Below are 72,089 nucleotides of genomic sequence, written 5' to 3'. Positions count from 1 at the left end.
TTCCAACATAGACCCATACACAAACACATACACACCCATACCCACGTACATATGCACACACATGCACACGCACAGCACCTAGAAGGGAAATTCTCTCTCCTGCTTATAACCAGGTCACCCCGTTTCCTGACCTTAAAAAAAGAACCATTTTTTGAAGGTCTCAAACCTTATTAGCCACAGTGGGAAATGACGCTTGAACGGGGCTGTGATGGTCTCAGCCTCAGGCGGCTGTGTATGCAGCCATATTACTTAGCAACACCATACCCGTTTAGGTTTAATTTCCTAGCTTGCCTGATAAGGAGGCTGCAAATGTAATTTGTGATGCTGTAAGCTGGGCAAACTCACCGGGCTATTAGATGAGTCACTGGGTGATCCAGGCCACTATGCCGAGCTCTGCGGAAGGAAAGAAATGAACCCTGATCTGTGGGGCTGATAGCGCTCAGGCGGACACAATTTTCTAAGTGTCTCGGAGCTGTGCTTCCTTCCCTCCTGCTTTCTGGTTTGGTGCCATTATTTATTAAGGCAAGTTTCACTCACCTCTCAACCCCTGTTAGAATCATCTTCCAGCTTCCAGAAATCCTCATGGCAAGAGTTGCAAACTCACGGCCCTGCAGACCAGACAGATAAGAATACCAACAATAACAGCAAATGGTTTCTGAACACTTAGTAAACACCATGCATTCTAGTGGCTTTACATGAGTTATCTCTGTTAATTTTCCTAACAACAGCAGGAGGTAAGTACAACCGTGATTCCTCTTTTCAAACGAGGAGACCAGGATTGAGAGAATGTAGCAGCAGCTGTGACAATAGGGAGTAGGGGGCACGCCCCGCCAAAGGGGCCAAAGGGGCCAACTATCATTCAGGGCCAACCAGCTCTCACCTGGGTGGCCAGATCTTCCACTTTCCTAAAAGCATTAGGAAATCCAGATTTTTATATAAAATCCCATTGGTTTTAAATATCAACTAATTCAATTGCATGATAAATACTGTGAGAACCACACCAACCATGTCTGCCAGCCAGATTCGGCCCCAGGGGCCACCAATGTGCAACCTCTTCCTCATTACAACAAGTAGATATAGTCGTCAGTAAATACACTCCAATTTTTGTCTTTGATGCCATGAGTCATTGGTGTCTCAGCCCTTTGTTCACGCTCCCGGTGGCTGTATCCCTTCTAGAGGCTCCGTGGGAGCTCCGTTCTCCCAGTCGCTCATGCTCAGTCTTAGAGTCAGCCTTGCCTCCTTCCCTTCTCCCACACCTCACGTACAATCTCTCAACAAGTCCTGTCAGCTCTATTTTAAAATGCATCCATAATCTCTCCACTTCGCAACCCCCTACCATGACTGCAAGCCACTATCTGCTCCTCCCTGGAGATCATGAGCCACTGATTATACCCAGCTTTTCCCACCTACTCCATTCCTACCAGAATAGCCCTGTAAAACCTAAGACCCATATATAAACACATACACACTCTCAACACCCCCCAATGGCTCAGTGAAAGTCACTCATTGAAAGTCAATGTCCTAAATAGTCCACAAGGCCCTTCAGGCCCAAACCCACTGCCCCCCCACTCTCCTGCACTCCCTTCCCTGCAGACACACTGCTTTCTCCTTGATGCATTCCCATCTGGGCCCCAGGCACTCACTGCTCCCTCAGAGTCTCTTCCCCCAGGTATCCTCTTGGCTCGCGCCCTCTCTCCGCTCTGTTCAATTGCCAGCTAATTAGAAAGAGCTTCCTGGACCACTTGTCCTAAATAGCAATCTCTCCATCCCTTTCCCTCATCCTTTATTATTACTATATACCATATATTTATCTGTTCATGCTCTCTCCCTTCCCCCTAGGATGCACCCTCCATAAAAGTAGGGGATTTGTTTTCTTCTCTGCTCTATCTCTGGTGTCGGCACATACCCAAAATTCATTAAGTATTTGTTAAATGAAGAAATGAACAGTCCATGCAACAGGCCCTTATGATAGATACCTCCATTCTCTGATGGCTGCACATGACTTAGCCTTGTCTTCTCTTTACTCTGTATGCACCTGCGGACAAGAGGCCTCCCCACTAGCTATTATCAACTCTCCCACCTCCACCATGGCCCCTCCTTAACAATATGAGCTCAGTAAGATGCTGGATTGATTACTGGCTGAAAAGCCAAAGAGACAGTCATTGCTCTCGCCTACCTGCCATGTGGAACAGGAACTTGTGATTTGTAAGCAGCTTGCCCTGGATGGAAGGAACAACTCAGTCGTGGCCATGATGAATTCTATAATTAGTCTTGATGAGACATAGCAGGTTTTCTGTGAGGGTGGAGCATTTTAAACCTTAATTATAAGACTGGATAAAAGTGCTTTGCCCATTTATCTACAGAATTTGTTTGCCTTATTTATTTCTGTGTTTATTTGAAAGCTCATATATCCCAGGAAGATAAACATGGTTCTGTCCTTAATATTTCCTTCACATAAATAGAAAGAGAGGAATATAAGCTGAGTGGTTCCTACTTCATCCAGATCCTCCAGAAATTCTGGACAGAGTTCCCCCCTGCTGCTCCCCCCCCCCATAGACCTCCGTGGCTCTCCTGCCCCCAGCATAGCATGGTCAGCCCCTCCACAAGGTCCACATGCATCTCCCTGTAAGGCAGGGCCCACCCTGATTAGCCACAAGTGAAGACCTGGATATGCATCCTTCCTTGGCCACCAAAGAGCACAGCTCAACCAAGAGAGTAAGCCAGGATGCCAGGATGACCCTCCCTGAATCTGAAGCTTACCTGGGAAGGAAGCATAGCCAAGAAGCCAAGACATACACATGCATGGGAGAGAAAAGCTTCATCTAGTATGATGGGAGAGGATCTAGGAGGATGTCCAGAGGCATCACCCAGTTCTAAGCCATGGGTGGAGGGTGCAACTCCTCCTCATTTGCTGAAGAAGCTGGCATATGGGAAAGGCATTCCCCCTTGACGACTTTCTCTGTATCTCCTAGTCTTGCCCGCTCCACATCTTTTCATTATTGTCTCAGAACTCTCAATTCAACGTATTTCCTTGAATGTGTATTAAACAGGTCCCATTTTTGGCATATATGCCCTGCCTGTCATCACAGCCCTCTCACCCCCAGCTACCCTTCTGAGGATATTATCAGGGGAGTTGTCCACAGCCTTGCCTTCTCTGCCAGCCTGCCAAAATGAAGCCTGCCGATTGTCAGTCGGGCGACTTCCTCTCCGCCTCCCCATCCCAAAGAGGGAGGGGCCTTGCTTCTGGAGGAATGGGTGGGGAGAGGGAGAGAGGCAGTGTTGGGGAAGAGCTTGAATTATGGAGGGTGGTATTCTGGGGCTGCTGGAGGTATGATGGATGTGGTGGAGGAAGGCAAGAGGTTTTATCATTTTTTCCCGTGGTTTATGGAATGGGATTATCTTGACAGTTTTAAAGAAGGCTAAGCAATGGACTTCAGCTGCTTTGGAGTTGCCTTTGGCTCCTGGACAATATTTCTTTTACCACATCACCCTCCACTTGGGCCCAGGCTTTGAAAAGGTTACAAGCAGCTTTAGATCCTTACTCTGGGATGTTCAAGGAGAAAGGTTTGTCATCTGCTCTGCCACTAACAACTGTGTGATCTGGGACAAGGCATTTGAGCTCCCTCAGTTTCTTTATCTACAAAATGAGTGACTCAAAAAGGAATGAACTCTGAGATGATATCAGCCCTAAAACATTATGATGTTTAAAAGTTCTACTCTAGGCATGATGATGATGATGATGGTGACCTAGCATTTGCTGGACATCCATTATGTGCCCAAATCTTTAAAAGCACCATCTCAAGGAAAAAGGCCTAAAGTTTTTATTCTGGGTACCATAATTGCCTCAGAAGATGAAAGCCTCTCAGAGTGATGCCCCCGGCTCCTGGGGCTGGGAATGGAACACCTGAGCAAAGCATAAAGTGATAATTCTTTCCCAAAGTATGGTTCCACAATAAGTTCAAACCTAGAGACCCCTCAGCCCACAGAACCTCTCAACAACACAATACCCTTGGGGGGTTGGAGGACACACAGGCCCACTTACTTTTTATTGCATGTTTTGAGGCTGTTGACCCAGGATTACTTGGGGGTTCTGCATTCAAGATTCCATTTTTTTTCCAGGTTGACTCATCTGGCCACTGAATCCTTGCTGCAAAACCTTCTATCCAGTTGTAGTAGGGACTTGCCAGGGGCCCTTCCCCAGAGGGGCTGGGACAAGAAATAAGGCAGCCAGGAAGCCAAAGCAGCTACTGTTTGGGATGCTAGGGTAGGAAGAACTTGGGTTAACAGCTTCAGGTAGGAGTATGCAGGTCAGACTCAGCTGGTATCCTCAAGTTAGGATAGGGCCCTTGTTTATTTAATCTTGGAAATTTTACAAAAGTATTCAGAATCATATAGTAAACTTCCATTACCCAGCTTCAACAATTGTCAACAACTCACTGATCTTGTTTCATCTATTCCAACCCCTACCCCCACCCTTACCCCACTCCCACTGCAGTATTTAAACGTGGATCTCAGACAAGAAGTCATCTCCAAAATGCATGTAATTGGCCCCCTCTCCACACCCACACATCATTGATTTTGTCTGCATTCTTTCTATCCTCTTTCCCATATCTTGCCCACGGGTCATCCCTAAAAGAAGCTCTAGACGCCTCTTCCTTCTCCTCTTCTCTTTTCCTGCCCCGTCATAATCCCCTTCATACCTGTAACCTGCAACCTCTCCTGAGAGACTGATTCTTCTCTTTAACGTAGGGACTTGGTCAAGACTCCCCACCTGAGAAAGTAATTCTCTCAGTTCCTTATCCATGGTAGATACGGCCTCCTTGGCCTCCCTTTCCCTTCATGGCCATCCTCAAAGAAAAGTCTAAACTTGCAGTTTCTACTTCCTCTCTTTCCATTCACCCCTTGGGCAGCTTTGGCACTACTGAGTTAATGACTCCCACATACTGAATCCAATGGGCATTTTGGCAGTGTTGTCCTGCCTCCTTAGCTGGGTCTGCTCACCCATGTCATATAAGTTTGTTGTGTGCCATTTGGAAAAGAGAGAAGGCAACTAGGAAAATTTAAGTGAGTACTTAATAAATAATAAATGAATATAAAATAGTATTTTCTACTACTCATTTTTTTTAAAGATTTTATTTATTTCTTTATTTGAGAGAGAGAATGAGAGAGAGAGAGAGAGAGAGTATGAGATGGGGGAGGGTCAGAGGGAGAAGCAGACTCCCTGCTGAGCAGGGAACCCGATGTGGGACTCGATCCAGGGACTCCAGGATCATGACCTGAGCCGAAGGCAGTCGCTTAACCAACTGAGCCACCCAGGCGCCCTCTACTACTCATTTTGATGTACTTCCCACCAGTGTTTTTTTTAAGATTTTATTTATTTATTTGAGAGAGAGAGAGTCAGGGGAGGAACAGAGAGAGAGGGACAAGCAGACTCCACGCTGAGCACAGAGTCCAATGTGGGGCTCATCTCACAACCCTGAGATCATGGCCTGAGCTGAAATCAAGAGTCCAGCGCTTAGGGGCGCCTGAGTGGCTCAGTTGGTTGAGCGACTGCCTTCGGCTCAGGTCATGATCCTGGAGTCCCTGGATTGAGTCCCGCATCGGGCTCCCTGCTCGGCGAGGAGCCTGCTTCGCCCTCTGGCCCTCCCCACTCTCATGTACTCTCTCTCTCTCTCATTCTCGCTCTCTCAAATAAATAAATAAATCTTTAAAAAAAAAAAAAAAGAGTCCAGCGCTTAACTCACTGAGCCACCCAGGAGCCCCTGGTGTTTTTTATATATATACATTTTTCATATTTTAATAGCTGCATGGAATTCTATCATATGATCATACCATGATTTAGTCCCTGTCACTGGATATTTAAGCTATTTCAACTTTTAAATATGAACAATGCCAGGATAAACATCTTCACCTTGTACACACATCCACCTTGATTTCCTCACATTCTCTCATTCTGGAAACCCCATCTGGACACTGAATGTACCCATCTCTCTGAGTCCTAACTGTGGATGATCTTTGCGAAGTTCTCCTTTCTCCAGTCTCCTCACTCTGTGCCCTCTCCTGATTGACCTCGGCTCCAGGCACAACTCCAGCCAACTGGTCTGCAGTTGACTTTCGCTTCTCATCCCTAAACTTTCATTTCTAGACATCTGCCCTGGGGTTTCCCACACGGACCTCAATGATCATGTCGACTGAAGGCTCTGCTGCCCACCCCGAGTACCCCCAAAAGCCCATTTCTCTTATCATCATTACCTCAGTGATCAGTGCTGCTGTGATTCCCAGACTCCCAAGCCCCCAAACTGGGGATTGTCCCATATTAATTGTCTTCAGCCATTTGCAGACAAGCTCTTCAGGTTCTACCTCCTAAATCTCTCTGCTGTCTCCTCTTCTCAGGCTCCACTGCCACTGATCTAGTTTGGGCTTCATTATCCCCCCTGAATTAATGCAATAGCCCCTTACACTGTCCATCCTCCAACTCTGATTACAACCCACACTTCCCTGCTCAAAATCCTTCTGCCAGCTTTCCAGAGCTTCAGGATCAGGTCCTGGGCAAGACATAGGCAGGGTCTTCTGTAGCCTAGCCCCTGTCAACGTCCTTGACCCTCTTTCTCCATGACTTCCCTCTCCATTGTGGGCTCTACATATATTAGTGCTCTTTATCCAAGAGTTTCACATATTTCTCTACATGTGTCCCTTACTAGACTTAGGACGGAGCAGTCTTACTCATCTTTATATTCCAATACACAACACAGTTAAACCAAAAGGAACAAAGCCATGTATGAGAAGATCTGTGTCCTCCCCATCAATAGCAACTACTGGTGACAAGGAAGGGGGCTGTGGTGCTGTCTCCAGGACAGCCTTCTCAGGGCAGGGAGGACCTTGCTCCCAGGACTCACCTGGTCTGGTCACCTGTGAGTGGAGACATGGCCTGCTATCCATGGAACCCCCCCTTATGCCCAGCCCCTCAGAAGCTGCTGGAGCCAGGGTGCCCCAATCCAGCTCTCCTGGAACAAAGAGAACCCAAGTCTTTACACCATGACCTCCTGTATTATTTCTATCTCTGGTAATGAAATTTCCAACAATGAAATAGTCACTGAAGCTTCATTCACAGGGATATTTCCATAATCTAAACAGTAAAAATAAATGAGAATAGGGAAGGGGGAGAGGAGAAAAGGAAGCCATGAGGACTTTAAAGCCTTCTATGAGATCATTTCCATAAATGCTGGGAAATTGATGCTGATCTACTTCAGGTTAAATTCCTCTTTGCAGCCCACGGCAAAGAACTTTGCCGTTCTTTGCTATGCATGGGAGAGAATCACACGAATGTGTTAGATCTAGAGCCAGGGTCTGCAAATTATGGTCTGCGAGCCAAATCCTGCCTACACCTGCTTTTTTTGTAACGTCCATGAGGTACAAATGGTTTTTATATTTTTTAATGATTGAAAAAATCAAAAGAATATTTTATGACACATAAAAATTATGTGAGATTCAAATTTCAGTGTCCATAAATACAGTTAAATTGGAACATAGTCATGCTTATTCATTTACATATTGCCTATGGCAGCTTTCACACTACAATGGCAAAGTTGAGCAGTTGCAAAAGAAACCACGTGATCTGCCAAGTCTAAAATATTTATATCAGCCACTTTGCAAAAAAAGTATGCCAATTAGCTTGATCTAGCGTACCAAAAGGACTATGAATTACAGAGAAATAAAGATGCAAAAATTCAGGCCAAATAGGTTTAGATGAAAGCAATGCTTTCTTTATTTCATTCAAGAATTCACATACTTCACCTCTATCCTTTTTTCCCAAAATACTACTCTAGCTGTCCGAGGATATTTCAAATAATCATTACAGACACTATACTTACCTTTATTCTCTTGGCTCCAAATATATAGATAAAGATGTATATTTTTAGCTCTTAACAAAATAAATACAGGCACATGATTTTTTAAAAAGTTAAATAGTGACAGAAGGTTTATAATTTAAGCAAGAGTCCTCCCCACCTCCCCACTTAGACACAACTTCTTAAGAGTGGCTTACCTGTATCTTCTTGCAGTTACTTAACTAAAAATTGTGCTTAATTGCTCTTTCTTGATTGTTCAGGTTAGATGTTATCTAAACTGTATCATCACAGATGAAGATAGGGTTTATCTCACAACTTTTAGTTAACTCAGTAATCAGTGTTTACATTATTATTATGTAACTATTTCTGTTGGTTTTTTTTAAAGATTTTATTTATTTGAGAGAGAGAGAACGCACAGGCACACACAAGCAGCGGGGAGAGGTAGAGGGAGAAGGAGAAGCCAACTCCCCGTTGAGCAGGGAGCTGGCTTCAGGGCTCTGTCCCAGGACCCCAAGATCATGATCTGAGCCGAAGGCACATGCTTAACCAACTGAGCCACCCAGGTGCCCCAATGACTATGTAACTATTTCTCACCACAGAGACAAGTAGCATTCCATGGTTATATTTCTCAAATCCTTCTTTTTGTTTTGTTCCATGTCTCTGGAAGCTAAGAGGGGGAACTCTGTGTCCCAATACTGTCATAAATTCTAGGTCTCCAATAATGATCTTCCCTAAACTCAGTACACTGCAAATTATCAGAGCAAGTACATATCTATAAAACACAGATTATGAAACACAGATGTTGCTTGAAAAATAAACAGTCCATTCAGAATCACAGGCACTCAGATCTGAACTTGCCTTCCATGTCACAATACCTCACATGGCTTTTACATAAGAAAGAGTTTGGGCTTTTTGCTTTCGATCCTAAAAGAAAAGAGTAAGAAGAAAAGAGTGAGGAGGACAGGTCAGCATCGCTCACTTCATCCGCTTACAGAACATTTTATCAAAGAACCAGTACCCCCAGACCTCCCTGTTCTAGCCTCTTAAACTGAAAGCAAATCAAGAAGGCCATGACTCCAGGTCCATGTGCTATTCTTAGAATGAAATGCTAACTAACATCTTTAAAGTTTCTCAACAAGTACCACCCTAGTTCCCTGCCTAATTTCAGAACTTTATTCAGTGTGAGACCAGGAGATAAAAGTGAACAGAGATAAGAATCTGATCTACCTCCAGGTGGGAGGACTCTAAAAATCACAACCGAAACCTCAAATGATCATTTCACATACTTTGGGTTTAGAGCTGACTTATAAACAAGAGCTTTCTTGTTACAAACAATGCTGCAATGAATAACCTTGTACACAAACGTCACTTTCACATGTACACATCACTTTCACACATACACAAATACAAAAAGGGTAAATTCTCAAAAGTAGAATTGTTGGGGCAAAAAATATACGCATTTATTGTTGTTTTCAATGACAAATATTATAGGGTCTTTCAGAATTTGATCTTTTTTGCTTATACTCCATATATGATTTCTAGACCTAAATTGTGCATGACTACATGGTTAAAGTTAAATTGCATCTTCTATGCATCATATATATTCATTTTTCCAGGCTAATTAGGGAATGATTTATCATAGATTGCAGCACCTCCCCATGCTATATTTGCCTGAGGACAGTCCCTTCTAATGCCACCTGTTTATGATCTACCCTCCACCACTGTTCTTTATTATGCCCTCAATTCCAAGTTCATCCATACAGTGTTGTTTATAATCTCCTCAATTCCAAGTTCAGCAATGTTTGACTTTAGCAGAAACAATGGATTATAATAAAGGTAGATCCGTACCAATTCACTGTAGACCAGTAATTCTGACCCCATGAAAGGAGATATCATGCCATGATGCATGCCATGATGACTTGGAGTACCCTGACCAGTAACAAGGAGAAAGAATATGATCATTTCTCAGAGAGAGACTGCGAGGGACCCTCCTCTCAGAGATTACCTCCTCTCAAAGAAAATAAAATTATTTTTCATTAAACTGTACTCAGAAAAGGTAAGTATCCTTTGATTTAGATCAAATCCCTTTTAGAAATAATTTTAGCAAAAGTCTTCCAGTCTTCCCTTAGACAGAAAACCCCATTAAGCAAAATATGATTGCCTCAACCACACGAGCGGAGTAGTTAGTACCAGCTTTGTTAAATATAGAAGTCTGAATGCTTATTGCATTTGGCAGCTTAGTGATTTGATTTTTGCTGAAAATAATGTTTTGAATTATTGGACAACCAGAGAAATGAAAGAAACGTCTGCCCCGTATCCTCTAGGAGAATATTGGCAGTACTCTTTGAGACCCAATTTGATAATAAATGTATTAAAAGACTTTAACATAAAGGTAGGACAATGAAAATATTGTTCACTTAGTAACATATTACATTTTAAAAATGATACTCAATGTTGGGGAATACCTTGTCTGGAAGCAATTTGGAATGTTTATCAAGAGTCTGTGTGTGTGTATGCTTAAAGTTCCTCCTGAGAACAGTTTTCAAAAAACCTCAAAACACACCCTTTCATTTACAAACAATTGATATACTAATCACAAATCATTCTCATCTATTTATTAGCTGGTGTAAAGCCACACATAATTCAAGGTCTTCCTTACAATGCTCTAGTGATTTTTTTATTATTATTTTAACAAGATGACCTGTGGTTTCTTATACTGTCATTAAAAAGGACTAAAGACCCCAGGAATATCAAAACACAGAACTCAGATCTCAAGAGGTTCTTTTTTTTTTTTAATGTGAAGAGGATGAATGTGAGATTATAATAAAGCAATACAATGGATCCTTGTGATGTTAGAACTGCTGAGTTATCTTGACTGTGGCGGTGGATACACCAAACCACATGTTTATTACTAAAACTTAATACACACATTCACAGGTACAAGTAAAATGGGGAAAATCTGAATAAGATTAATAAATTGTGTCAATGTCAATATCCTGGTTGTGATATTGTATGATGGTTTTGTTAAATTTAGCATTGGGGGAAACCATTGCAGAATATAGAAGGGATCTCTGTGTAATGTTTCTTACAATAGACTGTATACCTACAAGTGTCTCAAGAAAACAGTCTGTTTAAAAAATGTGAACCTGCCAGGATAAATCACCCTTTTACCTAGGGTGTCCCTAGGTAAAAAAAGAAATTAGCGTGTATGTTATAAAAATTTTAGCTATAAGACAGTTCTATAAGAGGATATCTATACATTGCAGGGGTTGGGAGTTAACATGACTAGTCAAGTGAGGTCATCCATTTTTGTTAGGAGAGGGGAAGAGAGAAAGGGGGGGCACTTTTTATCCCAGTAAATCCCTATCTAGAACCTAATTCTTGCAAAATAAAAATGTTTCCTATAGCATTATTTATAATAATAAAAAACTGGAAACAACCTAAAAGTCCTTCAATATAGAAATGAGCAGTACATTATGATATTTCTACCATGGAATGTCACATGGCCATTTACACAAAGCTATAAGATGTACCAGGATAAGATACCAAGAGAGGGAAAGGCTGTGTGTACTTTATAGTACCCAAAGAATTACAGAGAGTTACATGGGGAGAAGGAGGAGACAAAGGCTGGAAGAGTATGTATCGAAGTGATAGAGTTTTTGAACTCTAAAAAGAAAATTGAGATAATCTGGAAAAAGGTCAGTGCAGAATGGGTATGATACTAAGTAATCATTGTAGATTTTTGTTGGATTTAGTAATGTGTGTGTATGTGTGTGTGTTTTAAGTGCTTCCTTGCCATTTGTTCATTAGCATGACATATTGAAGTAAATACAGATGAAATGAAATAATGGGATGAATTTGCTTTAAATATTCCAGGAGTGTGCCTACATTATTTACACAATGTTAAAAGTAAAATAAAACAAATGTTAACAGCAGCTATCTCTGGACTATGTAATTATGGGTAACTAGTCTTTTTCTTTATACCTTACTGTATTTTCTAAGTTTTCTACCATGATCAACTATAAAATCAGAAGGGAAAATGTAAGATATATTTGGAAAAATCAGACCAAAGAATTAAGTTATTTATACACAGGTAATTGCAGCACTTATTATATTAATCTGGAGACAGTCCCTTTTAAGGGGCAATTTACCTTTAGACTTATCAGCTGAGTGGTTGCAGATGCCCTTAACTGTTCATGGTGGAACCGATTGCTCACAGCTCACAGAGTGATCCATGCAGCTGTTCTCCTGCCCAAATCACCTGGGCTTGGGCCCAGTGGCTTCCTGATGTGCCCCCTGGGTCTGAATAGTTATATCTTAACCTAGTGGTTCTCAACCAGAGGAGCCAACCAGAATAACCAAGGGCATTGTTTTTTAAATACAAATACCAAATAAGTCTCCATAGGGTACCGGCACATTGTATGATCTAACAGTTCCCCAGGTGGTTCTGATGGGCACACATCGTCAAGAATTCCTTATTCAAATAAGCAAACATATATATTATATATAATATAGGAATAATTCTCTATGTGAGAGAGTTTGCTTATATGTGCCTTAAATATTTTTGGAATTAAGAAAGTAGTAAAAAACAGTAATTTGGGGGGAGGGGAACTGGGTGCCTGTGGAGAGAGAGACTTTTCACTGTATATCCTTTCATGCTTTTTAAATATTGTGCAAATGAATGCATTAGCTATTCAAAAACGGTAAAAAGTGAAAAAAAAAATTTAAAGAGCCTCTGCTTTAAAACACTCAGTTCATCAGAAGCACTTTTCTTTGCTAAAATGGTCAAATTTCTGTAAAGTGGACAAATTTTTTGGCAGAAGTTTTTGCTAAAAAATTTTCCAAGAAAGCATCTAATGTTGATCTAAGAAGAACACTACAAATAATAATCTTAATGGATCTTACATTCTGATAGTTACAGAAACCACTCACCACTTTAGAGCCACCCATTTTATCATTAGAAGTACAAACAGCCTACATGGAGGAAAGAAGGGTTTTCAATCTGCAATAATAGTAAAGCATTTCATAAAATATCCCTGGTGGTAATGGTTGCCTGCCTTACTCAAGGGCAGAAGTAAAGGTAAACTTTTCCTTAAAATCATTTTGTGCTATTTGAATTTTGTTTTAAGTACATGTTATCACCAGTATAAAAAATAATTTTTTAAAAATGTGAGCATTTAAGACTTACAACCAGATGAAACTATACAGGTAGCCAATTCACACCCCTATCTTAAAGTTACTCCCCCAAAGCACTCAAAAGTTCAAAGGGTGAAGTCAATTGTAAACATCTTCAAAAATCTGATTCCAGTTCAAAACAATAGGGGCTCAAAGTTACAGAGGTCAGCTGGAAAAGATTAACCAGCTGCAATGATGAGCTTAAAGTAATCTAATGGCCTGGGCCCACTGGTTAATAGAAAGACCAACAGATGGAGAATCAAGATAGGAACCTCTGTTCTTTAATCCAATGACAGTGATGCAAGTTATTTAAGCCTCCTGGAGCCCAAACTTGCTCCCTGATAAAATAGAAATGTTCTTTACTCAAAAAACTTTTGAGAAAATAATACTGTGGGAAGTACTATTGAAAGTTTACTATACCCCATTTTTTTTTAAAGATTTTATTTATTTATTTGAGAGAGAGAGAATGAGAGAGAGAGCACAAGAGGGAGGAGGGTCAGAGGGAGAAGCAGACTCCCCGCTGAGCAGGGAGCCTGATGTGGGACTCGATCCCGGGACTCCAGGATCATGACCTGAGCTGAAGGCAGTCGCTTAACCAACTGAGCCACCCAGGCGCCCAACTATACCCCATTTTTTAAAAAAGCGCCTCATCACAACTTTTCCAATTTAACGTTGGGTAGGCATGCACATGTGTACATACACACACAATGTTAGATCTGGAAAATTTCTCTTCCATCTCCAAAAAACTAAAAGGCAGGAAACAAATTACCATTCTCAAGACTCAGGGTTCAACCTTGATTTTAATTTTTTTTATAGTGTTCTAGTTTAAAAGGCCATGAGAATTCATTGTTGACCTACCTATACTTCAAATGCACAAGACCCTTTTTATTTTACAATTATTTTCTAAATATTAAGTTTATACAGAAATTCCATTAACAAAATATTCAAGCACTGCATAAGTCATTCTCCTCCTATCCCTTCATGATGAGGTGATTTTGACAACTGCTAAGCAGGACAAGGTCAAATAAGATTTGAATAAGGACTTCAAGTTCACATGCTCCTAGCTCACAGGTGAACCAACTTTCAGGAGAATCAACTTTCAACCCAGAAATGAGAAATGAGAAGTTTTGCTCTGAGATTAGTTGTCCTTGGTTAACGTGACTTTCCAAATGACCAATATGAAATAATCCTATGGTCCCTGCTAGCTGTTTTAAACTGATTTTTAATTTACTGGCTTTTCTGTCTCTTTTCAGTTTATCCCTAGGTTTTAGAAGTGAAACGGCCCTGCAAAGAGAAAAATCTCCAGAAAGAAATTTACCATTCAAGATAGAATATGACTATAAAGATTAGTATCATCACACATATAATGGGAAACCCCACAAAAAAGACAAATTAGAAAGAAAATTATCCCATTTGTCTAGTCATTCAGCACATTTTCAAATAAGAAAAAAATCCAGAAAAAAAGAGGGAGAAAACACTCATCCTAAAGTCAGGAGAAAATCAACAAAGCCTAAGTGTGATGGCCTCAGAGGAAGTTTCCATACATGCCCAGGCATTTCATCACAGGACTCCCTCAACACAGCCTTCTCTGTACTGGCCAACAGCCAAGCCACGTCTCTCTGGGCAGCACATCAGTTCCAGAAGTTAAAGGATTTCTCAAAAGGTCAGGGTTGTGGACACACTGCTCAAACCAAACAGGAAAATGTAGAAATAGGAGGAAAAGTGGATGGGTGTATTAGGGCTGCGTAAGGCATTTGCTAGCAGTTCTCCCAAGAGGATTTGTAAACAAGTCACAACTACACCGTTAGGGAGAGAATACAAGAAGGTGCTTAAACACAAGACCTGGTGTGTCACTTCCTTCTCCATCCCAGTCAGCTAGAGCCTGCCTGGTATCCTTACTCAGAGGGTCATACAAATGTAACTGTAATCAGGCACTCAAACACTCTTACTGTCCAAGCCAGACCTCGGAATTCCCCAGGGATCAGCCCTCAAAGTGATGTCAAGTCTTGGGGGATTCACTGTTTCCAGTCCTATAATAACCCTTCCACCTTAACCAAAATCTTGGCAGCCAAGGAACTCACCACACTGAAGCCAAGAAAACCATGTGGTAGATGTTTTAAAACTGAAGCCTATCCAGAAGCGGAAGACACCCAGACCGACGCACCCCAAAGAGGAATAAATTCTGTTCCCTACCTGGGAGGGTACAAAACTAAAAAGAGCTGTGTCCAGGTTGAAGGTTGAGCAGTGCAGGCTGACCTGGGCTGTCTCGGGAATAGGAGTTTAAGGGCATGAGGGAATGTTGTAGAAGAGAGCAACTCTTCCCTCTGCTCAGTGGAAGTTTCTCTTCATTCGGACAGCCACAGACATCCCAGCTGTTGACATTTCGTGGGGGCACACATGGAGCTTCTCCAAAAACAAATGACCAAATAAATTGTCAGGGAAGTATGAAAGCAAGGGAAAAAGAGATGAATCTACAACTACAAACAGACTTATGAAACATACCAACCAATGAACAATCCAAAGAAGAAATTAAGAAAATTCTATTTACAATAAAATAACATCAAAAAGAATAAAATAGATAATTAATAGATGGAGCACAGATATTTAGGGCAGCATAACTACTCTGTCTGACAATGTAATGGTGGATACAATTATACTGTATTATTATATTGTCCAAACCAACAGAAGGTACAACACCAAGAGTGCAACCTAATACAAACTATGGACTTTGGATGGTTACAATGTGTCCATCAATGTAGTTTCATCAATTGTAACAAATGCACCACTCTGGTGGGGGGTGGGTGGTGATGATATTTGGGGAGTCTACACATGAGGGGGGCAGGAGGTATATGAGAAATCTCTGTATTCTGCACTCAATTTTACTGTGAACCTAAAACTGTTCTAATATATAAAGTCTGTTAAAAAATAAAACAAAATACTTAGGAATAAACTTAACCAAGACAGGGAAAGACTTGTACAGCAAAAACTATAAAACAGTGATGAAAGAAATTGATGATGAAAATGATGAAAGACATGAATAAATGGAAAAATATCTCATGTTCATGGATTATAAGACTTAATATTATTATTCATACTACCCAAAGCAATCTATATTCGATGAAATCCCAACAGCCTTTTTTGCAGAAATAGATTCATGTGGAATCCCAAAGGACCCCAGTAGTCAAAACAATTTTGAGAAAGGAAAACAAAGCTGGAGGCCTCACATTTTCAAAACATATTACAAAGCTACAACAAATCAAAATGGTTTAGTTCTAGCACAAAGACATATAGACCAATGGAACAGAAGAGACAGCCCAGAAGTAAATCTACATGTGTATGATCAAATGATTTTTTATAAAGGTGCCAACACTACACAGTGGGGAAAGAGAATCTCTTTAGCAGATGGTGTTGGGAAAACCAGACATCCACAAGCAAAAGGATGAAGTTGGACCCTTACCTTACACCATATGCAAAAATTAACTAAAAATGGATTAAAGATCTAAATGTAAGAACTAAAGCTATAAAACTCCTAGAAAAAAGCACAGAAGAAAATCTTCACAACATTGGAATGGACAATGATTTCTTGGATATGACACCAAAGGATAGGCAACAAAAGCAAAAATAGACCAACAGGACTACATCAAACTTAACAACTTCTGTGCAGCAAAAGAAACAATCAACAGAGTGAAAAGGCAATCTATAAGATGGAGAAAATTTTTGCAACCTATTTATTTGATAAGGGGTTATAAAGAGCTCCCACAACTCAGCAACAAAAAATAACCTGATTAAAAAATGGGCAAAGGACGTTGAATAGACTTTCTCCTCAGAAGATATACAAATGGTCTCTATGCATTTGAAAAGATGCTCAACATCACGAATCATCAGGGAAATGCAAATCCAAACCACAATGAACTATTACTTCATGCCCCTTAGGATGGCCATAATCCAAAAAAGTTGGAAAATAGCAAGTTCTGGCAAAAATGTGGAGAAATTGGAACACTTGGTACACTGTTGTTGGGAATGTAAAATGGTAGAGCCACTATGGAAAACAGAATGGAGGTTCCTCAAAAAGTTTTAAGGAATTATCATATAGAGAGAATATAGAAATTCTGTAATCCTACTTCTGGGTATATATACAAAAGAATTGAAAACGGGTTCTCGAGGAGATAATTTGCACTCCCATATTCACTGCAGTATAATTCACAACAGCCAAGAGGTGGAAGCAATATAAATGCTCATCAATAGATGGATAAATTTTTAAAAATGTACTATATGCATACAGTGGAATATTATTCAACCTTTAAAAGGAAGAAAATCGTGTCATATGCTACAACATGGATGAATCTTGAGAACATTTTGCTAAGTGAAATTAAACCAGTCACAAAAAAACAAATACTGCATGATTCTACTTATATGAGGACTCTAAAGTAGTCAAACTCAGAAACAGAAAGTAGAATGGTGATTACCAGGGGCTGGGGGGAGGGAGAAAAAGAGTTCAATGGATATAAGGCTTCAGTTTTACAATATGAAAAAGTTCTAGAGATCTGTCATGCAACAATATACCTATAGTTACTACAAACTGTACACTTAAAAATGGTTAGGATAGTAAATTTTGTGGGTTTTTTTTAAGATTTATTTATTTTAGAGAGAGTGCATACCAGCAGGGGAGGAGCGGGGAGGTGGGGAGAAAATCTCAAGCAGACTCCCTGCTGAGCGTGGAGCCCACTGTGGGGCTCTATCTCATGACCCTGACATCATGACCTACCCCAAAACCAAGAGTTGGGTGCTTAACCGACTCTGCCACCCAGGAGCCCCTATATTATGAAGGGTTTTTTTACCACAATAAAAAAAAAACCCAGATCAACCAATTGCAATGTATGGATCTCATCTGTACCTTGATTCCAATAAGCGATGAATAAATTTATGAGGCAATAGGGAAAAACTGAATGCTGACTGGATATTTGATATTACAAAGCATTAATTTTTTGTGTGATAATTAAATTTTTGTGTGAATGGGTTTTTTATGTGATTCCTCTCCTTTTAGATAGATAATCTGAAATATTTTATGGGTGAAATAATGTCTGGAATTTGCTTTGAAATAATCCAGTGAGGATGGCAAGTACAGGGGAATAAAGATGGTCATGAGTTGAAACTTATTGAAGCCGGGTGATGGGTACATGGGGGTCATGTAATTATGTACTGTCTATGGTTGTATGTTTTTTTCCATAATAAAGACTAAACTAAAGCAAATGCCTCTGGAGGGTTGGGGCTATCTGGTATTTATAATTGGCATTGAGCTCATCTACTGAGACTTCCTCTTCTCACTATCAGCGAGAGGACCCAGGTCCTTCGGTGTGCATTTAAGTGTTCTGTGTTGATGACATTCTCAACACCTTTGGTGTTTGCAACTGCTCTTCCACTTAGTTGAGCAGCTCATTGTTTTACTGACACTTGTGAGTTGTGGTTTTAGGCATGTTTGTTCAATAAGCATTCCTAGTTTGGGAGACTAGATTCATTACCCAACAGTCTACAAAGTCCTTCGAGGAGCAGCATACCACTCCAGACCCCAACACCTGGGCACATCAGTGAGGGCAGGGGCCTCTGCCTAGGTAGAGCAGAAAATAGGGAGAAGAACGCCCCCAAAGGAGGGAATGATGAGGTCACCAGGCACAGACAAAAAAGAGGCAGCAAAACCTTCACACTTACTCGGAAGTTTTGTCCAAGGCAGGCTCTTCCCTAGAAGAAGGAAGGAAACTCTCCTCCACTCCTTGCATTGCCCGGCTCCCAGCCCCAGCCTGCTCTTCTTTCTCCAATAGCTCCCACACAGAAACAGTGCCAGTTCTCAGAAGGCTGCAGTTTCCCAGACTTAGATTTAGGACAACAGGGACACCAGGGCCACTCAGATTCCTCGCTCTTACCCCAGACCTTCTCTTCCCTTACCAGCCAGAGGGTGAGGACAGTATTACCCAAACCAAATACCAAAGGAAGACAGAGAACCCCAGGTTAATTTGTACTGCCACTGGGATTTATATTCTAATAGCTTGATGACTCAGGGAAACCCTTATGATGGGTATCCTCGGTAAAGAGAATACAATTAAAATAATCTAATTTATTGGTATAGTTATAAAAATGGTTCAAAAAGAAACTACTTCCACAAGAAACTAAGTTACAACACTTTAATAATTTCAATAGAACCAACTTCAGGAATAGATATACACACACATAAAATTCAAACAATTTAATTGAACAGTATACCTAAATGCATCAAATTCTTAAAAATCCCCAAAATGGACTCGAGGCCATGGATATGAAAAGGTAATTTTAAAGTACTACCGACTAGAGTAAAACAGACAAGGTTATTACTTTGCATTTACCAATAAGACGACAGCCTGTAGATACATTAGACCTTTATAAGAACACTTCCAGGCAATGTTAGAACAGAGACTCATTAAAAAGGAATACAATTGATCTCAGAAAGATGAATTTATAGCTAACAATTTCTTTGGTCCTCCAAGTCACATCTGTTTTTACTTTAAAATACCAAACATGAGTGTCTAATTCTACTTCTAAATGTCTATTAAGCAGGATAATGTTTATATCACATTAGATTTTAAAAGGAACTCAAAATAAATTACCATTGTACTTCAGAAACTCCAAATATAGAAAAATATAGGAAATACAAGTAGGGAAGAATTTTTTTTTAAAAAAACAGCACTTCCGCCATCTTGTCCCATCATAAGGCAAATGACATCAAAATGGCAGAGACAGGACTCTCAAGGTTATAGTAATCACTGTAGTTAATTTTTCTTAAGGTAATGGAATAAATTTGAAGAGCACAATGTCAACTAAATAAGAGACTTTTCCATGGAATGACTGTGGTTTTGTTTTTGCAGGGAAGTTGGGTTTTTTTGTTTGTTTATTTTAATTTGGCCCAGACTGCCCCAGTGGAGGAAATTTTGAGTCATTAATAAGGCAACAGCTTCCTGGACAAGAAGACCTGTATACCACTTAAACAGTTACGCTGAAGACAAGACCCATATGGAGCACAAGAGGAACCAGTATGGTGGCTTCCAATAATTTCTAGTAATTCCAGAAAATTACAGTACATTTTCACAGATACCAATAATGTAGCTTTCATTGAACATTGGATATCACTCACAATGCAGTCCACAGTTCATTCTGCATGCTTTCCTATTCACAGAAGCTATGGTTCTGCAGACCTGAAAATGATGGACATTCTCAAAAGTTTCTGGAAATACTTAGAAAAATATTTGTTAAGATAAAAAAAAAAAAAGTTTTGAGGCATCTCCAAGGAATACACAAAGTAAGCTTGCAAGAAACTCCTAAAGGTAAAACAGTGAGGACTAGTTATTTGCAGGGTCAGTACTTAAGTCTCATAGAATAATGGCTTTTAAAAAAAAGGCCAAGATACCTACACTCTCAGTGGTGTGATATTCTCATCAAGGCACAGAGAGTTAAATGCCTAAATCCCTGTGTGTTGACATGAGAATACACTTGTAAACAATAGGAACTAATTCCCTGTACTTGAATTTAAAAAAAGAATAGAAAGTGGAAATGTGCCTTTTTAACTCACAAAATCAAAAACAGATATTCCACCACCTGCCTTTGGTGACTAACGTTACAACTGGATAGTCAAAAAATAAATATATAAAAAATAAAGTGCCCTGGCAGTTTAATAAATGTGATTAAAGTGAAACCTGTTGGACTCTGAGTTTGCAGAGTGATGCTGCACAGTGTACAAAAATTATTTTAAGCACTACACCATTTGGGGGGATAGTATATTGGCCATAGTTTTCCCCCATTCCCAACATTCCTATGCTTATGAACCCAATTACCATAGTATTTGAACAAAATACTTGTATTTTTCTTCCTTCCCAGCACCCTCAAGGTTATCCAAATGGCAGTGGTTTTGTGCATGTAACTTACACTATGGGCAGTTTCCTTGAAAGTTACCACTAAAAGGTGGCAAGAAGAAAGTAGAGGGCTCACCCCTTTGTTAATTATTTTTATTTGATTTGCTATAAATAATTATTAAACACCATTAGTGACAAGGAATAAAGTTCACATCTGTTAACAATTGAAAATGGAATGTACAAACAATTAAGACCAAACAACGCTATTAGTGACACGATCCTCAAAGCACACGACACACACTGAAGTTCAGCTCTTAATGAGAGTTAGAAACTCTTCCCGAGTCTTTGGGTCTTCCCGGAACACACCCAACATCGTGCTGGTCACAGTTTTGCTGTTCATTTTCTGTACCCCTCGCATTACCATACACATGTGTCTACAAAACAAGACAACAGAGGTGGCTTAAAGAAATAGACAGTTGCTGGTTTGGTTTTTAAAGTCAAAAGCAGGCCAAAAAATTAAATCTGATTATACTGAGTTCATAGCTACCAACTGATCCAAAGATCACTTCTTAGACAAATGTGACCGAAAACTTTTATTTATGTTTCTTAGTCATATAGCTCTTATTCTTAGCAGTGGTTGAATCTTTGATGCATCTAGCAGAAGGGGAAACAAGGGAATTTTCTTCCTAGGTGAAAATAATACAAGGGGTCCACAGAAATAAAAACAACTTCTGGATAAAAAGAAATTCAGAATTCTCACCTGCTCCATCTGTAGGACCCAAACAGCACAATATTAGCTTAGGTATTTGGAGAAATACTGAAGTATGCTGGTGTAACCAGGCAGAATCCAGGGAACAGTGATCCCAGTGTGTGTAAGCAACCTGGTGAAGCTGGACAGCCTGCACTGCACAGAGCTCATGTCATGTCAGAAGAATGGACAAGATGTGTGCAATTCTCATCATTCATTCTAACTTAAAGAAGTTTCTTCAGATGCCCTTTAGACCCAGTTTTAGCTCCATTTTTTAAAATGTGTGACAAAATATTAGGAAAAGTCTGCTTGGAGCAACAAAGAGCCAAAGAAGAAATCAAGAGAAGACATAAAATGCTACTGGTTGCACAAATCACCACGCTTAGACTGATGACTCCCGACACCCCCACCATCCCCATTGAAAACAAAACAAAACCAGTCTCCCGTACTCTGATTCCTGTATCGGCCACACAGCAAATGCAAGAGGTAAAAAAAAAAAAAAAGAAAGCTTCAGGTCAGAGACAGAAAACGTGACAGTGTCGATGATGTGGCATCACCTGGTGCTGGAAAAACAGAGCAGCACTAAATACCATTTCCGTGCACCACGATGACATCATTAAGGACAAATATGGACTTACGTTGCTTCAACCACCACCCCAACTCCAGCAGGCCGCAAGGCTTCTGTGATTGCTACGGCAATTTGTTTCGTCAGCCGCTCTTGAACTGTGGGGGTGACAAGAAGCTCCGTTGAAGAGTCTGACGCAGCGGTCTTTAGAATATTCATTGTCTTTAGAATATTTGGAATCTTAAAAAGCAGACTTCTGTGAGGCATCAGAACCAAGACACACCAGCTTTTACCAGTTTGCTTTGTCTGCCGCCCACAGGAGACAGCTGTTCCATTCCCTCATCTGCAGGTCAGCACCACTGCAGGGAGTGGGTAAGAATGACAACTGTCTCTTAGGCGTGCGGAAGACCAACTGATGACAAGCACCTCCATGCAGATGAATAAATAGCTCGCGACAGGATTAACAAGAGCACTAAACCCAATTATTGAATTGTATGTAAAGCTGAAAACCAAGAATCTAACCTAAACAATGCAGTCCCTGTGCTGAATAAAAAATTCGCCTTTGAAAACATATTAAAGTGTTCACGGCAGCATCGCATCTATTTGAAAACTGACAAAATTTTCAACTGCCTATTAGAGCAGGGATTGGTTAAATCAAGCCCCAGCACAGCCGTACAATGGAATGCTAAACAGCCAGCAAAATGAATAAGATGCATGTGGGAAAAAAATGTTTGATTTGTTAAGTGAAAAAAAAAATAGGGGAAAAAAGTGAAGCCCATTACATACAATATGAGCCCATTTAAAAATATAATAAATTGATTTTAAAATGTTGGTAGATGCACAAAATATGAAGGAATGTGCACATACAACAATGATTTCTTCTGGAGGCTTGAAACACTGCAGACTTTCCCTTTCTAGGTTATATTCCTATGAGGTTTTGACTTTGGTAAGTCATATGTATTACATGTGTAATGAGAACAACAAAAAATACTTTTTCCTTAAGAAAAACAAAGTTTTTCTGTAAATAAAAGTTTAAAAGTTTACCTTGTAATCGTCTACTATAGATTTCTACAATCCTAGAAAAGAAAGAATTGTTTTAGTTAATCATAAATTTGTTTGAAGTGGAATTGGCAAGCCTTCCTCAAAAGACCAAAAGGACTTTATCGAAGCAATTGTAGGGTGTGGGCAGGAGATTAATGCTTCTAAGAGGAGGAAAGATACAAAAACTACATGGAAATGAGAAGTGGGAGGGTCCTGAGGAAACCATCAAGTATGACACAGAGTGGCAGTTCCCTATGTCCCCAAAGAGAGAGAGAGAATTATGTGCATATTCACTTAGGAAAAACACAATGATTTTAGAGGTCCGAAGTCATCAATTTCAGGCCAAGTCTCAAGTGTTCTAATTAATCATATTGTTTAATCAGAGCTTCAAGTTCAAGTTAAAAATAAAAAGACTATTTGTTAATTAATAGCAGGCCATTGTCAACTACTGTACCCACTAAACCTATTAGGATAATCAGATTAGAACTGAACAGACTTCTTCAGACATCTCTTTATAAGCTACATCTATATAAGCACTCGGTATGATTAACTCCCCAAAATAAAAACCTCCTGATCTTGGCTTATAACACAATCTGTCAAGTGACGGATTTTCCCCTTTCAACATCTTTCACTCTAGTCGTGAAATGTAAAGATGGCCACATGAATTACCTATTCGAGGATAACAATTCACATTAAGGATCTTTTCTTTAAAACGTGGCCTTTTAGTCATGAATTTGGACTCAATTTAAGGATCACTTCACCTAGGAGGCATTTTATGGCTCTTTCCCACGGCCCCACCCCCCCCCACTATAATGCTCAGATAAAATTGAAAAGTTGCTCCTTTATACCCATTATAGCCAAAATATGCTGCCCTGTTTACCACTCAAACTGAAGGCAGGAGCCACCCTGATTCTTCTTCATGTTTCTGGTTGGTTTATACCATTGGATGAATACAATTATATATTTTTGATTTTGAACAAAAACCTGAGGAAGGATGCTGTTCAAGCTCCTGGATAGGAAATATGCCTTATTTCTTCTAGGTCAAATCTCTATATATGACTTCTCATAGCTTTCCAGGTGATTAATTTCTGTTGTATGAATAAGAGATGCCATTGATTTAAAAATTAGTAATGTCTTCCTTCTCATAGTCATCATTTCGTTCTCTCAAGTAGAATTTCAGGTACATTAGACAACAGTGGCAATACTGGGCACTCATATTTTGCTCTATACTTTAATAGGAATGCCTGTAACATTTTACTATCATCGATGATACCTGCCGGTTGCTGGTAAATAGCCACTCTCAGGTCAAAGAAAGGCCATTCACACAGATCTTTATTGAGTGCCTTCTACATATATGATTATGTGATGAACAGGGTCCCTATGCTTAGAGAGTTTATAATTTATTCCTGGTTTATTCGGTTTTCATTTTCAAGTAAGCAGAAGGCGTTGAATTTCTGTCTTCTCAGCATTAAAGATAATCATATAGCTTCCCTGAATTTAAAAAAAAAAAACTATTTGGCCCTCTTTCTTTAAGATAATGTGTTGAGAGGTAGTTGTTGAAAAGAGTTCTAATTTAACACTAATATTCATCTGCCCTTTTTTTTTAAGACTTTTAAAATTTATTTATTTGACAGAGAGAGACACAGAGAGAGAGGGAACACAAGCAGGGAGAGTGGGAGAGGGAGAAGCAGGCTTCCTGCGGAGCAGGGAGCCCGATGCAGGGCTCGATCCCAGGACACTGGGATCATGACCTGAGCCGAAGGCAGACGCTTAACCATCTGAGCCACCCAGGTGCACCTCATCTGCCTTTTAATATTGCCATTGGCAAACAATCATCAGTCTAATTGCTGTTACCTTGTAGGTAATGTTTTCTCTGCAGCTGCTTTTATGATATTTCATTATGTGTACTCTGAGGTTTTCTATGTTGTGTCCAGGTGGGGATTTAATTTTTTGTGTTGTTTGGGATTCATTCGGGTTCCTAAATCTAAAGACTGATTTTTTTGCACGTGCTTCAGAAACATTTTCAGCCATCACCTTCTCTAATATTGCACCTACCCCATGGCCTCTGTTACCTCCAGGAATTTCAATTAAGGATATATTTGACCTCCTCAGTCTTCCACATCTCTTACGTTCTCACCCATATTTTCCACCTAGCTCTGAATACAATTGCTTCAGACCTTTCTTCCAGTTCACTATTTTTGGCTGTGTCTAAGCTGCTGTCGATCTTTTTGTATTTATTTGTATTATTTATTTGTATTTATTTATTTGAGAGAGAGAGAGCACACGAGCCGGGGGAGAGGCAAAGGGAGAAGGAGAGAGAGAATCCTCAAGCAGATTCCCCACTGAGTGTGGAGCTGGATGCGGGGCTTGATCCCAAGACCCTGAGATCATGACCTGAGCTGAAATCAAGAGTCTGATGCTTAACTGACTGAGCCACCCAGAAATGTGATTGTATTGGGCTTCAAATCCAATTTTCACTTTTTTTTCGAGATTTTATTTGGTCCTTTTTTTCCCAGTCTAATTCTAAAAGTTTATTCCTTTGCCAAACTTTCTGCATTCTTTTTTTTTTAAGATTTATTTATTTATTTTTAAAGAGAGAGGTGGGGGGAGGGAGAATCCCAAGCAGACTCCCCACTGAGTGTGGAGCCAGACATGGGGTTCGATCTCATGACCCTGAGATCATGACCTGAGCCGAAATCAAGAGGCACCCAGGCGTCCCTCAGGATTCTTATTTTCTAACATATTTGTTGTATGTTCTGTGTCTATTAGCTCCAGCCTCTGCCCTCTTTGGCCATTTGTTTCAGCTGACTCTGACTCATGGTGGCTTTTCTTTTACTTTTGGTGAATTCATGCTCCTTGGAATATCATTTGTGGGAATTCTCTGAAGCCAAAATAAAAGTGCATCAGAGAATGAGCACTTGTTTCTGCTAGGTGCTAAAAGGCTACCTCCTTGGCAACATTTTTAATTATTGCCCTGGGTTTTCTGAAGATCAAACATGGTGATGTGAATTCTGAGCCTAAACCCTTGTGAATACATGGCTATGTGTTCTTTTTCCTGCTCTCCCCAGAACAAAGCTAACAGGTAATATCTCTCCCAATTTGGGGTGGAATAGGAGGACAGAACCCTGCCTTTGACTCCAGTGCTGACTAATTCTTGTGAATTCTCACTGGAACTGCCTTACATTTTCCCCAACGTTTGAAATGTTCATACACATTCTATCTTAGTAAGCTATACTAGGAGGGATATCATTACTATCTAGTTTACCATAGTCCCAGAATCAGTAGTTCTTAATTTTAATCTAAGCCATTTCTGTATTCTTGGAATAAATCTCCCTGGGTCATGATGGAAACAGTACTTGAACCTGTTAAAGTAGGAGTTAATATTTAGGATTTTTCAACTATATTCATAAGTGGGATTAGTCTATCACCTTTTTAAATGCTAGTTTTATCAGACTTTTGTCAGAGACAGGCAGCTTCATCAAATTAATTGTGTAGCTTTTCAGGTTTTTCCATGCTCTTGAATAATTTAAACAACACTGGAATTAGTGGTTACTTGGAGGTTGTCTATTAAATTGATCATCCACCCCTTTCCCTACCACCCCACTCCCAACATTAATTTGACTTTTTCCAATGGCTACTAATTTATCCAAGTTTTCCAACTCTTGGCTCATTCCCTTCTCTCTCCATCTTTTTAAACTTATTCATAAAGATTTAAAGTTTCTAAAGCATATTTCTGGTTACATAGCCTCTCATTTCTAGGTGTATTTCTCCTCTCAATCAGACTGCTAAGCAATCTATGGTATATGATCTTTTGGATTTATGTTTTCTATTCTTTTTTAAATTTTCTAATTTAATCATTTTATTTTTCTTACTTCTTTCCTATTTGTCCTATTAAGCTTGCTTTTTCTTTAAAAAAAATATTGAATGTTTAGTTTATTTGTTGGGTTTCTTATTCAATAATGAAAGCGTTTGTGGCTATAAATTTATTTCCAAAGCACAGGTTTTTTAAAAATTTCAGCTTTACTGAGGTATAATTGACAAAGATTTTAAAGACAAAGTGTACATTGTGATCTAACATACGTATACATTGGGGAAAAAAATCCCCCATCTAGTTAATTAATACACCCATCACCTCACATATTTATCTTTTTTCCCCCCAGTGAGAACAATGAACATCGGAGTAGAGCTATTTCTTTAATATCCTATCTTCACTTCCTCTGGATATATACCCAGAATTAGGATTGCTGGATCATATGCTAGTTCTATTTTTAATTTTTTGAGGAATCTCCATACTGTTTTCCATAGAGGCTGCATCAATTTACATTCCTACCAATAGTGTACAAGGGTTCCCTTTTTTCCACAGCCCCACCAGAACTTACATTGTCTTTTTGATAGTACTGTAGCCATTCTAATAGTTGTGCGGTGATATCTCATTGTGGTTTTGATTTGCATTTCCCTAATGCAATTAATGAAATTAAGCACCTTTTCATGTATCTGTTGGGCATCTGTATATCTTCTTTGGAAAAATGTCTATTCAGTTCCTCTGCCTATTTTTTAATTGGATTGATGCTTTGCTATTGAGTTGTACGAGTTCTTTATATATTTGCACATTAACCCCTTACCAGATAGGTGATTTGCAAATATTTTCTCCCTTCTGTAGGTTGCCTTTTCATTTTGTTGATGGTTTCCTTTGCTATGAAGAGGCATTTTAGTTTGATGTAGTCCCACTTGTTTTTTATTTTGTTGCTTTTATGTTTGGTGTCAAATCATCACCAAGACTAATGTCAAGAAGTTTACCCCCTATGTTTTCTTCTAGTTTTATGGTTTCAGGTCTTATATTCAATCACTTTTTAAGTCGATTTTTGTGTATAGTATATGAAGGGAGTCCAGTTTTTAAGTTTTATTTATTTTTAAATTTTATTTGAGAGAGAGTGAGTGAGCAAGTGCACAAGCAGGGAGAGTGGCAGGCAGAGGGAGAAGCAGGCTCCCCACTGAGCAGGGAGCCCTACGCAGGGCTCTATCCCAGGACCCTGGGATCATGACCTGAGCTGAAGGCAGATGCTTAACCAACTGACCCACCCAGGTGCCCCAAGTTTATTTTTTAGTAATCTCTACATCGAATGTGGGGCCAAACTCATGAACCAAAGAGTCAACTACATCAGCTTAGTCACACGCTCTACTGACTGAGCCAACCAGGTGCCCCCCAAAACCATTTATTAAAGATACTATCCTTCCCTTATTCTTCCTTTGTCATAAATTAATTGGCCATATATGCATGGGTTTATTTCTGAGCTCTCTATTCCATTCCACTGGTCTATGTATCTATTTATATGGCAATGCCATTCTGTTTTGATTATTACAGCTTTGTAATTTAGTTTGAAATTAGAAAGTGTGAAGTCTCCAGCTTTTTTGGTTTTTCTCAGGATAGCTTTGACTATTCGGGGTCCTTTGTGGTTCCATACAAATTTTAGGATTGTTGTTTCTATTTCTGTGAAAAACACCATTGAAATTTTGAGAGGGATTGCATTGAATCTGTAGATTTCTTTAGGTAGTATGGACATTTAATCAGTATTAATTCTTCTAATCCAAGAACATGAGATATCTATTTGTATCTTCTTCAATTTCTCTCATTTAATGTCTTATAGTTTTCAGTGTACAGATCTTTCACCTGTTTGCTAAAATTTATTCCTAAGTATTGGTGCAATTGTAAATAGGATTGTTTTCTTAATTTCTCTGACAGTTTGTTATTAATGTGTAGAAACACAACTAACTTTTGCATATTAATTTGTATCCCTTAACTTTATTTATTAGGGTTATTTGATATGATTGTCTATCATATCAAAGGAATTTAAAAGAACTTTAACTTCCAAAAAGCTCATTTTTAAAAATAGTTTTGTATTAATTTCAACTATTCTTGTTACACAATCGCCTATTCTTTTCTTTTTTTTTTTTTTTAAGTTAAAGTTTGCCTTTTGGCCAAAATCCTATTACTGTGTTTTGTATAAATTTTTGCCCATCCCTTTTTTATTCTGTTTAGTTTTTGCTAGTTTTAAATGGTTTTGGGGGGCACCTGGCTGGCTCAGTCAGTAGAGTGTGTGACCAACACTGAGAGGTAATTAGTGTTCCACTCACTTCTTTCAGGTTTGTCAGTTTCTCTATGCATTTAGTCCAGTTCCTGTTTTCTGTTTTGAACCAATTTGACCAAAAAATTAAAAAAAGATTCATGACCACTTTTATTATACAAAGTTCCTCAATATAAGAGGGCCAATCTTGTCTCCTTTGATAAATTTTCCTTTTTATTTTTAACTTTTATAATTTTTTTTAATAAAGGGGACATAATTAGGTATTGGATTTAAGTAGACATCTTATCTGAATTGCCCACTTATTGGTCTTATAAAATCTATGCTAGGTCCTCTGTTTCCTTTGTTGCATTATGCTTTCTCTCCTCTTTTTCCTCCTCTGGCAACTAGGAAAGTTATCTGGTAGCTCCTTTGCAGGTGGATGGTATAATTTAACCCTTGCAAATCTTAATGGTATTTTTGATGTCTTCATATAACTTGACTTATCACCAGGCTGCAAAGTCTCAACTATGGTTAGAGCAAAGAGCAAAAAGCAGCAGGAGGTGGAGGTGGATCACAGTGGGACTTTTCAGCTAAAGTAAGGAGTCTGAACTTTATCTTAAAAGCTATGGGGAGCTACGAAGGAGCAGCATCATCAAATCCACACTTTAGAAAGTACATCCTAGCAGTGTATGAGAACAGATTTAAAGACACTGAGAGATCAGAGACAAGGAGGAGTTCAGAGTTTTATAATGCATAAAGAACATAAGAAAGGCCCAACAGAGAGTGGCAGCAAAGATGGCAAGAAGGCAGCATGGTAACAGGAGAGAAATGGGGGTGCTGCAGGAGGTCAGTGAGCATACAATGGCAATGGATGGATTCTTTCTCACTCCTTGCACCAAAGTACATTCCAGATGGAGCAAAGAGTTAAACATAAAAATAAGACCATAAAAATAACCCAAAAACATGAGTTTATGACTACATAAAAGTTTTAAAACTCCTTTGTGGAAAAATGATATTTTAAAACAAAATCAGAAGACAAATGACAAGCCTGGAAAAATTATTTGCAGCACCTGACCTAACTGGTTTAACATTCAAAGAGGTCATACAAATCAGTAATAAAAAGATAAGCAATCCAATAGAAAAATTAGCAAAGCTAACTAAAAGCAGGACGTTTCTATAGGGATTCAAACTCTACTAAAGAAATGCAAGTTTTAAAAAAATACATTAAAACACCAGGTACCTTTTTCCACTTATCAGTTTGGGGAAGATTGAAAAGTGTGATGAAACCCAGTGTTGGCAAAAGTGGAGAAACACACACCCTTTGACCATATAAACTGATATGCTTTTTTTTGGAGAGCAATTTGGTAATATCAAAAATTCAGCTGCCCTGAACCCTGCAATTTAATTCCAGTAATTTACAATATATAAAACATATTCACAAAAGCATTTTTGACAATAGTCTCAAACTATAAACTATACTTCTATCAAAGACTGTTTAAATGAATTATATTAAACAATTAAAGAAATACTATGTAGCCATTAAAATGAACTCAGACTTTTTGGACTAAAAGATGTCCAAGGGATTTCAAAGTTTTTAAATTAAAAATACCAACAAGGGGCGCCTGGCATGTGACTCTTGATCTCAGGATGTGAGTTTGAGCCCCATGTTGGAATTACTTTTAAAAAAATTAAAAATTAAGAAACAAACAAAAAGCACAAGTTGTAGTATAGAATGTGGGGTATGATCTCCCTTTTTTATTCTGTTTAGTTTTTGCTAGTTTTAAAGAGCTCTGTGGTTGTGTTTGCAAAGAAATTTTCCAGAAGGACAATCTCTAGTCAAGAGACAAGAGATCTCTAGTTTTCATGTTGAGGAATGGAAATAGAAAGGAAGGCTTTCCCTTTACTCACTCATTTGTATTTAAGCTTAATTGGTAAGTATGTTACTTTTATAATAGAGGAAAAAAGAATGTTCCCCTTGTAATCTAATGCCCACCCTATCTTTCCAGCTATCTTGCAGTCATCCCTGCCTAAATCTCTTATTTCTACCAATTAATCTGCTCCCTATCCACTGGAATATGGCCTTGTGCCTACCCTCTTATTTGCCTTTGCTTATTATGTATTAACTATACCTAAAGGAATTTCTCTTTCATTTAGAATTCTGCCCAGCCTTCCACCTCTCGGTCTCTTCAACCCTGCCAGGCCACAGTCCTATTGGCTCCTCTGAACTCAGAGCTCCAAACCAGGCATTTCAGAGGTACCTGCTGCCTCACACTGTCCACCCTTCTTGAAGGCAGTGGCTGTGTCCTTTCCAGCAGCCATCGTAGCTGACACAATACCCTTTCACAGTCGATGCTCAATAAGTAGATTAACCATGGCTATCCTGAGGCACTTCAGTTCTATATTCAAGATTTAATTATGTTCACTCAGTTATTCTAAGGCAAGAAAATGAATATATGTTCAATGCATTTTCAGCAACAAAAGGACCCTTTTTTAAAGATTTTATTTTTTTAAGATTTATTTAAGTAATCTCTACACCCAACATGGGGCTTGACCTCATGATCCTGAGATCAAGAGTCGCATGCTCCTCTGACTGAGCCATCCACGGACCCCAACAAAAGGAATTTCTATTCAAACTACATTTACTCTAGACTTCTACTAGAGTTAAACCAGATCAACTCACTTCTGGCATTTTCTTCTTACTTAAGGCTTTACTGTTTGATATTTGACTTCCCTGGCACTGAAAGGTCATTCGTTTAAAGGCAAGCATATAACAGACTTCACATACAAGATTAAAATGAGCAGTGAAGTTTTGCTAAGACATCCAGCTTTCTTTATTACTCTTCATTCCCTAAATATTCCTACTTCTTATAAGAAATAAGTGGTTGGATAAAATCTTAGCCTTCTTTCCTGTTTAATAGATCCTTCAATCAAATTTTTTACAAATATCTGAAAGTAACATACACTCTGTTCTTTGGTTTAGTGTTCCTTTTTTTTTTTTTTTAAAGTTTTAATCCCATTAGCATAAGGACAAATCCCCATGCTAATAATCAACTCCTTTGTATTGTTTCATAAAAGCTTAGTTATTAGAGATCTTTCCATTTCACTAGGAAAGGAAGTAACTAAAGATTATTCCTTTCTACCCCTAAATTACCATTTATTCCAAGGTCTCACTGGATTACTCAAGAATCCATTTCCATAGTATTACCCATGGGCTACACAGCATGGTCTTCTAGAGAAGGCTACTTACATTTAGACCAAGGCTTAATATGGTTTACCAAGCTTCCTTATAATGTGAAAACTATCCACTACATATCTTTCACATATGGACAGTCTGTTAAAAGCATCAGCAGTGCCAGAATTTCCATATAGGAAAAGCATAGAGTTAGCAATCTTGCTGGAAGGGAGCATGCCACGGGGCTGTGCCTAAAGCTAGGTTTACAGGGCAACCACACTGACTTTACTTAGACTGCGTCTTATAAAACAGTAAGAATAACCAATTTCAGTAAAGACACTTCCGTTCACAGTTGACATGACTTTATTTATCATTTAGGAGTAAGTTATTAGGGAGGGGGTTGCTAAGAGAAATTATACTAGGATTATTTTCTGCCATCACCACCAATACCCTTTTTCAGCCACCCCTTGGCATTGCCACTGGGTACAGATCACTGAAAAGTGGTGAGATGTTTCTCAATTTGTGTTAAGAGCCTTTCTGCAGTGAAGCAGTTACAGTTATGATATAAAAACATCTTTTCATGGTACCAAGTAGCCCTGTCTGATGGAGAGAGTGCTGAGCAGGAATGAGGTCAGAAACTAGGGAAGTTAAATTTCTCTCCTCTACCTACTCTCTCCTTAATCCACAGAGGAAATGAGTGAGAAAGTGGAAGTGAAAACAAAGTAAAAAGAAGAGCTGTGGAGAGCAGCTATCAGGCTGACAGGGTGGTTTTTACAGATTCCAGCACAGAACTGAAAAAGAGCTGGACCACCATTTCAGGACTGTGGTGAATCCCAGCGTCTACGTGGAGAAGCAGCAGGAACCCATCAGAGCCATTGTATAGTTAGTTGGTCACAAAGATTCATTTATTCCAATTTTGATACAGTCACTATAACCTCAAATTATCCACACCTAGCTTGGTTTATTTTAAAGGGTGAGGGGCACTTGACTATATGTTCATCACCTATTCCCTCATTGTGTTCTTTTTTTAAAAAAATTATTTTATTTTTTAAGATTTTATTTATTTGAGAGAGTGAGGGAGAGAGAACGTGCGCAACAGAGAGCACAAGCAGGGAGAGGGAGGAGCAGACTCCCCTGCTAAGCAGGGAGCCAGATGTGGGGCTCGATCCTAGGACCCTGGGATCAGGACCTGAGCTGAAGGCAGACGCTTAACCAACTCAGCCACCCAGGCGCCCTTCACTCATTTTGTTCTTAATTCTCTCTCAACACACACACACACACACACACACACACACACCTCCTAGCATTTCCCCATACCCAGGACTCACTAACTCTATACAAAGAAATTACAAAAAAAAAGAATATTTAGGGGCAATAAAGTATTGGTGACTGAGCCTATCAGAGATATATGAACACATCCTCAAGTTGATTTCCAGTTAAACATAGATGACCATACTTGTCCATTACTTCTCCTTCCTAAAGCTGAAATAAAAATAGTAGCAAAGGAATTTTTTAAAAGGCATGAACCCACAGGAAAGAATGGGAAAGAAGACTGTATTAGAAAAGAGAGAAATAGGAGAGTAACTATTGTTTCAGAATATTGCTGAGAAAGCCAAGAAAGGCACAGCACAGTCTCATGTCTGCAGAGGTAAAGAAACCAGAAGTGAATGAATGGCCCTGCAGGACCCCCGAGAGATGCCCGGAGATACCCAGGTGCAGTGGGGTTGAGACCCCCAACAGTAGTTTGATTAAAAGTCTGAAAACAGTGCAGTGCGATGAGACCCCTGCGCAAGTTTCCTCTTCCCACCAGTTAACTAAACCACCCTTAAGTATGGGGGCTGGACTGAACGCACCCTCGGATCCTTTCTAGTCAAGGAAAGCTCTACAGAAAAGGGTATGAGCTAAGACTTTAAGGATGTGCTGGTGGAAGAGGGTTGGAAGGTATGGGAGGAAGGCAGTGAGGGGTGAAAAGAAAAGGGATTTGTGTTTCAGGTCCTCCAAATATGTTTGTCTCTGCAACCATAAATTTTAAGTAGCAACGTGACTTCCAAGTTAGATCCACACCAGTCAAGAAAGCCTTATGAGATTCTTGCCATATAAGGGCAGGTCCTACAAATCTGTTTTCCTATTCACCACACAGTCATACTTACCTCGCAAGTTTGCTGAGGCCAAGGACTTGCTTGTTAGGAAGGTAACCAATGTGAACCTTCAAAGAAGAGACAGAAATCACGACTTAAGTGAAAATCCCATGCTTCTTTGAAACAAAATAAGGAAATAAGGAAACAATACAGTATATGCATTATGTAATTCAACACAATGAAAAATGTATCTTTAAGATACATAGATTAAGACTTAGAAAATGAAGCACTTACAAAAACATTTAGAAAATTACATATATGCAGTAAAAGGAAAATATACATGAATGACTATTAATGAAATGACAAATTTGAAATACAGTCAGGTATTTCCTGGTGAAGTTAAACTCTTGATATAATTCTTAAAGTCCTTCTTCTATTGAGGGGACACACGCTCTAGAAAGTACAAATTATCTTGTAACAAGATTAAAATATAGCCAGGAAAGCATCCTTAATTTTTTTTTAAGATTTTATTTATTTGTTTTGAGAGAGAAAGAAAGAGTATGAGTGGGGGGAGGGGCAGAGGAAGAGGGAGAGAGAGAATCTCCAGCAGACTCCGTGCTGAGCGGGGAGCCTGACACAGAGCTCGAGTCCATAACCCTGAGATCATGACCTGAGCCAAAATCAAGAGTTGGTCTCTCAACTGACCAAGCCACCCAGGAGCCCCAGGAAAGCTTCCTTTAAATGGCTGAAACTGTAACTATAAATATTGCTATTCTAACTTAAAAATCCCACCCCGTTGCCCAGAAAAAGGGTCTCCATATTCTCTGTCATGCTTGGTGGCCTCATTTCCAAGCTGCTGGAGAACACTATCTTTCTGAAGGGAGATAAAGGACACAGCTACAAAGGTGACTTGTCAAGACCTGGACCTTAAGACCTAAGTTCTTATAGGACCTACCTAAGGCCAAGCCAATTCTGTAATCTTAAAAGTCACTAATATCTCCTTTGTCCATGTTACCTCTCTTTGAGCCATGTATCAATTATGAGAAAACATTAGTTCTACAAAAAGGCTAATAAATGGTCATTTGTAGGCAATCAGTTAGCCTAATATAAAATCATAGATTGATTTGCATCATGGTTTGCCTGCATTTGTTGCATTGTTCAGCTAATATTTACTATACATGTAAATAATTGATCTAGTAGTAATTAATGATTTTTCATCTATTAGCACTTTGCTTTGAGAGTTTGAGAATACCAATTCATCACCTTCCTGGTCAGCATAAAGAGAAAGTAAAGTAGCACCTGAACACTGGGTATTTCAAAGAAAAATAGAGTTAAAACTTTCCTACAGAATTAGATCTTCTGTACCACTTGAAATTTTTATACTTATGTGCAAAGCCATACTTTATTGTTTGTATTATTTTTTTATCCTTCTGAAGATCCTAAGTCATTTAAATGTCGATTAGAGAAAATCCTCACGGAATAATATATTTTTTAAAAAGTTAGCAAGAACACAAACACAGAGATAATCATAGCAGAAAGTAACAGGATATAGTGGTGAGAGGCTGAGCACAGATCAAGCTCCTAGGTCTAACCCCAGCCAAATCACTAACTCCTTCTGTCCTCTTGGACCAATCATAGGCTTCCTAAATCCCTCACTTACAATAAAAAGTAATAAGATAAGCGCAAAGTTCCCCCCCTTCTTGAAAAACCTGAGCTCTGATGTCACATGGCCAGCATCATTAATTGTGGGATTGCCAGTCAGTGCATGCCTCTTGGTAAGATGGAATACAGAGCCATCAGCAACTCCATGAACTACTCTTAGTAAAAATGTTTAGCCTTCATATTAGGAAGTTTTAGATCTAGTCTAGTTTATAGGAAATCCAAAGGTTGAACGGAACAAATCCAGAAGGTGGGACACTCCACAGGACAACTGGCCCAGTCTCTTCAGTAAGAGAACGTAGGGGTGGGAGGGAGGAACTACTTTTATAATAAGAGACTTAAGAAGCATTAACAACCCAAAGCAATGCAAATGTGTGACTCTTATTTGGATTCCGGTTTATTTATTTTTAAACATTTTATTTTTAAGTACTCTCTACATCCAACATGGGGCTCAAATTTACAACCCCGAGATCAAGAGTCACATGCTCTACCAACTGAGCCAGCCAAGTGCTCCTGGATTCTGATTTAAACAAACCAACATTAAGACAGTTGAGACAATTGCAGAAAGGTAAATATGGGTTAGTTATTAGATGCTATTTATGAATTACTATTAATTTTGTTTATAGTAGTGCTAGTGTGGATAAGAAAATATTTTAGAAATGTGTATTAATAATTAGTGATGAAGAGTCATGCTGTCTACAACATACTTTATATTCTTTAATATGTTGAAGAATTTACTGCTAACTTTTCAGGATAATAATCAAATCAGAGTTACAGTTCCTTAAAAATCCTTATCTTTTACAGACACATACTGGAAGAAATTATGGAAAAAAATAATATGATATCTAGGATTTGCTCCAAAATAGTCCAGTGGGAACTTATATATAACAAGATTGGTCCTTTACCAATAATACTGAAGTTGGTTTTAGGAAACATGGAACTTTATCATACTAGTCTTTCTATTCTTATATATTTGAACTTTTCTATAACAAAAGGTTTAAAAAAGAGAGATACCACTACATACACATCAGAATACTAAACTTAAAAAGACTGAAAGTGCCAAGTGTTGGCAAGGATGTGAAGTGACTGAGACTCACCTAAGAGTATATGAAGTGTAAAGTGGTACAACCACTTCGGAAAACTGAAGATCAGTATTTATTAAATTGAATATGCATATACTCCATGACCCTGCAAGTCCATTCCTAGGTATATTCCTAATAGAAATGCATGCATATATGCACCAAAAGAATGCTGGTAGCAGTACTGTTTGTAAGAGGAGAGAGGGAGAGAGAGGACAATGTAAATAGCTACCAAGAACAGAATAAACTGTGATATGTTTGTACAACGAAACAATATACAGCAACGAAAATAAGCTACAATGACAGGCAATAACATCAATGACTTTTACAATGTGGAACAACAACAACAAAAAAGCCAGACACAAAAGATTTCATGCTGTAGATTCTTTCCATTTATAAGTTGAAAAACAAGAAAAATGATCTATAGTGTTTGAAATTGATATACTGGTTACCTGTGGGGACAAGGGATGGGTTAGGGATTAAAAAGGGCACAAGATGAGCTTGCAGGATAGTAATAATGTTCTAGTTCTTCATCTGTGAGGTAGTAAGGAATACCTTTATAATTTGTGCATTTTCTATGTTTTACTTTATAAAAAAGTGAAAAAATACTTTAACAAAAAAAAAAGTGAAGCAAATGTTAACACATTAAATTTAGGTGATAGGTATATAGGTACTCGTAACACTATTTCCTATAAGTCTTCTGTTTAAAAACGATTACTAAAAAGTCAAAATAAAATAAAATTATAATGGGGGAAGGACAGACTACTCTTGGTCATAAATCCACATGTTTTCAAAGGGATGTTTAAGTAAAACAAGCTAGATAACATTATCTAGTTTGCATTAGGTTCATTTCTCCTAATACAGAAAAGGTTGGAAACAAATTAAATCCACTAATACTATGACCTCTGCCACAAGAAATTCTGCAATCATTGCTGCTCATGCCATATTATACAATAGTATAACTTGGATCAAACATTATTTAGTCAAAATAAAGAGCAAAGGTTTTCAGAGACTGCAGCAGCTACCTAAAAAAAAAAAATGAAACTTTAATCTTATTATTTTAACCTATTAACATGGTATTTACTATGAAATGTTTGCCCTGAGGACTTTCTGCTACTTTGTTTTTGTTTTGTTGGTTTCTTTCCTTTCCCTTTTTTTTTTAGATTTTATTTATTCATTTGACAGAAAGAGCACAAGCAGGCAGAGCGGCAGGCAGAGGGAGAGGGAGGTGTAGAGGGAGAGGGAGAGGGAGAAGCAGGCTCCCTGATGTGGGGCTTGATCCCAGGATCCCGGAATCATGACCTGAGCCAAAGGAAGATGCTTAACGGACTGAGCCACCCTGGCACCCCTTGTTTTGTTAGTTTCAAGCTATTAGATTAGTTAGGTTGATAAAGAGTAAATGTTTATGTGTACCTCTACATATCTGGGATATTAGGAATTAGCAGGTGATGATCTTAAATATAATAATCCTAATTTTAAAATTTTAATGTGCTTTTTAAAATTCCTAGGGAACAGAGAAAAACTTACCTTTCCAACAAATGGAACTAGATGATGCTCACACATGGAAAACATATCTATGTCCTTCACAATCACCATCTCATCATGATCTTCATCAAATATAGCATCATTTAGGACATCTGAAATCAGAGGTTTGCTTTAGTAACATTTCCAATTTTATAGAAAGATACAGGGTAGAAAAACTAACAATCTCCATGGATAAATATAGACTGACAGTTAACAAAGACAAAACATTAATCCTAACTAAAATATTAAGGGAATGCAAATTAAAATTAGTTATTTTTCTCCCACCAAATTAGCAAAGTCTTTCTCTTTAAATGATGGAAAAGTCCTTAGGATATAGTATTACATAACAAATGCAGGATTACAAACAAATGTGTTTGCTGCGTGACAGAAGGAGAAATTATGCAAAACAAAAGAGTGGCTATTTCTGGTGATGGAAATGAGCTGCTTTCACTTTCTTCCTTACATTTTCTTGTGCCTAACAGTTTCTCTAGAATGGATGTGTAGAAAACCATATCTGACTTCTGAGGCCAGAAGTCCTTAGCCATCTGACTTTGAGGTCAGATCTAGACACCTGTAAACTTGATATTTTATCTATCCCCTAAGTAATCTACTCTTATAAAATTTTCTAGTTACTGTATACAAGCATCAGAGTTAAACAGTTGCCTTCTTCCTTAAGGAAATAAATGCTACAATTTTTATGTATATGCCTGTCCAGATTGGATTTTGACCTCTGGATTCTGGTACATATGGCCAGACATATGACAGACATTTAGAAACAAAAAAGCTTTATTTTTATTTTTTTATAGCTTTTGATTCATTTTTATTTTCAAAAAAGCTTTATTTTTAAAAAGTGCACTGATATCTGGACGTCTTGGCAGCCTACACACATTCAAGACTCCAAGCTGTGTGATTTCAAGGATTTGGGGATACCCATCTACATAGTATGATGAGACAGAGGGGAGGAGGTGTGTTGAGGTTTGCAGCCACTTACGGTTAACTCCCCTCAGAAAGGCAGGCTGTGGAGTGAGTCACAGGGAAGAAGTGCAAACGTCCACCCACACAGCCTGACCTTCAGTGGCCCCGCTGCTACTAGAATAGAGGCTCACAGATATTGAATCATCATTTAACCACAGTTATCATCCCCTGAGTCAGGCTGTTCAGAGATACATTTGATTGTGTAGTGGAAAAGTCATTAGTGTGGTCAACAAAAGTGAATATGCAGGGTTTAGATACACACAGACAAACACAACACTCCTGGTTGGAGAGGCTGATAAAATCCAGGGAAGAAAAGGCTCAGTGTCATTCTTGAAGTAAATACTTCTCCAAAAACAGTTTTCTATTCTGAATACTCTGCCCTAACCTTCAGTCATATTTCTGAAAGAAGTCTAAAAAATAGACCCTTAGTGCTACCCAAAATATCTTGGATTCCCCCAAGATTTTAAAGTCATACATAACATTAAAATCTTTAGTCACATAAGAAAAATTCTTGAAAGTAAAACAAACAAAATTATTTCTTAAAGAACAAAAGAGAATCATTGAAAAGCAGCATCCATTTGTTTTCTCTGGCAAAGAATGAGAGCATCCCCATTTCTAAGCTCTGACAACAACCATACGGCCCATGTTAAAATCTGGTCCTCAAGTTAGGCTAAGTTAGCATCTGGGTCCATCACTAACTAGCTATTGAACCTTCAGCAAAGTACTCTGTGCCTCAATCTTCTAAGCTGTAAAATGGGCATGAAAAAAGTGCCTATACTTTTCAGGGGCATCCTGAGGATTAAATGAGATAACCCACATGTGTTTAAAAGTGTGCAGCTGGAGTGAGTTGTAGCTATTGTTATTACTATTATTATAAGTAAGGTTGAGAGAGTCACTAAACTATGTGTCCCATGCACACGAATACACATCAGAATTTAAAAAGCAATAATTTCCTTCTAAGAGACCACAGAAAAGGAAAAATAGTAACTGCAGTGAGGAAACCTGGAAAAACACTACTTTATCCAAGTGATCCAGGTTAACTTTACCAGTAATAAGACATATTGATACCACGTAGCTCCTGGTATAATTCGATGAGAAGGGCACATCACCTCTGTAGTGTCCTTCCCCACGTGTATAACTGAGGTCTAATCACCAAATTGAGGGACATTCTGCAAAATATCGCAACAAGTACTTTTTTAAAAAGACATGGGAAGACTGAAGAATTGTCACGGATTAGAGGAAACTAAAGAAACATGAAAACTAAATGCAATGGAAAAACTAAAATCTACATGAGGTCAGTAGTTTAGTCAATAGTATTGTACCAATATTAATTTTTTAAGGGATGAGAACTGTACCATAGGCCATATGAGATGTTAATATGCGAGGAAACTGGGGCAAGGGTATATAGATACTCTGTACTATCTTTGTAAGTATTCTGTACGTCGAATATTATTTCAAAATAAAAAAGTAAAAAAAAAAAAAAAGGCAACAGGACAATGCCCATCAACTGGAATGTATAAACAATAGAGTACCACTCAGCAATAAGGTGGAATACATGTACTACTAATACATGTACTAATATGGCTGAATCTCCAAAGAATTATACAAAGTGAAAGAAGTCATATACATACATACAAAAAACTATGTATGAAATTCTAGGAAATAGAAGTATAAAGAGAGAGAGCAGACAGATGGCTTACCAGGGACCGAGGGATGGGAGACAGGATGGACTGCAAAAGGGTGGAATGAAACTTTTTTGGGTTATGGAAAGAGTCTATACCTTCATTATCCTGGTGGCTGTGCAACCGCATGTATTTGTCAAAATTCACATTGTACACATAAATTTGGTGAATTTTATTGAATTTAAGTTACCCCTTAATGGAGCAAACTTTTTAAAATAATCTTAAAAGGCTGTAGAATAACCTGCAATCTTTTGTGTAAAGAAAGTGGAAAGGGGGAGATATGAACATATACACATTTACATGCTTATCTTCAAAAAGAAACACTTGAAGAATAAATCAAGAAGCTAATAAAAATGATTAACCCATAAAGGACTAAGAAAGCAGGAGAGAAGAGACATGGATAGAAGTGAGACATCTTTAAACATAATTTGTTACACAGTTGACTTTGAAATCATGTAAATGTTTTACATACTGGAGATTAAACCAAAAAAAAAAAAAAACTAGTGACCCTCATAAGTCTTAATGCTTTGTGGTAATGGAGCAATATTATGTTGCCTATATCCCATTTCATAAAAGTGAACCCAGGCTATAAACTTGACCAGCCAAATCATTTTTCTTCAATAATGAAGTTTCCCCGCTATATTTATTTATGTTTTGCTCCAACATATCTGAAAGCTACCATCTGTGGCTAATAAGAACAAAACACTATCGCAGATTGTTTTAATTTCCTGCCTGTTATCAGCAGCGAGAAGGTAACCCTGGAAACAAGGATTTATGGCTTTCTATTTCCTACTGTTGGTCATAACCAACAAAGGAAACTGAAAGGGCCTCCAAAAGTTAAAGGTTTGTCTATTACAATGTCACACAAAGAAAAATGTAAAAGTATACCTTTCTCGCATCATTAATGATTAAGCAGTGACAACAAATAACACTGCTGGACAGCCACCCCTTAAGTATTTAGTCCCCTCCTTAAAGTACAGTAAGTCAGGTCCATAACAGGAACCCAAGTTCCTATTTAAGCACCCTCTGAAGCAGTGTGCTTCTCAGACTCCCCCAGTGGGCTTGTTAAAACACAAACCACTGGACCCCAGTCTCAAAGTTTCTGATTTAGTAGGTCTGGGTGGGACTGAGAATTGGCATTTCTAACAAGTTCCCAGAAGATGCTAACGCCCCTGGTCTGGGGACCATACTTTGAGAACATCTGTATTAAAGTTGTATTCAATGTTTTGCGCTGCTACCGAAATCTTCGCATCTTCAAAATGCTCCTATTCAAACATAGTAATATAAGAAACACGGGCCTGCTTCTGCAAAGGTAAAAGGGGGCAAAATCTCTCTCCTGTGAGAGATTCCCCACAAAAGAAAAATTCTACCTAATGGAATTTCTTTTGAATGAATGGTAATAGGAATTAGCATCATCTAGGACGTTTGGTGATCAGCACCAAAAATTAGAGATCTCTGAAGAAGCCAGAATTTCACACCCCATGGACCTTCCTGGAGAACAGTGTTAATAGACAATGAAAGAAGGCTTGGAACACTGAATGTGCATCCATTCTAAGGGATAGGAAAGAGAATGGGGTATGCCTACCGATTTTAGAACTAAGACAGCAAAACACAGAGAGTGAGGGCTAAAAAGTCATGGAAAGCCTCTTTGCTCTTGGCTGGAATTAAATCAACTCAATGGATTAACAAAGACAAGCCTACCCTGACTTAGTGGAGAGAGGTCTGAATCACTGGCCCAAACCCTCCAATATCAGAGCTGCCCTCTACCAGCACAGAGTACTTACTTCATCACACCTCCTGGTACCACTGTCATGTGTATAATTTCTCCCAACCTTGGAGGCAGGCATTGTAGGTTAAGATTTTAAAGTTTCCACACAGTGCCCTATGTGCCATGCACAGAGACAGAATTAAACATAGATCTTCCATTTTATCTAATTAATATGTCAGTCTTTACCCTGTGAGTTTACTTTCTTAAGATAGATTTCAAAGAAAGGACTCCAAAGAAACTCATGTGGCCAAGGGAACAGAAGAATTATCATTGCAGCATTATTGGTAATAACAAAATTAGGAATTTAAATGTGCATCAGAAGAATGATTACACAATTTGGGTAGAGTCATACAATAAAATATGGCCCAGCAGTGAAAGTGAGTGAATCAAAACTGAATTTATTATTTCCTGAAACAATGTCCAATAAAAAAAGCAAGTATTAGAAGTAATAGAAGATACATACAGTATGATGCTTTAAATGAGCTAGAAGAAAAATTACATGTTCTTTATGGGCATACATATGAAATAAAAGTATAAAAATAGACATGAGGGTAGAGGTCAAATTCAGGATAGTGGTTAACTCTGTGGAGGAAGGGTAAGAGGATCAGAAAGAGGTATCTATGAAACTTCATCTATATTTTCAAAAGCAATTATAGCAAAATATTAAGAGTTGTTAAAACTAGATGAATGTTGGTTAAACTAATTCTTTGTGCTTTTCCTTGTATATTTGAGACATTTCATTAATTTAAAAAAATGTTATTGAGTTTTTCATGCACATGCTGGTGTTGTGGTTTTTTTCCTGAAAAAAAGCAAGAAACTGAGGTTACCTTTGCATAGAAGGTCTGGTGCTAGAGGCCAATTACACAGGAAAGACAGAGCCCGCTTCATACAATGCTGCAAACTCCTTCAAAAACCTCCCTAGATCACACTCTGCAATTAAAACAAAGGCTTCTTCTGCCCTCACTGTGGCATTAAAATATTTTGCATTCTACCCCCATTTGAAAAATTTGTCCTACAAATAAGGGCAATGTTAAAACAAATTAAAAGGAAGAAAATCACTATCTCTGCTTTCATTTCCATCATGATGGTACACCTCTTACTAGCACTTCCAACACTCACAGCTTCTTGCACTTAACAAGACAGAGCTAACATTTGTAAAACTTGGCCGAAATAAGCATGAACTCAAACATTCCACAGACTGACATAACGGTGGAAACTAAGATGATTTTAGACCACCATTCACACCATCTGCTGGAGTAGACAGAGGATACGCTCCATGAACTTATTTCATAAACTGCAAGTTTGTCAGCAGGAAAGATCCAATGCGTTGCAGAGAAAAGTAAAAGTTTGGTTATTTTGGAAATTTTCATTCCTGTCATCCCTGGCAGAGATAAATTCCCATGTTGCTTGTAAGCACTTAAAATATAGCCAAGGGGCCCCTGGCTGGCTCAGTCAGTAGAGCATATAACTTCTGATCTCAGGGTTGTAAGGTTGAGCCCCACACTGGGTGTAGAGATTACTTAAAAATAAAATCTTTAAAAAAAATAAAATATAGGGAAGACAACATGGATGGATCTTGATGGCATTATGCTAAGTGAAATAAGTCTTAGTTCACTTGTGAACTCTTACAGAGGGTAGAATGGTGGTTACAAAGGGCTGGGAGGGTGGGAGAGATGGGGAGACGTTGGTCAAAGAATACATACTTCTAGGTAAAGATGAATAAATTCTGGGGATTTAATGCACAGCCGTCTTTTTTTAATGCATACTTTTTTAATATAGTTAATAATACTGTATTACATACTTGAAAGTTGCTAAGAAAGTAAATCTTAAATGTTTTCATCACAAAAAAGAAACAGTAATTGAGTGATGGGGAGGTGTTAGCTAACCTACAGTGGTAATCACATTGCAATATGTAAGTATATCAAATCAACTCATTGTATACCTTAAACTTACATAATGTTGCATGTCAATTATATTTCAATAAAACTGTAAAAAAAAATGTAGCCAAGGCTACTGAAATAAATGTACTGGCTGCCCTCAAAATATTACTGATATGCATGTTTTATTCAGCAAATAAAATACTGGAGAGCTATTCCCATCCTCTTAGCTGGGCTGGTCATGAACACAATGTCTGCTGTTGAGGCACATGTTTTCACATACGAAGTTATCTTTATTAACCAAAAGTTTTTCCTCATTACAACAGTAACGTTTGTTGTGGTTTATTTATAAGATACTGAAATACTGAAATGAGAAAATGGAAGTGCATAAAATTTCTCTACCCAGACACCATTACTTAACTGGCTCTTAGAAAATCACATAGTGGTTCAAAAAGTAGAATGGCAAATTAGAAGAAATGAATTTTAAAAGTCCAAAGACCCATGTTCTCATTTGAACTTTGTATAGATTGTGACCTGAGCTACAGGGTCCTCACAGGTAAGAGGATGGTTTTAGAGAAGGAATTTAACAGGACTCCTAGGTTCCTGGCTTGCACAACGCTAGGGGTGTTGGAAATCAATGCCAAATTACAACACAATTATCCTCCCACCCCCACTGATCGGTCACCTTTTGAGAAGTGCAAAGGCAGTGGCTAGCAGCTTACTGTACTGAGGTAGGGAAAAACACCTGTTTTAAAATACTCAGTTTTTTTTTTCATAGATAAAACTGAAGGCTGCCAATCCTATACATTATTAACTCTCAAAGTTATCCAAGCCTCCAAGCCTAAGGACTCCCAATCTAGTCTCAGTTTACTACTCTGAAAATTTGTGGTAGACAAATTAGAGCCTTAAAAGGCTATCTAAGGAAAGAAATAAGAGTGTATTCAAGGAGTCATTAAAAAAAAATAAAGATGCACACTTGCCAAATTTACTTTTTTAATTGGATAATTTTGTAACTCTTTCACAATCCAGCTGTTAAACTGTAAATGGAATTTACAAAACAGATGGTGGTAACAAGGTCTGGTTCACAGCAGTTCTAAAGAAAGAACACACCAATCTGATAAACTATCCATTTGCTTCAGAAGCCTTTAATAGGCTCATCTCTTATCATCCTACATTCACTTACGCCATGAACTATCAAACAGACGGATGTTATGGAACCATCTGTAATCCTACCCGACAAATTAGTACCAGCAGGTTGTGCAAGCCACCATCATTAGTGACAAATGATTAAGGGAGAAGGGATGTTTTAGAACAGTAGCTCCCACAAATGGCCAATCATAGGGAGCTTTGGAAAATATAGCTTCTCAAGTCACCCTGAGAAAGTCTGATTCACTAGCTTGGGGGTGAACCCAGGATTATATCTTTTAAAAACCCAACAATTCCGACCACCAGATAAGCATAGGCTTTTGAGGGGTGAGAGAAGATGAGGGTTAAAAATGGACCCAGTACTGGCTCTAATTTGCTATTTAGCAAGCATGAACAGTGGGCAATGTAATTCTTCACCATAAGCCCTCACTACAGTCACCAAGTCAGAGGGTGACAATTCCTGCGGAACACTGTGAGATCTGCACACCAGCTGGGAAAGGAGGCTTGGAACAGAGACAGAGATTGACAGGTGGGGTAGGTAACTGGAGGGAGAGGTAAGGCAAAGAAGCTGGAGCCAACTTTCCAGAGCAGGGGCAGACAAGACCCAAGAGGTCCAGGGAAAAGTAAAGGAAGGAAGACTGCACATAAGAAAGTGGTACCCATATCTCTTAGAAAAATATCAGCGATTTAAGAAACCAGTTGAATCCTACAGCCAACTCACTAGAAATCAGTTTCAAGAGTAACATGATCAAGTTTTCATAGGAAGTTCTGACTAGTTTCTGAGCTAGACACAAATATATCAAACCATGACCTCAAGAAACTTAGGACCTGGGGAAATAAAAAATAAGTGAAGGGGATTAAAAGTACACTTATTGTGATGAGCACTGAGTAATGTATAGAATTGTTGAATCACTATATTGTACTCCTGAAACTAATGGAACACTGTCTGTTAATTATATTAGATTTTTTTTAATTCAGCCCCCCAAAATGGAGAGAATGCCTAGAAGCTAAACTACAGAAGCAATAGTTTACATAAAGGAAAAATTATGGGCTGGAAAAAATATGTGACTATATCGAGCATAAAGATTTGATCCAGGCCTTAAGGATAGATGGAAGGAAAGGAAAGTAAGGTTTTCCAGAGGGGTTAAGGAAGAGAGATACTATAGGAAATAAAATACAGAAACACAGGGAACAACAGAAAGTGGACTGCCTGAGTGATTTATGCATTGGACAGAAATCAAATACCCTCCTATTTTAGAGCATTTTTCAAATTAAATTTTACATTTTGCTCATGACTTCTTTCAAGCCCTGCTTTACTCAGCATTCGTCAAAAACAGTTATCTCCATTTTACAAATGAGCAAACTGATGCTCTATTTGGAAACATTAAGTGCCTGCTAAAGAAGATCATACCCGTTAGTATGAGAGCTGGATTTTGACCCCTATCTTCTGATTTCCACAGGAGAGGCTGATCACCAGCCACTGGAAATCTGAACCTGGCCTACAAGAACAATGAACTCAAGGGAGAAAGCCCAGAGGCAAGAAACCAGAATCAGGAGTTGCTATAGTTCACAGTCAGCCATGAGGTGACAAGCCTAAAGCCAATGACAGCAAAGGAAACAAAGAGAACAAATCTGATGTTTTAAAATAAAAGTAGTATTAGTGATAAACATAGGGGTTGAAGGAAAGAAGCTATCCGCCAGCCCAAGAGAACAGACTGAAAGAGCGGCCTGATACCCAGAGGCTGCCAGAGCCCAGAGCTGGTGCACACTGTTTGCAAAAGACTGTTTTACCAAGTATTTATTTGGTTTATATGAGGGAAAATTCAGTAATTTAATGCCACTTTGACCTTTACTTTTTGAAATGAAACTGGACCGGTTTCAGGGGAAAGGAGAATCCCATTAAATCTTCAAACTAATAAAAAGGCTTAAAAAAAAAAAAAGGGAACATCTCTATAGAAGTTTATCCTAGGAAACCAGTAAAGAATCACTTTTCAAACCAACCACAGTCTTTAAATCTTCAAGATCCAAATATTTTATGTCTCCTGGTGTGATACGATATGAAGAAAACAGCATTCTTGCTAAAAATGTTTTCCCTGAATTTAATCAAGTCTTTAGACCTAACCTCCCAGTTCCAGGAATATGAGAGGTAGAGAAACAAGTTAAATGAAAACAAGAAGAAAACAATCACAAATCCCAAAGGTGGAATATCTTATAGGACAATTTACAATCTCTGATAAATCAGTGTCACAGGGTGGGGGGTGGGGGTAGCAAGAAATCTTCTAGATTAAAACCTAACAATTAAATGCAAATGTATGGATCTTGAGGGGGTCCTAGTTTAAACAAATCGTGAGTCAAAGACATTTGGGACAACTGGGGGTGTAGAATTAGGTGTTAATTCTACTATTATGAATGTAGATTAGGTATTAAATGATACAAAGAAATTAATAGTTTTACTAAAGATAGTATAAGTGGTTAAGAAGAAATACACTTTCTAGGGTGACATTTCACCTCTAAATAAATGTCTGATTTGTTCTCAGTAAAATAGGCCATGCCAATATGGCAAAACATTAATTCTGAATCTAGGTAGTAAGTATGTTAGCTGTCCATATACAATTTTGTCCATTTTTATGTTTGAAAATTTTATATAAAAAAATTAAAAGTAAAATAAAATGTCACAGGGCACCTGGGTGGCTTAGTTGGTTAAGCATCGACACTTGGTTTCAGCTCAGGTCATGATCTCAGGCTAGTGAGATCAAGCCCGGTTTTGGGCTCCAAGCTCAACAAGGAGTCTGTGTGAGATTCTCTCCCTCTCCCTCCTCCTCTGCCCCTCCCCCTGCTCATGCAAGTGTGCTCTCTTTCTCTAAAATAAATAAATAAAACCCTTTAAAAAAATTTTTTTAAATAAAATAAAATGTCACAATCCTAACAGAGAACATTGGTTTTCTTGTTATTACGTGCCACCAAGCAATCCAACAATTCCACTTCCAGTTGATAGGAAACCTTATTAACGGACTAAACCCCAAGCGCTAGTATGACTAGCAACTGCTTACTCTTCTAGAAGTGTCTACAGTACTCCTGAGGAAAAAGTCCTTAAATAAAGGCTTTGTCTAATCAAAGGGGCTATAGGTTAGAAGACCACAGGCCCTAAAGAGCATATAGATGAAGAACCTTTTCAAAAATCTGCATCACAAGAAAAAAAGAGAGGGACGAGTTACCATAGAAACTATCAGTGTGGTTGAATGTTTCAAAGGAAAACAGCACCTCTAGTAATGAAAGAAGCCTGAGGTCCTTGGTAGAACCTTACCTGTCAGCTGCAGGAATTCAGCAGAGCGAGCAATGAAACAATTCTGACAAACACACCCATAGTACAGAGATGCAGGTGGGACAATTCCTCTCCTAGTCCAACTGCCACTCCTTCTAGACCAGATCGAGAAAGCCTTGAAAGGAACTTGTCTAGGGTCATAAATTAGTTAGTGGGGATGCTGTAACTAGTCCAGACTAGTTGTTCTTCCCATTATTCCAGGAGGAGTTTGCTGACATACTAAAATCGTTTAAGAAACACCAAATGGACCTAAGGATTATATCAGTGAACAAAGTTTCTAACACACTAACTATAAAGCTGAAACACTTACCTCTTTTATAAAGTACTTCACTTGTAAAGAGCCCTACCCTCAAAAAGCTCAGTTTATAGTGGTGGTGGAGGAATAGGAAGAAATGGATATTAAAATGAAAGAAAAAAACGTGTGGGATAAGCATGACCTCCACCGAGGCAGAGCAAAGGCTCTAGAGGCTGGAGGCTGTAAGCTAATCTGCTGCTGAAAGCCAAACTGTTTCTGGTGGCAACCAGGGGCACCTCCGTGATTGCCTGTGCGTTAACAGAAGCACTTATAATTTGAAGGGGTGGTCAGTTAGCTCTTTGGCAAAGTCCCCACTCTCAGTTGAACTCTAACACCTAACACCTTCATCGCTGCTCATGAACAGCTTACCAAACAATAGATATAATTGTGTTTTCAGCTATTTTAGGGAGAGTTTCCTTGTTTGGGACATTTGTCAATGGCCCTGTTGAAATGAGTTCTGATTCCTACTTAGAAAAATAAATACTCATCTATGTACATAAAACATATCATACCTCATAGCAAACGCCATATGTTCTTGGCAAAGCTCTTCACTTGAAACAGCATTTGGACCAACTGGACCTCAAAAAAAATGCAACGCAGAACTCAGCAATAGCCAGTGTCCTCATCTAAATCTGGTTTCTTATTCACAGAACTCTAGAGAAGCAATAGCTATTGATAAATGGGTAGTGGGTGGGGATCCTCATGGTTAGCAACCAAAATAATAATAAAAAAAAAAAGATCGTGAAAAAAAATTAGAGGAAGAGAACAGATAACAAGGGCCAAATATTTTGGAAAAACAAGCCTCAGGCAGAATGTCTGCCTTGATCTCCAGCTCCAGTATGGGAATGAGGCAGCGTGATTTTTCAAGATAGACTATGCACTAAACTAAGATACTACACTGCCCCTTCTGAGGGCAACAGTGATGGAACAGAAAGGGGAAAAAAATGCAGTCAAGAGAATGGAACACAACAAAACCTCACCACCATGGTGATGAAAAACAAGAAAAAAATCAGGCAAGTATTTTCAGAAGGATAAAAACTATTCAGTTTTACGGGGCGCCTGGGTGGCTCAGTTGGTTAAGCGACTGCCTTCGGCTCAGGTCATGATCCTGGAGTCCCTGGATCGAGTCCCGCATCGGGCTCCCTGCTCGGCAGGGAGCCTGCTTCTCCCTCTGACCCTCCCCCCTCTCATGTGCTCTCTCTCTCTCTCTCTCAAATAAATAAATAAAATCTTTAAAAAAAAAAAGCTATTCAATTTTAGTAAAAATCACAGTGGCACTAACAGACTGGAGCAGCACAAGCTAGGTAGCAAGAAATGGAAGTCACTGTACTTCTGGTTAGAGATGACAAAGAGTCAGCAAGAGAAGATAAGACAGTCTAGAGATACTCGAGAAGTACAAGAGTCAGGACTTGGAGCACAAGTAAGCAAAATCAGAGATTAATCAGAAGGAAGAATCACAGATAAAACAGACAACCAGATTATAAAGACTAGACCAATGAGACCAAATAGACCAACTAGCAACATGCATTCAGGTAAAGTTCACAGAAGGGCTGACTGCCCAGAATGGACTTTTAAAACATCAGAGAGAGGAGCCAACTCTAATGCCTTCTATGCTGACCTTTAAAAAACTGACAATAAATTGCTTTAGAAGTTTCATTTAATTTTAACTCTATGGTACCAACAACTATGAATATTAGCATATTCTTTTTAATCCAGAACACTTAGACTGTAGTCTTCTCTAAACCAGCATGGACAATTTCTGTTTAAACAACAACAGGGGTGCCTGGGAGGCTCAATCAGTTAAGCATCTGCCTTCAGCTCAGGTCATGGTCCTGGAGTCCTGGAATCGAGCCCTGCATTGGGCTCCCTGCTCAGCAGGGAGTCTGCTTCTCCCTCTCCCTCTGCTCCTCCCCTCCTTGTGCTCTCTCTCTCTCTTGCTTACTCTCTCTCTGAAATAAATAAAAATCTTTAAAGATAAATAAATAAACAACAACAACAAAACATTTGGGGTGCCTGGCTGGCTCAGTTAGTGAAGAATACATCTCTTGACCTCAGGGTTGAGAGTTTGAGCCCTGAGTTGGGTGTAGAGAGTACGTAAAAAATAAAAATCTAAATTTTTTTTTAAAAAATCCTCAAAATGAATTTCCTTCTAGGTTCAGCTCAAAAGTTACCTCCTCCATAGTTATCTGTGTTTTCAAGTCTCTCTACCAGAAACATCTGCCTCCCTTCCGACCACACAAAACTCCATATGCTCCTCTTCTCAGGAACTTCGTGTCTGGTCCCTGCTATCACAGGTTCCTTCAGGGGCAATACCAGATGAGCTATTTTTGCTTCCCCTTTAACAGTTAGTGTAGGGTCATCCATAGAGCTGATACTGGATACATAAAAACACATTCATTTAATATATCTTCAATTCTAAGGATTTCCTAAAGTAAGAAAATAAAAATATGACACAACTTTTTAAGATTTATTTATTTATTTGAAAGAGAGAGAGAGAAAGAAGGAGAGTGAGTGGTGGGGAGAAAGAGAGTGAGTTTTTTTTTTTTTTTAAAGATTTTATTTATTTTTTAGAGAGTGAGCGAGAGAGAAACAGCATGAGAGGGGAGAGGGTCAGAGAGAGAAGCAGGCTCCCCGCTGAGCCAGGAGCCCGATGTGGGACTCGATCCCAGGACCCCGGGATCATGACCTGAGCCGAAGGCAGACGCTTAACCATCTGAGCCACCCAGGTGCCCGAGAGAGCGAGTCTTAAGCAGACACTGAAGCCTGACACGGGGCTCGATCTCACGATCCTGAGATCCAAACCTGAGCCGAAACCAAGAGTCCGACACTTAATCAACTGTGCCACGCAGGTGCTCTGACATGTATAAATTTAAGAATATACAACATTCTACAGAATGAGTTACTGGTTTAAACAAGGACCAAATGGGTCTTTTCTAACTTTAAAATGAATCAACCTTAAAGACAGTATGCTAAGTGAAATAAGCCAAACACAAAGGACAAATATGCTGATTTCACTCAAATAAGGTACCTAGAATAGCCAAATGCACCCAAAAAGTAATGGTTACCAAGGGCTGGGAGGAAAGGGCAATAGGTGCTAATTGGTTAATAAGTAGAGTTTCAGTTTGGGAGGATGAGAAAGTTCTGGAGATGGATAGTGGTGATGGTTGCACAACAATGTGAATAAACTCAATGCCGCTGAACTATATACTTAAAAATGGCTAAAATGGTAAATTTTATGTTATGTATATTTTACAATGAGAATCAAGCAACTAAAAAAAACAATATACAACAAGCAAGTGTATCCATTTTGAGACAGTTGCAATTATACAGCAGGGAACACAATTTAGATATGTTAGTACAGATAGAACATAATTATGTTGTATTATATTTGCCTAATTGTTCAAAAAGGAGTTAAAGTAAGTTTGTATCTCTGAAATTTATATACTATTGTAGTTATAGATAAAATTACTCTAAAATATTAAGCATTTATAACTGCATTTAATAAAAAGTACAGCCATAAAAACTAATATTTAAAACAGGAAAGTTTCCAAACAATAAAACCATTAAAAGACATTTATAAAATATAAAATGACCACAACACAATTAAATGTGCTTTAAACAAAATATATAAAATTTTGGTCTTCAGATATCTCTCTCAAAGGATTAAATGGGAAAAAGTTTCTTATGAATCCACCTTAGAATTGAATGCAATTTAGCTAAAATTTTTGCAATTATTCATGAACTCCCCAGTTCAAAAACATCATGAAATATCTTTCAGTCAGGATAGTAAGAAATGCCTCAAAACTAAATCTACTTGGCTTTCTCTTTGCTAAGATTCAAGAAGAAGAGCAGATTTCCTACATATTATGATCTTCACATATTAAATGGATCTCCATATGAAACTGTAACATAGGCACTTAAAAACTGAGGGGCATGATGTCGATTAGAACATGAATGTTGTAGTCACAAACACCTGGGTTCTGCTCTGTGACCTCTGGCAAGTGACTTAGCCTGAGCCTCCTCAGTTTCCACCTCTTTAGAATGGGCATGACCTCCAACTTGACAGGAGTATCATCATGTAAGATCACACATACACAACCTGACCCATCCCAGAGTTTTGAGTCCCATGCTTTTCTCTGACACCTAAGGCTTTTGTTCACCAATATCCAGCACCCAGCACGTTGATGCCTTGATATACACCAAGGTGAAACTCACTTGATCCTGCCAGTCAGGAAAAGAAACCTCAAAAATTTTCTTGCTTTCTATAATTTGCCAGTTTACTCCCTAAAATCCTAGAATCTGGCTTCTGACTACATTAAGCTATTAAAACTAATATCCCGTTCAAATCAAATCTCAGCACTCACGGCTAACATGTACAAAATGTCTACAGAACGTCCCATAGCGCAGGCATTTCTCTTAGCACTTTTTGTGTACCAACTCATTCCATCCTCATATTAGCCCTATAAGATGGATAAGTACTATTAATAGCCCCATATTACAGATGAAGCTACTGAGGCACTGTTGATAAGTAACAGGATGTGAAGCCAGGCAATCTGGCTCAAGTCTACTATGCCTCATGACCTCTTCCTTTTGTTCCTTGTCTCTCATTCTCTCTTTTTTTAGAAAGCATCTTTATTATTTTTTTAATTTAAATTTTAGTTAACGTACAGTGTAATATTGGTTTCTGGAGTAGAATGCAATGATTCATCACTTACATACAACACGCAGCGTTCATCACAAGTAGCCTCTTTAATACTGAACACCCATCTAGCCCATTCCCCCACCTCTCTCCAACAACCCTCAGCTTGTTCTCTGTTCTTAAGAGTCTCTTGTGACTTATTTCCTTCTTTTCTTTTCTCCCTTCCCATATGTTCATTTGTTTTCTTTCTTAAATTCCACATATGAGTGAGATCATGTGGTATCTTTCTCTGACTTATTTCATTTACCATAATACACTCTAGTTCCATCCATGTCATTACAAATGGCAAGGTTTCTTTTCCTGATGGCTGAGTAATATTCCAGTGTGTGTGTGTGTGTGTGTGTGTGTGTGTGTGTGTGTACCACATCTTCTTTATCCATCCATTCATCAGTCAATGGACATTTGGGCTCTCTCCATAGTTTGGCTATTGTTGATAATGTTGCTATAAACATCAGGGTGCATTGCACCCCTTTGAATCTGTATTTTTGTATCCCTTGAGTAAATACCTAGTAAATACAATTGATGGATCGTAGGGTAGTTCTATTTTTAACTTTTTGAGGAAACTCCATACTGTTTTCCAGAGTGGCTGCACCAGCTTGCATTCCCATGAAAAGTGCAAGAGGGTTCCCCTTTCTCTGCATCCTCGCCAACACCTGTTGTTTCTTGTGTTGTTAATTTTAGCCATTCTGACAGGTATGAGGTGGTATCTCATTGTGGTTTTGATTTGTATTTCCCTGATGATGAGTGATGTTGAGCATTTTTTCATGTGTCTGTTAGCCATCTGGATGTCTTCTTTGGAAAAATGTCTATTTATGTCTTCTGCCCATTTCTTAACTGGGTTATTTTTTGGGTGTTGAGTCTGATAAGTTCTTTATAGATTTTGGATACTAACCCTTTAACAGATATGTCATTTGCAAATATCTTCTCCCATTCTTTTTTTTAAGACTTTATTTATTACTTATTTCTCAGAGAGAGAGTGAGTGAGCGCACAAGCAGGGGGAGCGGCAGGCAGAGGGAGAAGCAGACTCCCTGCTGAGCAAGAAGCCTGACGTGGGACCCGATCCCAGGACTCTGGGATCATGACCTGAGCCAAAGGCAGATGCTTAACCAACCAAGCCACCTAGGCATCCCCTCTTCTCCCATTCTGTAGCCTGCCTTTTAGTTTTGTTGATTGTTTCTTTTGCTGTGCAGAAGATTTTTATCTTGATGAAGTCCCAATAGTTCCTTTTTGCTTTTGTTTTCCTTGCCTCCTGTGACTCTCAGGCACTCTCCCAGCTTCAAATGTCAGCCTTATGCTGATAATTCACAAATTTAAATCTCTGGCCTTAAACCATCATGCCATCTCTTGGCCTATTTAAGTCACTTCCTTCTCCTTTGTACAAATACAAATTTAACCACCCTCATCTAAAATTCGTTCCAGTTGCTTTTAGTGCATAAGAAGACACCCCAGAATTTAGTGGTCTATAACAATTTTATTATGTCCCTGGATTCTGTGGGTCAGGAATCCAGACAGGGCACAGAGAAGATAACTGGCCCCTATGCCTCAATACCTGGGGCCTCAGTGGAGATAGCTAGTCAGCTGGGGGCCGGAACAACCTGGGGGATCAACTCACATGTCTATTGTTCAGTGCTAGCTGTTGGGTGGGACCTTAGGTGGAGTCATCAGCCAGAACACCCCCATGTGGTCTCTCCATGTGGCAGAGCTTCCTCACAGCATGGCAGTCTCAGAGTAACTGGACTTTTTACATGGTGGCTTAGGGCTCCAAAGTGTCCCACAGTTCTTCCTCACCATAAAGAAGGAATAGATTAAGTATCAGGTGCTTTTTACCTACCTTAATTCTTAGAAGAGCCCAGGCAAAGCAGGTATTACCATACCTACCCTTTACAAAAAGGGAAAAATGGCAAAGTTAAGAGACATGCCAGTAATTATACAGACAGTTAAAAGAGAAGGTCACATTCAAATTCAGGCTCTTTCTACATGCAATAAAGATCACAATGAAGATCAAGCTCACAAATATATATATCTAACTATTTTTCTCTAATTTTAGGGTAAATGTTTTTCAGTTACCAGATCTTTCTTGTTAGCTAGCCCTTAGGTAACAAAGTATTTCTTTTACTCCTAGATTTGAAACAACTTTGCCAAAGTATTTTTGATTTATCTATTTGAAAATGCATGCACATATCTCAAAAATCAAAAACTGAAAATAGTGAAAAGTCTTGCTTCTACACTTATCTGCTAGCTGCCCATTTCATATTCCTGATTAACATGTAAGCACTGTGTATCCTCTAACTCTTAATACCAATATAAACAACAGTTTATTGTCCCCCCCACCCCATTTTTCCTACAAAAATAACTCCTCTGAGTAATTTAGCCATTCTAAGGGCCTAGACATTGAGGTTACTTTCACATTCAAGGCTATAGTGACAAACTTTGAGCATACATATTTCATGTCTCCAAGTATCTATCTAAGATAAGTTCCCAGAGGCAGGATTTTCAAGTAGCATATACAACTTTGTATAGGAGAGATGTTGCCAAATTATCCTCCATAATGACAGTTATCTTTTCAACAGTAATATCTGTTTCCCTATCACTTCAATAACAGAATGCCGTATCAAATTTCTGGACTTTTGTCAATCTAACAAGGAAGAAATGTATCTTGGCGGCGGGCGGGGGGGGGGGGGGGGGGAGGGCTGTGTGCATTTCTCTTACTGGGAGTGAGGTCAAGCATCTTTCCAAGTGTTTAAAAGTCATTTGTATTCCCTGTCCCGTGAACTGTCTGCTTACAGGCCTTCCCAATTTTTCAATTCTGTTTTTGGCCTTTCACATTAATTTCTAGCATCTCTTTTTATATTAGTGTGATTATCCTATCATCTCAAGAGGAGTTGTAAATATTTCTTCCCATTTTATCATTTGACTTCATTCGTGTTGGTATTTCACATGTGAAAATTCATAGTTTTTATGTAGTTAAATTATTTTCTTTTATGGTTTCTAGATTAAGTCACAATGAGGTAGATCTCCACTGCAGAATTAAAGAAATTAACTCATATTTTTAAGCTTTATTTTAAATACTTTTAAACTTACTAAATAGTTGCAAAGATAGCCTAAGGTATTCTTTTATACCTTCTTTATAGAAATCCAGTCAATAAATTCAAAAGGAATTAAAGAACAAACATCATTATTTTGCAACTTATAATTACTGGATCTAGACAATCATCAATGGCTATTAAAAGTAGTAGGTGAAAGACTGGTGGGGAACTTTATAATGTATAAATCAGGCTGATAACACCTAACGTTGATCAATTTTAACATCACAAAAAGACAGACAACTTGATATTTAGCTGCCTCCTCATAGAAGCACATGCCACCATTTATAAATTATTCTTGACTAAGTTTAAGAGTTATTTTTGGGGTGGGACAGGGAGGCACACCTCTAAATCTACTAGTATATAAGCAATACAGGAGCTAAAGGAATATGTTAAACTGAGAAACAATGAGCAAAACCCAGAATGTGGGAAATTCTATAGGACAAATGACCCTGTTTCTTCAACAAATTATTAGGGGATAAAAAGGAATAGCAAACTGTAACAAATTAAAAGAAACTTAAGGACATTAATCAAATATAATGTGTGAATATTGTTTGAATCCTTATTCAAAGAAACCAATTTGTAAAGAGACACCTGTGGAAAAATCAGAGAAATGTAAACACTGGATAGATATTTGGAAGTAAGGAATTACTGTTAATTTCAAGCATAATATTTTTTAGGTCTTTTTCTTTTAGATAGAGTGAAGTATTTATCAATGAAATGACATATTTGGGATTTGCTTTAAAACAATTCAGTGAGGGAAGGTGAGACAGAAGGGATGAAACAAGCTAGACCTATGTTTATGTTAATAGTTGAGGTTAGCTAATAGGCACATAAGCAGCTCATTATACTCTGCTGTGTACATTTGAACATTTCTATGATAGTTTAAAAACTGATTGCAATCCTGACAGATTTTCTAGAGATTTTTCCCCATGATAATTTTTTGTGCCAGGGAAACAGGCCAGTCACTTTAATTGATACCTTGAAATAATATGTTGACTGACTATAGAAGCTATCTCAAACAGGTGAATTTCGGCAGATGCAGGACTCTTGACTTTACAAACATGTCTAAAGGATGACCTCTGGCCTAAAACTATTCAGGAGATCCAGCTGGAATAACTTGTGGCTTTTTTTTCCCTAAAGACAAGTCTTCTGAATTTTTCTTTAGTGTGTAAAACAACTAGCATTTATTGAGCACCTATACACAGAAGATTGTGGTAGAAGAAAGATAAGTTAGGAAGGAGTTTTTGTCTTTATGAAATTAATTCAAACATGTGCTGGGAAGTTTGCTAGGGATGCAACGAGGAGTACAAACAGTCCATCTTCTCTAAAAGGGTCTAAAAAACTGCTATTGAGGCTTATAATCGGACAAAATTCCAGTGAGTAAATGTCCTCTCAGCCTTGAGTATAACAAATTTACCTCAGTTCAGACAATCTTTGATTAACTGAACCCAAATCATCCCCAGATCTAATTGCCATAGATTCAGTAGAGAATATAGAACCATGGGGAATATATTCATTTATATAAACTGGAATTAAGAATGGTTCATATAATCCAGGATTCATAATCTAGGATTCATCAAAGATTAGATAGTTGCCCTCTCCTGGCAAATTTTAATACTGCAGTCTGACTCAACCGAATACTGCACTCAAATTACAGGAGTATACTGCAAATGAGTCAGTGAGGGAAACCCAGCCATGGAAGAGTTTCAAGAGCCGAACAAAGAAAACAGCAGAGAAAATACAAAAAAAGGGAGAGAAGGAGGAGGGAATTTAAATAAGTCAGTACCGTATTACAATTAAAATGAAACAGAATGTTGGAGAATATGACTCTCATTCTCTATCATCCTCCCAACACTGCTATTTTCAAGATATGATCTTGGGCAGGTCCTCTCTGTGCCTCAGTTTTCTTATCTGTAAAATGGGAATAACATCACATACCCTCTAGGGCTATTGTGAGGGCAACCGAGGCGCTTGTATGTAAAGAACTCAGAATACTGTTCAGCACCTAGTAAGTCATCGGTAGTGTCTGTTGCTACTCACATGTCAGCTCAGGCATCCACGCTCCTATCTCCCAGCACAGATAAATTCCTTTGCTAAGTGCTCTCATTGAGCTGTGTCCATTTTATCCTTAACATTTCTCAATCTGTAATCACACACTCACTCATGTGATTCTGATGACTATATGTCTTTGTCCAAAAGACTGTAAACTCCATAAGGGCAGAAAACATATCTGGTTTTACTCATCCTGTGTTCCCAGCATTTGGTGTTGGGCCTGGCATTCAATAAATGTGTTACATGAAACTGTAAATTTGCCAGTCTTATGAAGAATAGTATTTAGCACTGGTATAGATATAGGTTGAATCGTAGTCCTTCCCCAGAAAGATACGTCGAAGCCCAAAACCCCAGTACCTCAGAATGTGACTCGTTTGGAAACTGAGTAATGGCAGATGTAATTAACTAAAGGAAGACGGGACATAGCGGAGTACAATAGACTCAGTCCTATGTGACTGGTGTCTTTAAAAGAGGAAAATTTGAACACCAACAAGAGTCAGATTGGAATAATGCAGGCAAATGAACACTGAGGATGGATAGCTACCACCAGGTGCTGGGAAGAGGCAAAAAAGGTCTCCCCACTACAATTTTCAGAGGGAGTATGGTTCCACCCACACCTTGATTTTGGACTTCTAGTCTCTAGAACTGTGAGACAATAGGTATCTGTTGTGTAAACAGCCCAGTTTGTAGTACTTTATATCAGCTCAATGAAACTAAAACAAGTACCAACCTGATGGCTTTGTCTGGTATTTCAAAGTTATATGTAGTGAATTTTCTTCTCCCAGGCCAGAAAAATTGTTTATAGATAATATATTTTTAAAAGAAAATCTTAGGGGCGCCTGGGTGGCTCAGTTGGTTAAGCGACTGCCTTCGGCTCAGGTCATGATCCTGGAGTCCCGGGATCGAGTCCCCGCATCAGGCTCCCTGCTCGGCAGGGAGCCTGCTTCTGCCTCTGACCCTCCCCCCTCTCATGTGCTCTCTCTCTCATTCTCTCGGTCTCAAATAAATTAAAAAAAAAAAAATCTTAAAAAGAAAACCTTAGGGGGCCCCTGGGTGGTTCAGTCAGTTAAGTGTCTGACTCTTGGTCTCTGCTCAGGTCAAGATCTCAAGGGCATGAGATCAAGTCCCAAGATGGGCTCTGCACTCAGCGAGGAGTCTGCTTCAGATTCTCTCCCTCTGCCCCACTCCCACTCACTCACTCTCTCTCCCTCCCAAATAAATAAATCTTTAAAAAATAATTTAAAAAATAAAAGAAACCATTAAGACAAGTTTTTCTCTTCCATTCTCAGTGACTTCTTAACAGCTTTAATCAACTTTGACTACTCCCAAATTCCAGTCATATATTTCAACAGCCTCATTATTTTTCTTCTTTATTCATAGTACTCTTTCTAGCAATAAACAGAACTAAGTCCTACAAAAGTATTTATTAGCAAAATAAATTAAAACAAAATTAGAGAATCAATATTTAAATGAACTACACACATCCAAAAATAGCACCTCTCAATGATGAGATTAACTTTTTTTAATATACTTTAAAACTTGGGACATAAACTCACATTTCACACACAATATGGGAGGGAGAGTAAATAATTTGATTCTTGTCCCCATTCATACCTTATAAATTGTTATAATTTTTAGTTCATCATTGGTCTGATTTGGTAAATCACAAAGATTTGTGATTCAAAAAGAAAAAAAAAGTTTGTGAGTACTAGGACATTTCAGCATGAAGTAGCTAACACTCATTTTTGATTAAACAAAGTCTCTGATGGCCTTGTGTTATCTTTCTTTCTTTCGTTTTTTTTGAGAGAAAGTGCCTGCATGGTGGGGGCTGGGGGGCCCACAGGGAGAGAGCATCTTAAGCAGGCTCCACACCAAGTGCAGAGCTCCACACAGGTGATCTCATAACCCTGAGATCATGACCCTGAGCCGAAATCAAGAGTCGATGCTTAACCAACAGAGCCACCCAGGTGCCCTGCCTTGTGTTATCTTTAAAGGATAGATATCATTTTTTTTTAAGATTTTATTTATTTATTTGATACAGAGAGAGAGGGAAACTGAGAGGGAGAAGCAGATTTCCTGTTGAGTGGAGAGCCCCACACCAGGCTCGATCCCAGGACCCTGAGATCATGACCCAAGCCAAAGGTAGACAACCTACTGAGCCACCCAGGCACCCAGGATAGATATCATCTGGCAGTGAAAATTATTGAGGCAGGGACAAGACTCCTCAACCCTGGTGGGAAGATAGTCAAGAAGTCTATCACCTGTGGTACCATCTCCTCATGCTGCATTATATACATGCTCATGTGTTTCCTAAAATTTGGGACATTGTCAACTGATTTATGAAAACTGTTTTGGCATCCTGGATAAGACAAGCTAAAACCTACTCTAATTAGAAATATGACAGAAGAGTCAAGACTCTTGTGTGTTCCCATAAACTCATAAAAAGGACAACTGATGAAACAAGGTATATGCACATAACCTTTGGTAGATAATGTTAATTAAGAGGTTATTCCCATTTACACCCAGGAAGGGACAGGGAATGGGACGGGTCAGACACAGGGACAAGAAGACCAAGAACCTCAAAGAACAGTAGACCCTCCAATTTAATTAAAGTTCTGAATAAAATATTGGAAATACAGGAAAGATTCCCTATTTAGAAAGGAGACCTTATTGGAGTGCCTGGGTGGCTCAGTCAGTTAAGCATCCAACTCTTGATTTTGGCTCAGGTCATGAGCTCAGGGTCTTGAGATCAAGTCCTACGTTGGGCTCTGCACTCAGCGTGGAGTCTGCTTCTCTCCTTCTCCCCTCCGCCCCTCTCCACCCACCTCTCTAAAATCAATCAATCAATCTTAAAAAACAAAAGGAGACCTCATCAAGGTAAAACTTAGAATATATAAGAAAACTACGATGTAGTTAAATGGAAATGGGACAGCAACAGAAAGATGAGTTGGTCCGAGGATCACGATGTGATACCAGATTCAAAGGAGAGCCAGTTCCTGGGAAAGGGCACAGTGTCTCTTTCAGCATCCCCTCCCAACCCAGTGGTGAACAGTGACCAGGAGACTTGCACAACCCTGACATAGCCCCATCACTGGTGATCATAGATGTACCCATGGTAAGGTACACACTGGAAAACTGAGGAAAGATACACTAAGCAAGGGTCATGGAGAGAATGGGCAGTACAGGGAGAAATGACAAATTCCCCAGAATGCCAGAAGTTAGCATCAATTCACTCAGGAGGAAGTAACAAGAAATTATTTGAAGAACGTAAAACACCATTTTCTATTTTACAACACTGAAGTCAATACCATTAACCAGGAATTACTACACAGAGATATGAAAGATACAGAGTATCTTGTTTACATGTATAGAGAAGTGAGAGTTTCAAAGAAGTTTGTTTCTTTCCAAAACAATTTATAGTGGTCACTGACTTATGCTCTCTAAAGAAATAAAAATTAGGGATTGTGCAGGATTGTTTTCTTTATTATTTCTGCCATATTTTCTACAGATTTTAAATATCCCTCCTCCTCTCTCCCACCCAGGCTGGGCCAAGGTCTAGAACACCACCATTTGAGGTTTATTCCTTTAAATTCAGCACCATCCTTGTTGTCCTCTTCTCTCTGTCTTCTAACTATGTGCCTCTAAGAAATAGGTATTAAGTCCTTAAGCATGAGCCCCTAGATAGAGGCTTTCAAACTTTTGACCACAAGCCACAGTGAAGAAATATATTTACTTCTAGAGCCAGTACACACCAAAAAAACATACCTATAAAACCTACACAGAAGCTCCTCACAACTTATACCCTTACTACATATGATAAACTGACCTTCTCCATTCTACTCTTTTTTTTTTTTTTTAATGCTACTAACCCAGCTGTTAGGTCATAGCTCATAGTTTCAAATACTTAGAGATAAGATACACTGACACATCAAAATAACAACATAAGAAAGTAGGTAAGAGTTCTGCATTCAGGTTGTCTGAATTCAAACACCAGCCCTACCACTTGAAGCGTCAACCTCTCTGCCTCAGTTTCCTTGTCATGGGAATAAAAGAACAGCGTCTATCTCAAAACTAAGGATTAACCAAGACCATCCACATAAAGCAATTAAAGCATAAAAATTATTCAGTTAATGGCTAGTAATAATTCTTTAATGGCCTGTGGATTTTATTGTGGTAAAATATACATAAAATTCATCATTAAAAAAAATTCATTTTAACTATTTTGAGGTGTACAATTCTGTGGCATTTAGTACATTCACAATGTTGTGCAGCCACCACCACCACTCTCTAGTTCCAGAACATTTTCATTACCCCAAAAGGAAACCCATTAAGCAGCCACTCCCCATTCTATCCTCTTCCCCAGGCTCTGACAACCCCTAATCTGCTTTCTACCCGTAGGTCCATGGACTTCTGAAGTAATAAATTAACATTTGTAAAACCATTTTCTAGGGTAGACTGAAGTGTTCTTTGGATTCATTAGCCCTATGGCTCACAAGACATACTTCTGCTCACCATTTGTTTAAATAAACCTTGTGAGTCACTTAAGGTAATTTTGTGACCTGTCTGGGAGTCAGAAATCCCCCTCTCCTGTGAATTTGGCAAGATTCCCAAAGTCTGACCAATGTTAGGAAGAAGACTGCTTTCAGTGTCCACAAGAGGCAGAATGAGTAAGGCCCTAAAAGATGTTTCTTCATTACATCGTGGAATGTCACCAAAGGATAGAATATTCACCAAATGAAGACTGCTTATTCTTCATCTTTGCATTTTGAAATTCGGCTTTTCAGTCTCTGAACTTTTACCATCAAAAGGTAAAAAAGTGAACTTGGACAAAGAACTAGAACTTTCTATGTAGTATCATTTCCTTTTGGGGCCCCACCCCTCTCACACTGATTTCCCACCCTTCCTTTGTGGTGTGGAAGGCTGGGCAAAAATAACTTTTTTCTTCCCAGGATCTATAAGGGGAGTCGCCGGATACTCCATCAAGAAAGTAACAGGGACAGAGAAGTTACCTTGCAAAGCAACACTGTTCTTCCTTAAGAAACGGTGAAGGCAGAGGTTTCTTAGGCCAAATAACTAAATGTCACCAAGAGGCACAAAAGATTTAAGCTGGAAAACAACGTCCTTGGTCCCAGTTGCAGAGTCAGAAGCTTTCTTTCTCTTTTTTGTAAAGACCGGCACCATTCACCCAGCAAATAGGCAGCGAAGTCCTCATTTTCCATTCTCCCTCCTCCATCCCCTACAGCTTTCCAGCCTTCTGGGTGAAAGCCTGACCCGCCTCAGGCACGGATAGCACTAGGCAAACCCGGCCTGGAGGTACTCCGATTCGGGGTCCCAGAGCCCAGCGAACTTCCCCGATTCCCAGCGAGTCACTTTATTGCTTTCGAGCTTTTAGAATGGGGGCGGGGGCTTCAAACAGCAAACCAGCCAGAGAAACCTCACGCCTCAAACTCTCGGCAATCCATGCCCTGAGCTGTGCCAAATCCTGGGAAAGTCCTGAGATGGAGTTAACCTGAAGTGGACAAAAGAGAATTACAACTTTCCAAAGACCCGGGTGCCCTGGCAAGTCAGCGTGCGGGTCTCCGAGTTTGCCACAAAGAATCACCCCGGCGCTCCAAGCAGACGAAGCCAAAGCTTCACCCCAGACCTACCAAAAAATTAGACCTCAAGAAGGACGACGACCTAGGAAGCCCTCCCGTCCACAAGCGCCAGGTGATCCTAATCCTGGCAAGTCTGGGTTCGGCACCTGCTTCAAGCATCCGGCCCTGGGAGCTCTGGCGGCAGGGGCTCCGGCCTCCCACCCATCAGGTAGCTCACCGACCGCGGTCCCCGCAACCCGAGGCTCAAGGAGAGGGCTGCGCGCAGGACCCGGAGGACCCCACAGGGACCGCTGAGCCAGACCTCGGGCGCAAGGCCCTCGCCTGGCGGGACAGCGGGGCCAGGGCCGAAGGCGGGGTTCGGAAGGTGACAGCACTCTGTCCTCTGCCAAGAGTGAGGCAACTCCGGAAACTTCCCGGAGCCGGGGCGCGCCTCCCTCGGCCACCTACTCCGTGTCCCGCAAGCCGGAGCCGCCGGCTTGCGCACTGACCTGAGATGGTCTCCTGGTAGCCCTTGGTGAAGAACTGCATGGCCGTGGCCGCCCTCCACGGCGTCTTGAGCAGTCCCTGCCGCTGGGGGTCCTCGCCTAGCGAGCGCAGGATAGACGAGTAGGCGGCCGCCAGGTTGGGGAGGTTCAGCTCATTATCCTCCTCGCTGCGGGGCCTTTCGCCCTTCCAGCCGTCGGCCGGCTGGACGGTCTTGGTCTCCGGCCGCGGCGGCTTCTCGGCCAGCCCGCTCGGTCCGGGTCGCGGCGGCTCCCCCTCGGGGAACCCATTACTGCACCTGGCGCCCCGCGGCTTCGCCGGCGCCCGCACCGGACCTTTCTCCATGGACCCGCCTCTGCCGCTCCGGAGGGACTCTGGGACGCTTCGAGCACTGCAACTAAAGTGCGCCGGCGGCCGCAGGAAATAGGCTGTGGCCAGGATCACCTGAGGAAAGTAGGCGACCGGCCAGTGACACCCTCCCAGCCAGAGACAGTGGGAGCCTAGGGAGCTCGGCAGTGCCTCCTTTTTATCTGCGGGCGGCTCGGCCGGCGCCGCGGGGCGTTCCCATTGGCCGGAGCCTCCGCGCGTCATGGCGCTCGCCCCGCCCCCTCGCCTGTCCTCCGCGGGGCTCCTGCGAGGGGGCGGCCCCGAGGGAGGGGCGCGAGGCGGGGGATCGACCCCGCGAACTCCGGAAAGGCCGCCCCTGGGGGCGGTGAAGCCGACCCGCTGGGGACTCCTCCGGCGCCAGCCGGGAGGAGAGGGATGGACCATTTGGGTTGCAGTGTGAACCGAATCCAAAAGGAGGCAGGCGTCGGGTGCTGGAACCGTGGCGTGGGGATGCGTGCGGGGGGCGCACGGTCAGCCCTCTCAGGCGAAGAAAACACTGCCTCAGAAGTGCTCTGGTCCCCTCGCTCTGTGAAAGATGACCAAACAGGTGGCCTCGAGGGGAAAAGACTGTGGGTAAGAAGACCAGCTCTTAATGTTTGTAGGGCAAGAGAATAATAGGACACAAAACTCGGGTTGGTTAGTTAAAAATTGTCCGACGCTCCTGCCACCAACGAGAAGCCTCCCACTCGCGTGAGTCTCTGTATCTAGGTGGATGGTATTTGTGAGGGTCAGAACTTTGACCCTGGAGAAAAATTGATTTACAAGAGAAGAAAAGTTAGCACTTTCATTAAAAACCCATTTGCGCTCTGGAAATTTGGTACTAATCGTTTTAGAGTGACGTGCTAAGTAAGCTCCTTTCCCCTGGTGTTGGTACAAATTGTGAAACGTTATTGATCAGCTGGACTCGGAACCAGTGACATCTGCTTTGACTGTTTTCTTTAAGATTAAAAAATGGGCTTTTTTAAAAAATGGGCTTTTTTCCTCACTTGAGGAATTATTTCATAATGCCAACGGTAAGTTTTAAAACACGTATCAAATTAATATATGATTTGCTTCAGAGAGTTTCTAATGCTGGCTTTCTGACATATATACAGCTTTTACAAAGCTTCAAATCAGACAAACCAGGAGAGAAGCCCCTGAAATTATTCTATACTAATACAGTAGCTCAGTCATTATAATTATTAATTAGTATTTATTGGATATCTGCTCCAGGCATAGCCCTGTTCTAAATATCAAGGAAAGAAATATGGAAATTCCTTGGCCTCCTCAGCACCTTTAGTCTAAAACAGAAGAAGTATTCATGCCAATGTGGTTTTTAAAGATAATTATTGAATTTCTATATGCATGAAATGCCAAACTACATAAATCAAGAAATATGACCATCCCTTGGGCTCTCTGTCAGTCTGCTAATATTTTTGTAAGGTTTTTCCCCCATCAGCAAGGTCCTGTAACATTTTTTTCCCTGTAACTGCACTGCCCACTGTCCACTGATATTTTCTGGTCAGAGTTATCCACTGGGTCTCAAAATGTGTCAGCATAGATGGAGACAACATTAAAGAATGGCCTTGTATTTAGCAAATGAAAACAAAGATACCAAGTGAGGTACTTTTAAAAGTGGAAGGATTCAATGGAGACACTTTCAAATAAGATGTTTTCTTAGTCGCAATCTTGTGCCTTCCTTTAAAAGCATTTGTAAACATTAACTAATATCGTATTCTCCAAAGACAATTTCTAATGACATTTTTACCCGAAAAATTAAATTTTCTTATAAACACTGCCACTGAGGCATCAGCATTTTTGTTACTCTGGATTTGTTCTATAAAATATTTACTTGTTAAATGGAGGCAGTACCTTTCAGCCAAATGCCCAAAGGTAATACAAGGAAGCTTTATAATCACCATTATATAAACAGTTTAACAGTGAAATGTAGGTTGTTGGCAGGGGTGGTTATAAGTAGAAATGAGAGAAGAAGGAGGAATAAACTAAAATAGGAGGGACATACTCCACAGAATTTATTAGCACAAAATATTTCAACAGTAAAACTATGAGCATTCACAGCTAGAAACTGTAATGACATCTATGTTTCTAACCCAGTAAGGGACCCAGTTTCACCTTGGACCCAACCTGGGAGTGACTCTATCAAAAAACCAAGGATTTTTTTTTTTAATTCTCCCATTTTTAGGACAGTAGCAGAACAGAGAAGCAGATGAGTGAGATATAGTATCAGAGATTGAATACTGCAGTGCTATAGAAATGTATAGTCACTTACCAAGGGTAACAGGTAAACTAACCTTAGGCATTTGGCAATGGTAACTGGAAAAGAAAAAAGTAAATTTCTTTAAATGCACTTGATGAAGATTTTATATTTGAGATTCAAACTTTAGAGGATATTCTTGACTAAGGTGGAAAGATACACAAGAAAAGTGTCCTTATTCCACTCCTAACTTCCAGAAGAAAAACTGTGAAGTCAATGAAATCCTGAGATGTCTCACTAAATCCCCCAAATGTCAGGGGAAGCAAACTAAATTGAGCCCTTAACTTCTCCTCTTACTGAGGAGGAATGGAACAACTTTTGGAGAGAAAAATGGAACATTGAGCTGACTCTCTGAGATGGAAAGGAATGAGATCACTCAGCTCTATACTGAGTTGAGGAAGGTGTCCACAGCCCAAAGTTACCTCACAAGGGAAGGGTAGATATACCCCAAATATCACATGTCCCTGGCAGAGGATCTTAAATAACACCTCAAAAGAACTAGCATGTGCTAAAAAGAGGGGTACTAATGAAGAGTGCCTTCTACCACAGATGAACACTGTCCCAATCTTCACAGTCCCTTATAGGAGAAAGGATATATCACAGTCACCTCAAGTCCCAAACTGTAGCAGAGTCAGGAAAACAAATGAGGTTCCACAGTAATGGGAACACAAAGAAGTCATCCTCAATAATATCAGGCATGGGTGGAACAGCAAAACGGCACAGCAACCATTGCAAACATACAATAGCCAAACAAAACAGACTAAACAAAGGCGGGAATAATATACCATATTGAAGACACAAAGACAAAGAATGCAGCTGAGTAGGAAATAAAGCTCATGGAACAGAAGAAAATTCCTCAAAAATTTTTTATGCTACAAAACAATAAAAACATGAGTTCAATATGATAAAAAAAAAACCCAAGATAATAGAATAATAAAATTGAAAAAGGAGTTACAGATCTAAGGAAATGAATTGAGGACCATCATTATTATGGAATTTGTTAAAAAGAATCATGTATAAAATAGACACTGCAGGGCCTGGCGTGCTGCGGAGGAACGGCTGTTGATCTGCGGTGGCTTCAGGTCCCCGGCTCGTTGGTGGCTCCCGCGCTCTGCTTCTCCCCACTTCTCTCCAGCAGCTGCCTGGTGAAGACAAAGCCATGGCGCTCTGGGTCACCAGGAACACAAAAGTTAATGTTGAAAATAAGGTGAAGGTCAGTATGGCAGGCACAAAGCGCATGCCTCTGGCCACGACTGCGGCCTCCAAACCCGGGCTGAGGCCAAGAACGGCTCTCAGAGACATTGGTAACAAAGTCAGTGAACAACCACAGGCCAAACTGCCTCTGAAAAAGGAAGCAAAAACTTTGGTTCCTGGAAAAGTTATTGCTAAAAAAATACCTAAACCTCTGGAAAAGGCACCTGAGCCTGTGCCAGAACCAGAGCCAGATCCTGAGCCCATTAAAGAAGAAAAACTTTCGCCTGAGCCTATTTTGGTTGATACTCCCTCTCCAAGCCCAATGGAAACATCTGGATGTGCCCCTGCAGAAGAATATCTGTCAGGCATTCTCTGATGTAATTCTTGCAGTGAATGATGTGGTGCAGAAGATGGAGCTGATCCAAACCATTGCAGTGAACATGTGAAAGATATTTATGCTTATTTGAGACAACTTGAGGAAGAGCAAGCAGTCAGACCAAAATACCTACTGGGTCGTGAAGTCACTGGAAATATGAGAGCCATCCTTATTAACTGGCTAGTACAGGTTCAAATGAAATTCAGGTTACTGCAGGAGACCATGTACATGACTGTTTCCATTATTGATCGGTTCATGCAGAATAACTGTGTGCCCAAGAAGATGCTGCAGCTGGTTGGTGTCACTGCCATGTTTATTGCAAGCAAATATGAAGAAATGTACCCTCCAGAAATTGGTGACTTTGCCTTTGTGACTGACAACACTTACACTAAACACCAAATCAGACAGATGGAAATGAAGATTCTAAGATCTTTAAATTTTGGTTTGGGCCGCCCTCTACCCCTGCATTTCCTTCAGAGAGCAACTAAGATTGGAGAGGTTGATGTTGAGCAACATACTTTGGCCAAATACCTGATGGAACTAACTATGTTGGACTACTATATGGTGCACTTTCCTCCTTCTCAGATTGCAGCAGGAGCTTTTTGCTTAGCACTGAAAATTCTTGATGATGGTGAATGGACACCAACTCTACAGCATTATCTCTCATACACTGAAGAATCCCTTCTAAATGTTATGCAACACCTGGCTAAGAATATAGTCATGGTGAATCGTGGGCTTACAAAGCACATGACTAACAAGAACAAGTATGCCACATCTAAGCATGCTAAGATCAGCACTCTGGCACAGCTAAATTCTGTACTAGTTCAATACTTAGCCAAGGCTGTGGCAAAGGTGTAACTTGTAAACATGAGTTAGAGTACTATAACTGCAAATAAAATTGGCACCATGTGCCATCTGTACATATTATATGTTACCTTTACTTTTAATAAAGTTTGTGGTCCTTTTTACTTCTTAAAAAAAATAGACACTACAGAAAATGTAATTACTGACATGAAGAAAGGCAGGTGAATGAATGCAGAAAAGAGAGAAAGATGAAAGCTTTTAGAGAAGACAAAGATGATCCAGCATAAGAATAATTAGGGTTCCAAAGATAGAGAACTCAACAAATGGGAGAGAATGTAGTCAAAGATATAATACAAGCATATTTCTGTACCAGAAAGAAACCCTTATATTTACATGCAATTGATTTTCAACAGGAGTGCCAAGACAATTAAATGGGGTAAGAAGTCTTTTCAACAAATGGTACTAGGGCAAGTGGACATCCTCTTGCATGTAGCAAAAAAAGAACTTGGGGTGGGGGGGTCGGTGAAATAGGTGAAGGGGATTAAGAGGTATAAAATTCCAGTTATAAAATGAATAAATCATGAGGACAAAAAGTATAGCCTAGGGAACGTGGTCAGTAATATTATAATAGCATATGGTGACAAATGTGACTACACTTATTATGGTGAGCTCTGTATGATGAATAGAATTGTCAATTCACTATGTTATACACCTGCAACTAATATAACATTGTGGATCGCTATCTCACATCATATACAAAAATTAACTCAAAATAAATCAAAGACCTAAACGTAAAAGCAAAATTTATAAAACTCTTAGAAGAAAATATAGGCATCTTCATGTCCTTGGATCAGCCAGTTAGATTTCTTTAAAAAGACACCCAAAGTGGAAGTAACAAAGGGAAAAGGAAAAGATAAATTAGACTTCACCAAAATTTAAAACTTTTGTGCTTCAAAGGACACTATCCAAAAAAGGGAAAATATAACCCACAGAATGGAAGAAAATATTTACAAATCATGCATCTAATAAGGAACTAGTATCTAGAATATATAAAGAACTCTAACAATTCAATAAAAAGACCAGGAACCGATGGGCAATAATTCAATGGACAAAGGATTTGAATGGACATTTTTCCAAAGTATACACCTAGTCAAGAAACACATGAAAAGATGCTCAACACTATTAGCCTTCACGGAAATGCAAATTAGGGTATGAGTGAATACTACCTCACAACCCCTAGGATAGCTCTATTCAAAAAGATGATAAC

At 39.3% G+C, this 72,089-nt stretch overlaps 2 protein-coding genes across 3 annotated transcripts; one reads left to right on the top strand and one right to left on the bottom strand.

Moving 5' to 3' along the window:
• Positions 1 to 19,184: 19,184 nt before the first annotated feature.
• Positions 19,185 to 66,479, bottom strand: GCH1 (GTP cyclohydrolase 1). Of its 2 annotated transcripts, XM_034992378.1 has the most exons (6): positions 65,813 to 66,321; positions 38,828 to 38,937; positions 34,635 to 34,690; positions 23,254 to 23,285; positions 22,283 to 22,367; positions 19,185 to 21,330 (listed from the first exon to the last, which is right to left on the bottom strand). In XM_034992378.1, the coding sequence occupies exons 1-6, from the start codon at positions 66,150 to 66,152 to the stop codon at positions 21,204 to 21,206; spliced, it is 750 nt and encodes a 249-aa protein (XP_034848269.1). In that variant the 5' UTR covers positions 66,153 to 66,321; the 3' UTR covers positions 19,185 to 21,203. The 2 variants fall into 2 exon arrangements, with proteins under 2 accessions (XP_034848269.1, XP_034848270.1); XM_034992379.1 differs by lacking the exon at positions 19,185 to 21,330 and having other exon boundaries at positions 22,279 to 22,367; positions 65,813 to 66,479.
• A 3,128-nt stretch (positions 66,480 to 69,607) lies between these two features.
• Positions 69,608 to 70,876, top strand: LOC118002147 (G2/mitotic-specific cyclin-B1-like). The gene is given in 3 exon segments (XM_034992428.1): positions 69,608 to 69,996; positions 69,998 to 70,041; positions 70,044 to 70,876. Coding segments are annotated over 3 exon segments (1,266 nt in total).
• Positions 70,877 to 72,089: the final 1,213 nt, after the last annotated feature.

Source organism: Mirounga leonina, unplaced genomic scaffold (assembly GCF_011800145.1).
Source record: "Mirounga leonina isolate KUSES-001 unplaced genomic scaffold, KU_Mleo_1.0 Mir_82, whole genome shotgun sequence".
Classification (NCBI taxonomy): Eukaryota; Metazoa; Chordata; class Mammalia; order Carnivora; family Phocidae; genus Mirounga; species Mirounga leonina.
The sequence above is the reverse complement of the archived record's forward strand: the minus strand, read 5'-3'. Positions and strand labels throughout refer to the sequence as shown.

Coding starts and splice junctions, on each gene's coding strand:
- GCH1 (XM_034992379.1), bottom strand. CDS start 66,398: ATGACGCGCGGAGGCTCCGGCCAATGGGAACGCCCCGCGGCGCCGGCC. Junction 23,286..34,634: donor GGCCTCAGCAAACTTGCGAG/GTAAGTATGACT, acceptor TTTCTTTTCTAG/GATTGTAGAAATCTATAGTA. Junction 22,368..23,253: donor CTATAGTAGACGATTACAAG/GTAAACTTTTAA, acceptor TCACCCCCACAG/TTCAAGAGCGGCTGACGAAA.